A 60,948-nucleotide genomic window follows, 5' to 3' on the forward strand; every position below is an offset into this window, starting at 1 on the left:
TATGGAATGTGGTAAGAGAAATGACTTTGACTTGTGAATTGATAGTAATCAAACTTAATGTGAAATGACATCACATGGTTTTGCAATGATTTATTTTTTTATTTTTAAAAGGGAAAAAGTGTTTTTTAGTTTAGTTGATGAAAATTGGATCCAATTACACTATTCCCAAATGCATCAATTTCCACTGATTCATGCTCCCAAACAATAACTCAGGTTATCATATTTTCATTTAAATGTCCATTCGGTGTCCACCTTTGTGTTGTTTGCATTATTTCTCATTCACAATGGAGCCAGCAATATTAAGCTTTGGGTTATAAGATGTAAAATCCTAACATTTTGAGTCATTTCTAAGAAAAGCGAACTTTTCACCACATACAGGCAAGACATCACAAGTAGTCATGGAAGAGCATATTTCTTAACAAAATGCTACTCTTGCAACTAATAAGTATCATTAAAGCATTAGTCCTTAGGGTGAAGATCATAGCCACGAAATAAGGCCAACACACTTTGTTGTATTATGCTTTAAAATAAAATAAATAAATATTTTATTCATTATCTAAAAGTTAAAATTCAAGTTGCCTTTTGCGTAGTGAGTTTAGTCTCACATCGAATTCGTCTAAGCAACTTTTCATGTATATAAGAATGGTTTTTTTTTTTTTTGCCTTCGGGCTTTAGCCCCATTAAAGGGGTATGTGAATTTAGTCCCATGGTAGGCTATGCCAGTAGCTCTAATATGTGTCGTATACTGTACATGTGTGCGTGCATGTCGAGTCGAGTCCAAGTGTGCATGCATTGCTACAAGTCAGGTCGTGGTCGTGACCACGGGTGCGAGTGTGATGTGGATGCAAGTATCAACATGTGGGGGTGTGTGTATTTGGTAACACCTGTCAGGTCTAAACATGATAGACCAAACCTTTTTGAAAATGTACTTAATGCATCATTTTGGAGTCTATATAAAGACTTCCCATTTCTTTTTACAAATTATCAAAATCTTTCTCACTCTTCTTCCAAATACTCAATGTTTCTATTGTTTTTTAAAAGAAAATATCTATTTGTCACGCTTGTCGTTGAGTTAACTCTTCATCGTCATGTTAAGCTGCAAATAATTCGAGCTTGTGTATAGTGAATGCACCATTGACACCGGGTCATAGTCGTTGTATTTTAGAGGTCGATTACTTTAGAAATTCACGTGGTACACTATGTGGGAAGAGCAAATTCAATTTCAAGTCAAGTTATTCATGTCACACTTTAATTTAACTTTATCGAGTTTGAGTCCTTACCGCAGTGGTAGACTATGAGGAGTTTCAACAAGAGGTCTTGGGTTCCATACCCATAGGTGGTGAAATCCCACTACAACATGTGTGAGTGTGTGTGTTGGGTGTGCGTAAAAAAAAAGAAAAAGAAAAAAACAGACAAAGGCTATAAGTCTTATACACACACACACACACCATTGTGATGTGCGTTGAACATTCACCCCATACGTTAGATGCACTGTTCCATGGTGGGACGCGGGCTTAAAAATCGAGTTAATCCATGAATTGGGTGGGCCATAACACATACAAGAGTGAGGTCCACCTTGTAGAACCATTTCTCATATATATATATATGGGAAAAGGTACTATGCGTTTCGCGCTGACGGGACCCTCCCATGAGGTTGAGTTGTGTGGGCCCCACCATGATGTGTTTCGAACATCTACCCCATCAGTTAGATGCACCATTCCATTGTGGGCCTAGGTCTCAAAAATCAAGTTAATCCGTGACTTGTGTGGGCTACACCACATACAAAAGCGGGGAGGAGCCGTGCACCATTAAAACATTTATAATTATTTTTTGGGCCCATTGAGATGTGGTTTGCAAATCCAGCCCATTCATTATGTGTGTCCCACTTGGATGAGGGTTCAGACCAAGTTTTAAAAGCATTCAAAACTCAGGTGGGCCCCACCAAGTGCTTTTATATGTTTTTGGCATGTCTTCACATGATTTTAGATGGTATGGCCTACTTGAGTTCCGTATACGGTTGATTTTTGCGATATCCCATAATTTAGAGGGGACCTATCAAATACACGGTGTTGATGGTCGGCACGCATCACGGTGGGGCCCACACAACTCGACCTCACGGGAGCTTACCGTGAGGTCCAGCGCATAGTACCTTTTCCCTATATATATATATATATATATATATATATATATAATTTTTTAACCTTTTGTTTTCATAATCTATCTATTATCAACTAATTAATTCAATCAGCTTACAAAGTAGCCCACACAAGTTTCAGTGGACAATTGAGAGAAAGGTAAAATTTATAGGCGTGGGGCATGTTGGCAGGAAGATGGCATGTCAGTACAAGTGGTGGTACGGTTGTTTGCAGGTGTCACTTAGAAAAGCTTTGATATTCTGGAGGAGCACCATAGATGATACACGGGTATTTGGACACTTATAAATTATATCCATGATATTAACTAAATTAAACTTTTTTATATTATGAGTCTCAATTTAGATTGATCATGAACCAAAAGCTACCTGTATTTGATTATGTGACCATTGGATTAGTGGACATTTATTGGACGGCTAAAAATGAAAATCAAAGGACGATTCTGTATCAACAGACTAATTTCTACTAATCCAAGGTAGTTTCTGTTGAAACATTTTGATTTTGCGAATATGACACACACACACACACACACACATATATATTGATTTTCACAATCTAGGCGGTTATTTGGGTTAAGCAATGCCAAGTGTGAAGTTTCTAAGTGCACGAGTATCAAGTGTCATGCGCAGCCGGTGCATCTATCGACGCGGACGGTGTAGCGAAGAGCTCACGGCGGAATAGCGTGGTGGGGATTCTGCTGGGCCCACACAGATGTCTGTATTTTATCCACGCCGTCCATCTGTTTTTCCAGCCCAATAATTGAAGCATATCCAAAGCCGTGGACGACACCAAAAAGCAGTGGGAATTGAACGCGTGCCGTTGAAAGCTTTTGGGGGCTACGGAAGTCATAGATTAATATTATATTTGTGTTTTCCATTCATCGAGATCTGTGTGACCATATCAACAGGTTGGATGACAAAATAAATATCAATGTGGGCCATATGAAGGTTTCAACGGTGGAAGTCATTATCCCACTGTTTTCAGTGTTGTGGTCCAGATGAGCGGTGGATATTATTGAATTTTGGATTCATGCAGTTAAATGATCTGGAAAAACCGGTGGACGGCGCGGATAAAACACAAACATCAAGGTGGGCCCCACAGGGAAGCAACACTGCGCAATTGCTAGCGGGGTGAGCTCCTTCTGCACAATCGGCGTCCCTGTGGTCATCTTGTTTACGTGAAGAGGAGAATGCAAACACATGGTGATTTGCGCGAAGATAGATTGTGATGAAATTTCAGCACGTTTGTCAATATGGCACTCGTATAAGAGATCCAAGACATTCACCATATGGGCCCACCATTATCGTGCATTTTCCAAAATTAGTTTGATTCACTCATCTTATCCTGTTGATGTGAACCGTCAATCGTGTAACCCAACGAGTCATCAATTGTGGCCCATTTTAAAATTAAAAAGGCCTTATTTTTTCTCCATGGGAATGATCATATAAATATTTGGCTCAATGGAAGGTCCAGATCAATACCAAATGCAATATTTTGGTACACATTCCGCGAATTGCCTAATCACTCCGCCCTGCACCAATCACTTTCATGTCTATTCAAAAGCACAAAAATAAAAGGGCAGCGCGGTAATTTCATCCTTGTTGCCCCACCCAAGAATTACAGATGCCTCTACTCTCGGATTTTAACAGTATACTCGGGTTTTTTCGGGGTGTTTGGCGCATGGTATTGGGAAGGAATCGGTGGGACGGGATTAAAAAAAACGTAATTACTAGATATGGCACCCCCGCTACCATGGATAAGCTTAATTCCTTGGTATGCTCGTAATACGGTGGTACATTGAATGGATATACCCACCATTATTTGAAACTATTGAAAATAATATATATGTGTTATATCTAAACCGTTCATCTGTTTTGTAACCTCATTTTATGACATGGGCCTAAAAATGGGGCAGATCCAAAACTTATGTTGGCTCAGAGAAGTTTTCAATGGTAGGCATTCAATTCCCGCTGCTTTCTACGGTGGGGTCCACTTGAACTTTAGATCTACCTGATTTTTTGCCCCATGCTCTAAAATGATCTTAAAAAATGGGTGGACGGTGTGGATATAGCCTACAGATTATGGTGGGACCTACACAACTTGTTAACATTGAGTGGAATTGACATGGGACTAATGCAATTCCATCTAATCTAATTCCAATCTTTTCCGTGCACATCCCACATAATCCCATCTAATACCATGCGCCAAATGTGCAATCCATGACGTTGATATGATGGGCCGCAGAGATGATGGACAAGAGATCTTAACCATTCATTTTTTTTTGCCTAAAAAATCACTGTTAAATTAATAAGAGAAATACAGCAGCCGTCCATATAAGTTCAAGGAAGATATGCCTTAAAATGGCGGGTAATTTCTTCAAATCTCCAGAGGTTTCGAGAATGGCCCATCCACAGATAGAATCCATACAGAGATGATCTTTGACAACTGAAAGGTGGGCCCCACTTGTCCCAAGAAGATCACGGACTCGGTTTGGGTACTACCCCACCAGTACGTACCTAGCTAAGACGGACGGTCCTGGAAGGGGTTCTGTGGAGCCCATCGAGACTTATGTGATTTATCCAGGTCGTCCATTCATTTTTACAGATCATTTTAGCCTATAAGCTCAAAAAGGAGGTAGATCAAAGGCTGAAATGGACCACACCACAGTAAGCAGTGGTGAGAATGACACCCACCGTTGAAACATTCCTATGGCCCACCGCGATGTTTAATTTCCATCCAACCTGTTCATAAGGTCACATAGACATGGATGAAGGGAAATCATAAATATTGAACTAATCCAAAACTTCTGTGACGCCAGTAAATTGTCAACGGTTGGCATTCAATCTCCATTGCTTCCTGCTTCCTGCTTCATGTGTGTTTTATTCAAGCCTTTGATCTGCCTAATTTTTAGGATTCTTTGCTAAAATGTTCTTCCAAAATGGATGGACGGAGTGGATAAAATAAGTGGACCCCATAGAGCCGCTACCAGGACCGTCCGTCTGTAAGGTAGTAGTACCCATTCAGCGTCCGAAAAGCCCACCAAGCAGCCAAGCACTGTGAGGATTCTATAATTGTACGATACACGACCTCCTCCTTTACAGACTGTACTCGTGCTTTCAATTCTAAAATGTGGGGTCTTGTGTCAGATAATCCTAACCATTGATATGTTGCTTTCAACGTGATATTATCATTTTCCCGGTATTTTTTTTAACATGAGGATGGTTTTTAGTTGAATACAGACCGTTGTCCTATTTCTCTTCTTAACTATCTTTCCATAGAATACTCCTATCAAGAGAAATTTTTTGGAGCATCCATCAACGGTGGGGATAAAGGGGCCAACGGTTTGGATACTGAAACTTCGGCCACAAGTGAACTGTGCAGAGACTCGCGTACCATATCACACAGTTCGTCATTTAACAGTGGGACACGGGCCCTGGGTGCAGGCGAGCCGAGCCAGCTCGCTCGACTTGACTCAGAAAAGCTTCATTCGCCTCGGCTGAAAGTTGAGTTCAAGCCAAGTTGAACTGGTTTTCGTACTTGAAAATGAGCTTGAGCCAAGTTCAAGTAGGTCCTAGAGCAGTTTGGCCTGGGCTAAATTCAGCTCGAATCAAACTTAGAATGAACCAGGCCGGTAACTTGATTACTTTGTTATTATTACTGCTTACTAAGTATTTGATAAAATGACTTAATGAAGTGTGGCTAACGACAAGGAAAATATGTACGTAAAGCAAATATTCATTTTTCTTTATTATTCTCGAGTTTTATATTACTTCAAAAGTGTTTGATGAAATACCAGTAAAATTTTTACTTCTGATTCACACAAAGGAAAATTTTAGAGGTGCAATTAGGTATTTTTGTAAATGCCTTAATTGTGAAGTCGGCCCAATCTGGGCTGTAACTCGCCCGAGCTGCCCAAGCTGCTGACCGAACGAGAGTAGAGCATGCAGTCAGGCTCGTGGACCGGGCTGAGCTGAGGACTCGATGTACACCCCTGCATGGGCCGCGTCTTGCATTTCATACTCAAGCTTTGGAATTCTGACAACTGGTCCCAAAGTTCTTAATCCAGACCATTGATCTATTGAAGGCCAACGTCGGTGGACCATAAACATAAAAATCTCCTTGATAGAACAATCTTAACCGTACTACTTTTTGACCAAAAATAAAGGGTTGAGAAGAAAAATAAAACAACGGTCCACATTCAAGTGAAAATATTTTTAGGCCATGATCCATCCACGGTGTTGCTGAATAAACTGATGCTTTGATCAGAGTTCGATGGGCCCCACTTATCAGCAATGAAAACGCGCGTATACTACGCAAAGATTCGGGCCGTGCATCATATAATTCCTTCTTCCTCAAATACCCCTACACTTTTATTTCATTTCTCACCTGGAAGTTCTCCTTTTGCCATTTCCGGCAACTGCCCTTCTTCTCCTCCGCCATCAAACCCTACCTCCATCTCTCTCCCGAGGTATTTCTGTAAATTCCGCTTTCTTTAGGGGTATAGTTTTTCCTTTTTAGTGCTTAGCTGGTGTTTTTATTCTTCTTTATTTCGAAGATACGATTTTTCTTGGCTATTTCTGGTTACAGGGTTTGATGATATTGCGATTCGGTCCTGTTTGGGCGTTCTTTTGAGAGATTGCGATTTGCAGGCAGTGCTGTAATTTTGGTGTTTTTCGAGGTGTTTTTTCAGAATCTGCTGATACCAGCAATCTCTGGTTGCTGGTTAGAGTTTCGGAGGAAATGGTGAGTTTTGCTGTAGGGATATGAAAAGAAAGCCCTGTTTTTTGATTGATACACCCTTTATTTCTACTTTTGGTGATAGAATGGTTCAACAGTGTACTAATGTGATGCTTAAAGTAGATGGAACATGTACTTACACGCCTGCATGTGTCAGCACGTGCCAATTTGCTGAGTCGTGCATGAGGTGGGCCCTACTGTTTGGGTGCCTGAGTCCAAAAATCAGGCCATTGCGTTTGTCGGATGGTTAGAAGTAGAATCTCACCGTCTGCTTTCAATGTGCATGTGTGGTTCACCAGGTGAACTGGCCTGAATTTCTTTTGGCCTGGGCATCGACGATGCGGCGTGGCCCGCCTGATGCATGGTTCAGATGTGGTGCAGTGTGGCTGCATGTGGACGATTGTTCTTCTTGTTGTGTTTGTTTATGGCGTCCATTTATACTTGTGTAGGACGGGAGCGATGATAGCTTTGATTGGGAGAGCGATGACGAACAAGGAGCCCATAATTCGTCTTCATCTTCTTGTCCGAGTGAGAAGGCTCCCGCCCAAGAGCATTTTTTGGGCTCTGTGGAGGTGAATTTCATGTCTTGAATTTGTATGAGAGATTGTTTGTGGGGGATAGACTACAATGTGCCTTTGCCATGGCCCACCAAGTCCATTTGGTGGAGAGCATAGCCCGAAAATCACGGGGCACGTCCTCAATGTGATTCGCAGGCTATGCTACGTCCAAAATGGGTATCATGTTTGGATGGTCTAGGTCGCATGCTACGAGTCGTGTGTCTAGTGGATGGGATGGCCTAATTTCATGAGTTTTGATGAATGCATAATGTAGTCTAAGCCATGGTTCTAAATATCTGTTATGACATCAGCCATATCATACCTGCATGGCCCCGATATGTGAAGGAAGCCATTATGGGTCCATAGCAACCGATGTGGGACTGATACGGGGTTGTCTTTCATTGGTAATTTGGAGGGTTACTGAATCTACCAAGTATGGATATTTAAAAACATGAGTCTAGCCTTTTGTTTTAGTGTTCAAAAGAACATGCATAATGATGTGAGCAGTTTATTGTGATAATTCTGGTTCAACTGGAACCATGTGAACAAGTGATAATCATGGCTTGGGATTAGATACAGACAATGAAAATTCTCAATGGATTAGCAACATAGTTTTAAATAGTGGTTCTGGAGTGTGACTTGCTTGGAGACCGAAAGGCGAAGCCGGTCTAACAGTGACTCAATTCCATTTTGGCATGTTTCAGTCCTGTTTCAGTCTGATGATATTTTCCTTCCCTCCAAAACTGAGGTGACTCGGTTGACTCAACTCATTTTTTGTCAGTGTAGCCTGCATTCTGAGATACAATCAAGGTTCAATTGACTCCATATTTGCTAATTTGTGAGTTTCCTTGCATTAATGTGGGAAATCTGCCTATTGGCAAGGGCTCACTGAACTTATAAAGCTATAGGTCACTGAAAGGTGAAAAGGAAGGCATCTCCATTGAACTAAGGGAGTTCAAAACCCCCCCCCCCCCCCCAATCTATGTTGTTGACCAAAGGACTTTAGTAGTGAGTTTGTTTCTAATTCCTATAGTGATGAGCACCACCTTTGTAATTGTATTTCCGTCAGAGGAAGGAAAGAATTTGGAAAGAAACGAAACTCAAAGGGGCTTGGACGTCCAACCCTATTTCTTTACATATTAAGTGAATGACAAAATTACATAAACTACACTTATAGTAAAGGATAAAAATGAACAAAATAAAAGAGAACTAATAAAAGGAAAATAAGAGGTCCACGACCCAAGTCAAGCCCAAGGGAATGACCTATGTCCCAGAGGAATATGGCCCAAACATGACAACACTCCCACTCAAGCTGAGGTGTAGATATCAATCACCCTTAACTTGCCTTGAATACGTCATCCCACTTCAACCGAAAGTGCCTTAATGAAGATATTAGCAAGTTGTTTGGTAGAAGGGACAAAAGGAGCAGAAATTATGCTACCAGCAACCTTCGCATGAATAAAATGATAATTGGCTACAATATGTTTTGTGCATTGATAAAAAAAGGATTGCAATTGATATAAATGGCAGCCTAATTGTTCACAATACATGGACACAAGAGTATTCATCGAAGATCCTAACTCAACAACAAAACTTTTCAGCCACAAGATTTCTCAAGCAATATTCGCGTTAACACGGTGCTCGGCCTCTGCACTGGATTGCACAACAACGGTTTGCTTCTTGATCTTCCATGTAACTAGATTTCCTCGAAAAAAAGAGAGTAAAATATTCTATCATAGAATGACAGTCATATGGAGATCCTGTCTAGTTTGCATCGGAATAACCTTCAATATTTAGATTATTATGACTGACTAAATAGGATGCTAAGACTTGGAGAAAGACTTGATGTAGTGAAGAATGCAACGAATAGCTTTAAGATGGTTGGAGCGAGGAGTATGCACTTATAATCTGACTCATAGATAATAAATTATAAGCAATATTAGGAACTAATAAGACGGGACAAAGAAAGATGGTGAAGCAGAAACAATATCATTTCTCCTAATAGGTGTCAAGGTACCATTTGCGAACTTCACATGACCTAAATAAGGATATGAGGTAAACGAAGAAAAAGAGAGAGATGTACTTGTCATATGATCAGTGCCCCCGAATCAATTACCCGAGGGCTGGCCGCAGAAGCAATGTAAAGGACAGTGAAGGTATTACCATTTTTAGCCAAAGATGTAGACACAGAGGCCTTATTCTGTGTGATGTCCCTTAATAAAGCATCATACTCACTTTTTGAGAGATGGACTACATCCCTAGCTGCTTGAACCATAGGTGACGTAACCAGAGGAGCCACCTCACCAATAGTATGTAGAAAGTGTTCATCATCTATAGTGGCTGAATTAGTAGAACAACCTTGAGGTGGTTTACCATGAAGCACCCAACAATAATAAACTATATAGCTATATTGACCACAATAAGTACACAAACGGTTTGCACCACGACCAATGCCGCAACCACGACCACGGCTAACATCCCGGCCTCCTTGTTCAATTGCTCTACTCTTTCACTAATAGTATTATCATAATTTCTAAATCTGGTCACTAGAGCTGATTTCTCAACCACAACTGATCCGATTGCTGCATGACGCCTCTCATCTCGTAAAAGTAAAGCATACAAACTATTTAGGGTTGGTAAAGTAGGGGAACCAAGAATATGTGCCTACATTGGATCAAATTCAGAACAAAGACTTCTTAACAATTTGAATATCCTTTTATTTTCAACACTTCATTTATATGCGTCTGCATTTGTGGTACAACAATCTGGAGATAATAAAAATCCTTATCTTTACGTGTCTAGGAAGTTGTCTACATTTTGTTTGCAGAACAAAATCGACATAATTGAATATGTGAAACTGCCACTAGGCTAAACATTTTGTTTGTTCATGTGGGTAGGAAGGCTAGTGATTTGGTTGATTCCTTGGCCAATGGTGGTGCTTGTCATGAATTCTACATTTCTTTGATGTAGCTTCCTTTTCTTCTTCTTCTTCTCCTTCTTCTTTTGTCTCTTTTATTTGGTAGATATGTGCCTCAAAATGAGACCTTGAGGCAACAAAGAATGGCACCAATGTGTTTGTACCCTTTTTTGTTTCTTTAATAAAATTTGTCATCTTTCAAAAGTAATATACATTCGTGTGCATGTAATTTATATATATATATATATATATTTATTTATTTATTTATTTATATAGGTTCTATTCTTTACTTTTGAGATTTTTATTTAATAATATTAATTGAATATTTTTCCAGGATTTTTTAGATGGTAAGTGTTGCATGCAGTTATGCTTTACTACATGCATTTTCTGTAAATTATCTCTTCCTATTTTTTTTTTTGTTGGTTTCCTTTTTATTTTACCATTTGAGGCACATGAGGTGGGCCCGTCCTCGTCCAAGTCCAAGTTGGTTTCCCATTTTCTTGGAATGGGCTTTTCAGAGAAGATGGTGAACAAAGCAATTAAGGAAAATGGTCTGTATCCTGTTCCTTCGACAAGCTCAGGTTCATTGTTATTTCTTCTTGCTTAGCAAGTTTGCATTCTGAAATTCGTGTTGTGACACGCAGGAGAAGACAATACAGAGGCAATACTAGAAACTCTCCTCACATATTCAGTGAGTAATTTTCTTCCTTTACATTGTAAGTTGTTTGAAATGATACTTCTATGGATTTTGCCTGGACCTGTAGTTGAGGCAGCTTGTCATGTGGGTGATGTGTCTGTGAGAAAAATTGACAGTTAGAAAAAAAAAACTTAAGTGAACTGGCCTGATCTTTTCGCCCAGGTCATGTTCATGGCAGGATCCACCTAAAGAATGGCCTGGATTTTGCACATATGTGCCACTTTGGCATTTGAGCTGCATAGAAAACCCTCAATTCTTACCCCATAAGCTTCTGTCTTCTAATATAGATAAGAACATGTTGTGATGAATATATGAATCAAACCATAGATTGTATACTTATGGTGACAATCACAAACTTTGTAGTGGAATGCTCTGTATTGCTGGTTAATTTGGACCTTAAAAAATATTCTTTTCCAAGAAAGAAGTATTTTGAGGTACTTACACTGTTGAATCTGGCAGGCTCTTGAGGAATCTCCTCCAGAGGATGAAAAATCTCCCAGTGCGCCATGTTCTTCCGAAAGTGAAATGGATGATGTATATGATGAGTTCTCAGATGCGGACAGCTTTCTTGAAAATGAGGTAGTTAATTTTGTTCAGCATGCTTCTTCTTTTTTCCCTATGGAAGTCATAGTAAGAAACTGTATCTGATTCTGTAGGAATTCTCATTTCTATATTCTGTTTTGCATGCATGCATGCCTTGCTACGTATTGAAAATATTACATAGACATTATAATGCACTCACGTATTTGCATAAATGCATGTTGCTATTGTGTTGTGAAGTCTTGCAACGCTTTGGCTATCTTTGTTTATTCTGCATATGCATGTCCATTGATGTACGAGGCAGCGGATACTGTTAAGCTGGAAGGTAAGGATCTTAGAGAGGGAATTCGGTTGTTACCGGACTCCCCTGGGAGGAAACCTTCTTGTCAAAGGAGGGTCAAGAGGCTTGCGATCTTGCTTACAAGGAGACAATCTTGATCCATGGAGACTGTCCTTCATTTATGATGAGCTTATGGAGGCATTGTCGAGATTAAACTCCTTGTTTTTAGCTCAACCGTCACCATCGGTTGATCCCTTAGCTGTTGAGGGCGCTTCCCGTTCATTGTTGCGTATTGGGACTTCAATCCTTGTTCTGTGATCTATCTCCTTTTCTTCTCTCTAATAAATTCCATTATCCATAATTAGTTAATGGATATGTGTAGGGATCTGGATGTGTTTTGTTTCTAGCACAGTTTCCTAGTTTGAGTATGATTTTAATTTTAATAGAGGTTCTCTATGATGCTTGATCAAAAGAATGGTGTTTTCTGTTCAAGCAATGGTACTGGTGGGCCCACCTTTCGGAAATCTAACTGTTGATCCAGTGGCCATTATGGATGGGTTGTGCCCATCTTCCCTATCGGATGATCATAATGATCCATTGAGAATGGATTCCGACCAATAGTCTACATTTAACGGGGCCCAAGTTGGACAGTTAGGACCATCCGATCAGGGAGATTATTGGGGTATCTCCCAATCACCATTGAGCATGCTGTGCGAACAATCTGGATCATAAAAAAGCCGGCACCATAGGTAAGTTTATTGGACAGAACAAATGCTCGGCTGAACATTTGCCCATTTGACAATTATCTTTATTTCTTTGCTAAAGTCTAATTATTGCATGCCCCTGGTAAAATTTATTGGAAGTGGATGTATGTGCCTGTGAATCTATACTCAATGCATCTCTTTCATGTTCCGTCCCCTATTCCTTATTATTATCATTTTTTAACTTATGCTTCTGGTTTTGCCGCCTCTCATGAATCATAATTTCTATTCAGAATTCACTTGTGATTAAAATTTCCTTTGGTGTGATTCCATTGATGTTTCTATCAGGGAGTCATGGAGCCTCTTTCTGGGAAGGAAAAGAATTTGATGCTTCTTGTTGAGATGGGTTTTGCTGTGGAGGAAGCTGCTTCTGCTCTCAATAGATGCGGTGTGTATGACTCTATGATTCAGTTTTATGAGTATACATTGGTTAACCGTTTGTATGGGCATGATGTTGAAGTGATGATCATTTTTATTCCGAAGATTTGGGCTTCCATATAAGCTGTTTCTTCATAAACCTACTTTTCTAGCCAAATATGAGCCTGCATCCATTTGCATTGCTTTGAACTATGGGTTATGGGTTTGGAATTCATTCATTGTTTAAAGGTTGGTTTTTTCTTCTTCTGTTTCTCCTCCTTTTTGAAGGATAAAGATGGTTTACTTCTTATGTAGAAAAATTGCTTTCTACTGTAGATATTTGATATAGCCATGCTGTGGCTACTTGTGAGTGCAAGCTCTCAAATCCTATATAAAACATCTTCCAATGTAGCCTTTGCATATGATCCAGACTGGTAAAGTCAGGTAGATTCCTCTTGATGTGCAGTGGCCCAAAGACCAGGCCTGTCCAGTTATCAGGTGGGTCAGAGCATCTAGTTAATTATTTTCAATTATTATTATTATTATTATTTATGACATAGATGGCCTGCTTGATGATCAGGCAGTGCTAATTTTTGGGCCACAATACATGAGTGACAGTGACCTCTGATGAATGGCTTGTATCTTGAGCACATTCTGCATTGGCCCATCTGTGGAGCGTAGTTTTTGACATCCTACTTTGGCAAATAGCTGTTGCATTTCTCTTCGTCAAATTCCTCTACTTGAATAACGCCTCTAGGGTTTTTATTTTATTCTATTATTATTTAGTTTTGAATATTGAGTTGATGCATGCATCCTTATATTTTCGTTTTCTCCATCCTGAATTGCTTTGGCTGGAAAATGCCTTAATTGGTAAAGTGTTACTTACAACTTTCTAGTTTGAGCCGTTAAACGTCTCTTTCCCATTTCCTTTCTGTTGTCCTTTTGGTCATAATCATCATCATGTAAGCCTTATCCCAACTAATCAGGGCCGGCTACATGAATCCTAATCTGCGCATCCCACTCTTTAATCCTTTGTCCATTTTGCGGGCATGTTAGTTTTAGATATCCATTTGGCCATTCATAACCAATTAAAGTTTGTCTCTCTTGTATCAACTATTTTCTACAGTATGTTCATATGGTTTGATTACACCAACAGTAGGGATGAGATTCAATTTGGTTATGCAAGCTCTATCTACATTGCAGTTCCTACTGTTGTGGAAGTTTGTATTGTGTTGGAGGTTCTTGGAAATTTTGCTATGTTTCTTTCTGGCTCGTTGATCCTAGAAGATGACTTGATTGACATGATTCAGTGACAAATAGACGGGAATCCTTTTAGGGTTGCTAACTGTTCACAACCTTAAGTGTAGGGTCACGATATAGCAATAATCTCGGTAAGACCGAGGTCGAATCCATATTGACTAATCTCGTACGTTTCTGAAAGTAACTAGAATCAGAATTAGAAGAAGATCTAAAACTAAATCTGAATAATTTGAAGAGTAATTGTGATATTGTAGATTGAAACTTGTAAATTTAAAGGTGGGAACTAGGGTGCCAAGGATCCACTTATAGCAATTGAGATGCCACCATGCTTGATTTAAAAGATCCAACTGGAGTCAGAGTCCTATCTTATCTAGTTGGAGAAATAGATGATCGAATATCTAAACTTCTCATTGATCCAGTCTCAAAGGAGGAGAATTGTGAGGATTTGGAAGGGATTCCGTCACCCAACCATGCTCTGGAGACGATGGCAAACAACAAGATTTACCAATCTCATAATCTCAATTAAGAAAAGAAGATATCTAAAGCTATCGCAGATCTATTATAATTTGAGTCATAACAAACTATTGAACACTGAAAATATTCCTTAAAATCAACTAGAAATCAATGAAGTTCAACATAAACATGAATCAAAGCAAAGTAAACATTCTAATCATGCTACAAGCTTCTCTTCTTAGCCCTAGCTAAGAGGTTTAGCCAACCATAGACATGATTGAACTAATAATTCTTAAACAAAACAAAAAGACCAACTAAGGAAGAAGAAGAAAAACTCCCGAGCAGCGGCTCCACCCTTTTGCTCCACTCCTTGAACCCTAGAAGATGCCTAGGAATGTCCTAGGGACTTCTATTTATAGTTGTGAAGCTCCACCTTACGCACCGACTTGGAATTTCCGCAATCCGTTGCGAAACCGCCTCAATTTACGTAGTTCGCAGCTTTTCCGCGTTACGCTTCGGTCGGACCGAAGTTGGGTTCGGTCTGACCGAATTAAGATTGAGAATCGCACTTTCTCGCTGGACAAGTCTACGTGATTTCGGTCGGACCGAATTAAGATTGAAAATCGCACTTTCTCGCTGGACAATTCTGCGCGATTTCGGTCGGACAGAAGTTGATGCTGAAAATTCTTGTGCAGAAAATCTGTCAAATTTAGGTCGGACTGACTCCAACTGAAGTACTTCGGTCGGACCGAAGTTGGCTCAGGTCGGACCGAAATGTCCTGTTTTTTGCTGCAGATTTTGCATTCTTTCAAGTCCTTTCGTCATCCTTTGTACTTGGTTTCCTTGTATCTTTGGCATATGAATTCTTCATTTTTCATCTCCTAAGATCCATCTTTTGCCTTGGTAGTTCTTAAGCATTAAATCCATGCTTTTAGCATTCTTTTCAATCCAAGCTCTCAGATTCAGCTTGCAACACAAACATGTATAAAATATACCATTAAGCCTTATCATGTTCATAAAACCAAGATATAAAAGGGGAAAAATATGCAATATTTGACACTCAACACTAACGAGATGGAGAAATTTCATTATGATCTTCAGATCTTCCTTTTATTGGTTTTATTCGTGTGGCGGATGAGATCACGGTTTCACTAGCCAGGTGGAGTGTTTCGAGACTTTGTATGAGCAGCTCTAATGGGACTTGTGTCAGTGAGATGGATAAGTGCCTCACAGCAGCTGTGTGTACTTGGCGTACTAGAGATCTATGCTGTTAATCATGTGGTGACTGGGGACCACTATCAATATACCCTGACCCAAAAATCAAGCTGGTCCACAGGAACATGTGTCACGCGTATAAAATCCTGATTGCTCATTGGGTGAGTCTCACTTTGGGTGGCTATATAACCACATCACACTGGTTCGGCAATCCTAATTGCATGAATTGATGACTTTTGCCCATCAGATGTGAACCATCAGTTGGTCTTCTTAACAATTTCCCTATTTTATTTTTATTTTCCCTTGAAACTCAGATTGAGCTGTTAGGATCATACGACTGGTGTGGTTTGGCGCCGTGGCCTATCCATGAGGGAGCCCACCAATAGAGCGGTTCCGATGTCACATGCGGGCCACACGTCACATGGCAAATGGATAGGCTTACAATCTTAGCATTCCTTTGGATCAGATAATGTTTATAACTAGACATTCTTTGTAATCTTGTGAATAGTGGCCATAGGCACTTTTAGACTGCTGCTCTTATTCTAATGCGGTGTTGAAACTTTTGCAGGCCCAGATGCTTCGCTTGCGGTGCTGACAGATTCAATATATGCTTCTCAAACAGCAAAGGCATCTGATGGCAATCTGGGCAAAAGACCACCTGTTTCAACTTCTAATGGAGATGAGGTGCTCGTCTAGCCTTTTGTCATTCTCTCTCAGAACATGTGTCGAGATCCCAGCTATGGCTATTCCATACAACATATCTTCAAATCTTATTCTCCCCGTACATGCCAATGTGACCGTTGCTGTGCAACCTAGACGAGTCATCGAGTGGGCGCCATTGTATATGTGCCATGGCCCGAATACCTGACCATATCAGGTGGCCCATGCATGAATGTCGAATGTCGACATTTGTTGATATGTTTATCTGTTTTTTTCCCCCTCCTAAATGCACAACCTGACCAGTGACCAGAGTTTGCCTGATTTTTTTTTTTTTGTCGGGGGGGGGGGGGAGGAGGACTGCAGGCCCCTCATTTGACAGGTGCACATAGCACCATTTCAATGGGCATGTCAGGATTGCAGGAATCCCTTGCAACCCCATGCAGGGAATCCGTGTCCCGTGCCGGGTGAGTATGGTTAAAAATCCTACTCTACCATGTATTCATTGTGTTGCTTGTTCAGCATAACTCTACTTCTAAGTTAAAAGAATTTCTTTTTCATTCTAAAACTACATTAAGCACATTTTAGAATAAAGGTTCCCTTCTTTTCCTATACATATATCACAGGACTGGCCCAGCTGTCTGCACGACGATTCCCCCAGACATAAGAAACGGCAAAAGTGGCCCGAAGAAAAGGGAGGATGGAAACGCATGCCTAATTTCAAAACCAAGCAAAAGCTACACCAAAAGAACATTTTGGCGGACGAAGGCGGCGGGCCTATTTGCCTTCCGAATCCCATGATCGGCTTTGGTGTGCCTGGCGAGCTGACAATTACAACCCATCGGAAGCTGCCGGAGGCTGCCATAGGCCCGCCATATTTTTACTATGAAAATGTGGCGCTCGCTCCAAAAGGCGTTTGGGAAACAATATCTCGATTCCTTTATGACATTGAGCCAGAATTTGTGGACTCCAAGTATTTCAGTGCCACTGCAAGAAAACGGGGCTACATCCATAACCTTCCAATTCACAACAGATTCGTGATTCAGCCAATTCCTCCCAAAACGATATCTGAAGCCCTGCCAATGACGAGGAAGTGGTGGCCAGTATGGGACCATCGGACCCAGCTCAACTGCCTGCAGACGTGCACGGCGAGCTCCAGGCTGACGGAGCGGATCCGCAGTGCCCTGGCCAACTCGGGTGAGAACCCATCTCGTGAGGTCAAGAAGTATGTCCTTGATGAATGCCGGAAGTGGAATCTGGTCTGGGTTGGGGTCCACAAGGTCGCCCCGCTTGAGCCAGACGAGATTGAGATGCTGCTGGGGTTCCCGAGGAACCACACGAGAGGGGGTGGGATCAGCCGGACAGAGCGGTATAAATCTTTGGGCAATTCGTTTCAGGTGGACACGGTTGCTTACCACCTCTCCGTCCTTAAAGACATATTCCCCAATGGGATCACAATGCTGTCGCTGTTCTCTGGCATCGGAGGTGCGGAAGTGGCACTACATCGTCTCGGAATTCCATTGAAGACCGTCGTTTCGGTTGAGATCTCTGAGATTAACAGAAACATTCTGCGGAGCTGGTGGGAACAGACAAGTCAGACGGGGACATTGATTGATATTGCGGATGTGCAGCAGCTGAACAGCGATCGGCTCGAGCAGTTGATCAACAGGTATGGTGGGTTTGATCTCATCATCGGCGGGAGCCCATGCAATAATCTGACGGGTAGCAATCGCGTGAGCCGAGACGGTCTTGAAGGTAAGCAATCTGCCTTGTTTTATGACTATTTTCGGATCCTGGATTGCGTGAAATTCATCATGGGGAAATGATGAAACTGGTGGGCCATTTTTTGTAACTGAATCTCAATCAACAATGGTTCTCTTCCTCTCGCGCATAAATGGTAGCCATCCACCCAAATCATTGAGTGGTGGCCATTAGATCTTAGCCACTTTGAAAAGGGGAATTGTTTGATACTCAGTATCATAGTCGATACACTGGCACTAAGAAAGTATAAATGTGGCAGACATTAACCCAAACTAAACGGCTGAAATTTTGGGATCCACCGTGACAAAGGCATGATCCAAAAATCATATTGGTTGAACAATCCTAACCTCTGTTTCATGGACACTTGGGATGGGTGTGTGGGATTTTTGCCATTTAGACTTTCTAATAAATGTCCACCAACCATATAGTCAGATAATCAAGTGTAAATTTTGGTTTGTAATACATCTACAGCCCAATTTGAGTTACTTGTATGCCATGTGCACAATTTCTCAGTCCTTGTGTATCATCTGTCACACTTGCTGCAGTATCAAAGTTTCCCTTTTGGAAAGTGGCCACTGTTTTCAATCAAAATCTGTATACAAGTATTGGAAGGGTGCTCCACTCATCTGGCAGGCTTCACCATTGGTTGGCCACAGCCATCACAACTGTTGACAATCCTAATTGCTCCAGGAATTTTGTCCTTTGAATGTGAACCATGTTCCATTGAAACTTCTTTGGTCCAATGGCTAGGATTACCTGGGTGGTGTTGTGATTTGTGTATGGCCCATCTTCCTTCACGGGGCCTGCCAGATGAATGGTCTGGATATCCTAGCCTCAGGAGCTGGATCCCTATATAAAGTCCTCTGGACAATTGTTAACAGCAAAATGTATATCTTTTTCTTAATGATGTTCATGTTTTAACATGATTTACTGATTCTAGGAAGAGAAAAACCTTGATACTCTGGCAGCCTGATGGTTGATACTCAGCACTCAGAGATTGTACATGTGGCATACAAGTAGCAAAACGTCTACTGTCCATATTGTGGACCCCAATTGTTTGACTCATAAACCAAACATTACACAGGTTCTGATTACTTTAACTGGTGAGTTGGTGGACATTTAGGACGGTCCAAATCCAGGAAACATGTCTGCTAATCGGAGGTTGAAATTGTTTAAACAGTCTGATGTTGAGATGATCATCCATCGACGGTGGGTCCCACAGCTTGCATGGTTTGATTTGAGTCTGCCACGTGGAAAAATTTGAGTGCCTATCGACCATCAGTCTGCCACAGTAATAAAAATCCCCATTCTAGAAAGCAGGGGAGGATTACGAATCTGCTGTTCACTGCATGAAAGTTCTAGTCATTCTCATCTTCATTGTACACTTGGCAAATGTGTCCATTGATCATAACTGTTGTTATGGTAGGCCATCACATTTATATGCCACATCTCAAAACTTATGTGGATTGCACTGTGGTAGCCATCCAATCAGTGGCTTGCAAAAGGAATGGGTAGATGAATGGTCAATATTCCATGAACAAAACCATGCAACAATGGATGGTTAGGGATGCGCACCATTAGCCATTTTCAGTCCATGCAGCCTGTCTGCATTATGGCCCACCACAGCGATAGTTATGATCACCTGAAATGTTTGCCACACATGCCTTTAGGAGGGAACTGCACAGACCTTTGGTGTGGATGACCTGCACATTAGCATTTCTCTCATCAACATTTTAAGCTCTTGAAATGAGAAATCAACATCCAGACTTTTCAGATTCACTTTCACATGAGGGTGGAAATGGGCTGGGCTAGATGAACCCCACCCAGCTTTGAACTGCACCTGGGTTCTAATCATTTTAGCTCGACTTGGCCTCACCTGACTTCATCTGTAGTCTGCCATTCCAATCCTCGACTACACAACCCATGCCATCTTGAATGCAGACCATCAGTTTTGTTCCTCTGTAAGTGTCTATTTCTTTGTGCATTTGTGTTATACTTGATCAATGGGTAGGTCAGGAATGTGAACAATGGGTAAATCAGGAATATTCAAGTGGTAAAAGTCATCATCATCATCTAAGCCTTATCCTTACTAATTGGGGTTGGTTACATGAATCCTTTTATGCCATTCTACTCTATCAAGGGCATAGCTTTAGTTAGACCATAAGTCATCGAGTCTGTTCTAACTACCTCCACCCATGTCCTTTTGTGCCTACCCCTTGCCCTTTTAACGCCTTAAACTTGTACAAACTCTCTCCTTCTAACCTGTGCAGTTCTTGGTCTTTATTGCATATATGATCAAACCATTCAAGTCTAGATTCCCTCATTTTGTTACTTATTGGTGCTACTCCTAAATTCTCTTGAATACATTAATTTCCAATACCATCCTTTGTCTTGCCACTCATCCATTTCAACATCCTCATTTCAGGTACACTCATTCTATGGACACATTATTCCTTGATTTCCCAACATTCTGTCCCATAAAGCATGGCTGGTCTTATAGCCATCCTATAAAATTTCCCTTTCAGATTGACTATAAACGACAATCGCTTAAAACTCCGGAGGCACACGTCCATTTCTTCCACCCCACTTGAATTCTATGGGCAATGTCCTTATCAATCTCTCCATTCTCATGAATCATCAACCAATATATCAGAAGCAGTCATTTTTGAAAACTTCTCTACTAACACCTCGTTCCCACTCCTATTGTTACTAAAATCGCACTCCCATCTCCTTTGTTTTTGTCTAAATAATTTTAAATTCCTTTAGATTTTAAAGCATCTCTTCATAAATTTCGCTTTGCATTTATGCCCTCCCTTGTCTTGTCAATCAAGACTGTCATCTACAAATGGGGGACATTTATTTTTGATTCAGTAATATTCACAAGTTTTATTTTTTTGGACATATCTCACTTTATTATGACCATAGAGTAGAGATACTTTTGATTTGGCAATATTTTGTTCATTAAGGATTTTAAAGTACCTTTTCATAAATTTAGCTTTGCATTTACGCCCTCCCTTGTCTTGTCAATCAAAACTATGTCATCTGCAAACGGAGTATACCATGGGATCTTTTCTTGTAAATTACTTGTTAACTTGTCCATAACCACGCAAAAAGGTACGAGCTTTGCACCATCCCTTGGTCTTGACATTTGTTACTACTCCCTCATAGATATCCTTAATCATGTTAATATATTCTCTTGAAACCCTTTCCTCTCACAACACCCACTAGATAAACTTTCGAGGGACTCTATCATGAGCCTTTTTTGAGTTAATAAAGACCGTGTGGAGATCCTTCCTCTTCTCCTTATATTTATCTACAAATGTCTAAATAGGAAAGCAGCTTCAATGGTATCATGCCTTACTCTTTGCTTAATTACTCTTTCCTAAAGTTTCATAGTATGCCTCATAAGTTTGATCCCACGATCGTTAGTGAAATTCTGTATGTCTCCCTTATTTTTATAAATAGGTACCGCTGTACTTATCCTTCATTCATTTGGAATTTTCTTTTACTTTTACGATCTTGTTGAACAACTTTGTCAATCAAGATAACTCGATATCTTCCTACACTTCCAAACCTCTATTAGTATATACCATGTGGTCCTAGAGTCTTTCCTATTTTTATCTTTCTTAAAGCTTCTTTCACTTAAAGATATCCTAATCCTACAAAAGTATCTATAAACTCTAATCTTATTTGAGTCTATGCTTCCGTCTATCTCTGTGCTCTCACAGTAATTGTCATTTAACAAGTTCTGAAAATAGCTTCTCCACCTTTCATTGATTTCGTTGTCCTTGACTTGTACCTTCTGGTCATTGGTTATATGCATCTAACTGACACGATCTAGATTTCTAATATTTTTCTCTATCATCTTTGCAAGTTCGAAGACATCTTTCCCACATTTTCTTATCCCCAATCTATTATCATAAGCCAAAAGTTTAGCCTCACTACTTTCTTAGATTTTTTTTTGGCATTTTTATATTATTCAAGATTTTTATTTTTTTAGTCCTTATCAAGCTTTGAAATATGCACATTTCTTGTAAATAGCTTTTGGTACATCATTACTCCACCACCAAGTTTCCTTGTATGATTGGCTTTTCCCTCTGGATACTCCTAAAACATATTTTGCCACCTTCCTAATTTACTCAACCATCTCATCCTACACAACGTTTAACTCTATTTTTCGTATACCCTCTCACGTCCTCTATTTTCTTACATGACCATTTAAGTCTCCTCTTACAAATATTATCTCTCGAACCCTGCTTGTGGCACATGCACTAATAATAGTGACCTTTTCCTCTAAAATGACACGAAAACCTTTGCCTACTTCTCGCAACAACCGGGCACTGTGGGCCCCAAATCACATGGGTCACCTACCCCGAGTGTGCCCCTGCATCCCACAGGTGACGCCACTCGAGCCCAATGTGAAAATCCCCCTGCATTAATCACCCCCGGTGAGGAGTCTCGAACACGAGACCTCCCGCTTCGATACCAATTTGATGAAGGACAATTAATCACTTGCGCTAAAAGCTCGAACTGTTAGAGTATGACGAATTAATCTCTTTATTTCATAGCTCAGGCCCTACATCTCATGGGTTTAAGACCTCGGCCGAACCCTCTTCGCGGGCCCTAAATCACATAGGCTGCCCACCCCGAGTGTGTTCCCGCATACCATGGGCTACCCTACTCGAGCCTGGTGTGAAATGCGCATTAATCACCCCTGGTGAGGAGTCTCGAATACGAGACCTCCCCCGTGGGCCCCAAATCACATGGGTCACCCACCCTGAGTGTGCCCCTGCATCCCACAGGCGACCCCACTCTAGCCCAGTGTGAAAATGCCCCTGCATTACAACGAGGACATAAAACTCCCAAAGACGCAATATAATAGACTATTAAATAGGTTGCTTACAATTAAGTTCTATTTAATAGTCTTATTACATAGGTTGATTACAATCAATGACAGCCTAATTCTAATGAAAAAAAACCCATCCTGGGCCACCATTATTGACCGCCGCAACTGCTCTCCGTCTTGTTAAAGAGGGGTTGAATGCGTCAGTGATGCTGACAACGTCAATGTATGTTGTTGATCTTGGCCGATGAGTAGCAAGCACTGTCACTTGTAGTCAACGCACCTCCATTGGCATTAGCCTTAGATGACACAACTTAGGCTCCCAAATGCAATTTTTGGATTCCATATGATTCCAATTGCAAGTTGCCAAACATAATTGAAGATTTCAAATCACTTTGATTCTAGTGTACAAGGTCGTTTGGCATCACTGATTTGGGTGTATTTAAGTGCACATGATTTCCAAAAGTCATTTGGCAGCACGAATTTAGGCGTAAATGGAATCGGATGTAATTGAAATACACAACTTTGGTGTGTTTTGATATATATATATATATATATATATATATATATATATATATATATATATATATATATATATATATATATATGGTTTGAGTGTGGTTGGAGTTAAATACATTTTTTGGCTCCGTTCTTAAAGGCAAGAGTGTTGCAAGTGTAACAAAGGTGTCGCTAGGCTATTAGTTTGTTGTTCATGTGGCACGGTGATGATGCCCCAAAACAATCTAATTATTGGCTACATCACTAAAATCACATTAATAAAATGATTCAAACTATCCAAGCATTGGTGATCTAAATTGACAGTTAATAAATATTGGCGGGTTGCTAGTTTGTGTTCCTTATGCTTGTGGCCCACTCGAGGCTTGGAATTTCATTATTTTTGGCCAAGGTATGTATTTTAATTGGTTTATCTCAATCATTCTATCATATATCACATGTCTACTAATTTAGGATGTTAAAGTTGATTTAGTAATCAAATTTAGGTTCGTAAAAATATACTACAAAATTTCAATGCATTCCAATTTATAGGCATCCAAGCACAAGTGTTGGATTCTAGTACATTCCAATTACAAGTTGTCAAACACAATTGAGGATTCAAAATGACCTTGATTCTAGTCTAATTGTGATTTAGATTCCAGAGCATTTCAAATACAATCTCTCAAACAAGCCCGATCCACCGTATACTAAATATGAGCTGCCAAACCATCGCGAAGTTTAAAGACACTTGTTGGATCTAGGCCATGTACAACCATTTATATGATGGAACTTGTCATAGATAGATGGAGGGTAATGAGAAATAAAAATAAAAATTCTTAGATTGGATTATTTCAAAATCTCTACCTCATTGGGCAGCCTGGCCCGCCTTGTATGTACCAGAAAGAGGTGTGAAGTGTAAATAGGGCAGCCCGCATGTACCAGAAAGAGGTGTGAAATATAAATAGTGGCCCCTATTAAGTCGTCAGCAAAATGACCCTTCCAATCTTATCTTAGGGCAACAAGCACGCCTCATGGGCTGCCTAATGTGATCAACAGCCCAGGTCGCATGTACATGCTCAATGCTTGTTGATGAATGCCAACAGCAGGCCCTTGACTTTTGGAAATGCCATGTACCAAAAAATCAGGGTAGCCATGCATGTATGTTCTATTCAGATAGTTGGACTTTTGTTGTTTTATAATCAACCGTTTTTCTCGTACAAGTTTGACCTGCTTAAGTGGATTATCATTTTATGGTCATTAAAACATGATAATAGATACAACTGTATTGCCCGAAGTGAAGATGGATGTTAGCATGTGTGGCATAATGGCACATGTGTGATACAATAGAAGGTGGACAAAGGAAAGTTGGCACATGTGGGGGATGCGAACGTGTGACAAAGGTGTTGCTAGGTAACTAATATATTGTGCATGTGACATACTAATACGTTGTCAAGTTGCTCATTTGTGATTCTATACTTGTGGCCCATCCGAGGTTTGGAATTTCAACATTTTTAGCCAAAGTACATATCTAAGTCGGCTTAATGCAATCAATCCATCAAATATCACATTTGTACACCAGTTGGGGATATTAAAGTTGATTTAGTAATCAGTTTTGAATTCCAAATTCCTGTAAATATACTACAAAATGTAGATGCATTGTTAATTTTGAATTCAGTGCATTCCGATTACAAGCTGTCAAACACAATTAAAGATTTAAAATCACCTAGATAAATGATTTTAAATCCAATGCATTCCAAATACAAGTTTCCAAATGGGTATGTGTTTGCTCCTCACACAATGTTTACAAGCACCTTGAGGATTATTTTCCGAATGCAGAAGTTTATTAAATGACATAAGGTCAAACATATTGCCATTAAACACAGTGCCCTCAAATCATCATTGTGGACCATGAAGTTAGTGATACATGAGGATTATTATTTGAAACCTCAACCCCTAAAGAAGGGGTTCAATGGCATATGAGAGGTCATTTCTATCGTGCTTCCTGCCCTACGACCTACTTGAGTTTGGGATCTCTCTTCAATGGGCTTGTGTCCTAAAATGAGCCCATGAGACTGATGGTTAGAGTGGATGCCACAAAGGCATCATGGAAGGACCGGGGAGCTCATGGGTCATGGTTGAAAGAGTCGGCCACTTCGATCAACTTGTTCAGGCCCTGGCCTGGAGTTAGTTGCGACTGGCCTGAGTCAGTGTCTATTTGGCTCGACTGGCTGAGCTAGGGTGAATCTTGGTGTAGAACCTGATCCAGTCCCACCGAGCTCGGATGAGTCTTAGAACCAGAGGTGTCAATGGGCTGGGCTCGTGCCTGAAAATTTAGAATTTTCAATTGGCCCGGCCCGAAAGTTCAAAATCCGGGCCGAAACCTATCTCAGTCCCGGCCCGTAAACAGCCCTACTCAGAACCATGGCCATGGGAACTGATGCATCAAAGCTTGGTGTCAAATGGAGCAGCCTGCGCGGGTGAGGCCCACAATTCAGCGATCTGGACAGCTGATATGATGTGCGTATGAGTGGATGAAGAAATTACCCAAAGTATCCAGGTTAGAGGTTCATGGATCCTTGGGTAAGAGGCTTTCAAATAGATGGTTGGGAGGTAGGAAAAAAAAAGGCATGAACGGTCCAGAAAAAGCCCATGTTAGATAGCGGACGTGAAAAGCTGGTGCACCAAAAGACTCTGAGCCACCTGACATTTACCGTCCATCGATTTGTGACTGCTCACCTGCGCCCAAAAATAAGTACCAAATTCAAGTGGGCCACACCACGGGTAATCCACTCATGGCGTTAATAAACCAGGTGGGCCACCATGATGTTAGTGATAAATCCATCCCTCTATACATTTTTGTAGCTCAGGTTGGTACTTAAAGCCCCAAAAAGAGGCTGATCCAATACTCCATTAGCCCACATGAAGAAATGGGGAGTGAAATGTTGAAACCTCCTTTGTCTCCACCGTAATAATGTTTATATGTCATTCATGCCTTATTCCCACTTAGATGAACCGAAAACACATAAATATTACTCGATGTCCCATGTTTCAGCAGTATATGTCCACGTCATCGGATTGCAGAAACAGGAATTTCGGAAAGCAGAAAGCAGAGGATGAGTGGATATATCCCTCATGCAGAGGTGTTTGTTTGCATGGATGCGCTACAATAACTGTGGTAGTTGATTCAGCGTCCGTACAGCGATCCAACAACTGTGGTGAGGCCTATTATAATATCAACGGTATCGATGAACGCAATTTGCAAAACCTGAGGTGCATCAGGACTCTATTCTCCTCCTGACGCATCAGGACTTAATGTAGCATCTGGGCAATCTAACCCTAGGTTCGAACCAAAGGTCTGCGGCTATAAAAGTAACCACACGAAGACCTATAAGAGCCTCTTTCATTTCATCGACGCCTTTCATCTCTCGCAGGACAGACAGAGAGAGAGAGAGAGAGGTGTCGAGATTCCCGCCGTTCCTTTCTCGTTTTTCCTCCGCCGATCTCGCTTCAAAGGGACAAGGTACATACCTATACCTCTCTCTCTCTCTCTAATCAACGGCTAGTGTTCCTTAAATTTTGTAGATCGAGAGTTTTTTGGCCTGCAGAAACCCTAGAATCGATCAGATCTTGTGAAAATTAGGTTTTTCAGGGTGAATTCGCATCGGTTTTTAGGATTTTCGAGCTCCGGTTCATCTGAAATCTATTGTTCCTTAAATTTGTATATTGAGGGCTTTACGGCATGGGAAAACGCCAGAATTGATTAGATATCAGGAAGTACGGTTTTTCGGGGTGAAATCTCTTCAATTGTTAGGGCCTTCGATCTCTGATTCTTCTGGTAGTCTGGTTTCCTGAAATTTGTAGATTGAGGGCTTTTTCTGCCTTCAGAAGCCCTAGGATCGAGTTGACATTGGGGATATTTCGTGAAATTCTGGTTTTCGTGCTCTGATTCTTCCAAAAGATGGGGTTTTTTAAATCCCTAAATCACAAGCTTTTTCGGCCTGCAGAAACCCTAAAGTCAATTAGATCTTAGGGATATTAGGCTTTTTGGTGGAATCCTTCCGTTGTTGGGGATTTCAAGCTTCCAATTCTTCCCAAAACTACGAATCCTGAATTTCATAGGCTGAGTTCATTTTAGCCTGCAGAAACCCCAGATATTTTGGAAGGGTACTGGTTATGTGATCGAGGCTCCTTCACTGGTAGGATCTTGTTTTAGCTTGCAATCCTTTTGAAAGCTAGTGTTTCTGAAGCTTATAGATTGAGAGTTCTTAAGCTTGCAGAACCATACAAGAACAGTAAATCTTCAAAAGAATATTGTTTTGCAGTCGAATTGGACTTTCAAAAGCTATGTTCCAATATTTCTAGATCCTGGGGCATATTCCTTGCAAAAACCTAGAAAATTTAACCATGGCTTCTGGAATCTGCATATCTGGAAATCCATAGTTATCTGCAAACAAACTTTCTGAATACAGAAGTTCCCATATGGTTACTCTTAGACTTTTCTCATTTGTCAACTCAAATCTGTGGCTTGAAGTCTTGATTTCTGTTCTGCAGTTTTCAACCTTGTCCTCTTCTGCTGTTGTCAAACAGTGTTTGTTCACCGATGGCTGCCGCACAACCTGCTTCCTCTGGTGGTCCGCGTTATGCACCGGAGGACCCGACACTTCCCAAGCCATGGAGAGGTCTGGTTGATGGGAGCACTGGGTATATTTATTTTTGGAATCCAGAGACCAATGTGACCCAGTACGAGAGGCCCGCTTCAACCCCACTCCCGGGCCCCCCTCCATTGCCTATTCCGAAGTCTGCCTCAGTATCTGTAAGTTCTTCAGTGCAAATTCAGCAGTCATTGGGTTCTGCCAGTCATGGACATAAGCAGCATCATTCTAACGAAGATGATAGTCGATATCATGGAGGTAGTAAGAGTGGGCCAAAGCTTGCATCAATTCCTGGAGAGCGGAGCCATCTGGTAATTGCTCTGTCCTTGTTTGTTTATTTATATGGTGTACTCATTCTTGACTATGTTATGTTACTTGAGGCCCTAAAATTTTTGTATTGGTGATGAAAAAATGTGAGTTTTATAGTCAGTTGTGTATGGTTTATCTTTTTGCTAATTTTGCTACAATTCTATGTATTGTTCTTTTTTGGAAAGCTGTTTTGAGTACCCTTAGATGTATATCTTTTGGTTCTGGTTCTGGATCTGGATTCTGGATTTGATTTTATAGCTTATGTTACTTAAATGGTCCTTTAATGATTCATCCATAAGCATTGACTTGCATGACCAGAAAAAACCTGCAATATCCTTAGCTGTATCACATCATGTTCTGGAATTGGATTTTGATTGCTTGTGTTGTTTCATTGTTGCTTTTGTGATTCATCTGTGGGAAGGCTTGAATCCTTCTATTACCGTAAAAAGCTCGTGGATGGAAATCACCATTCGATACCATTATGTTTGTTATAGGAAGTTCTGTTTCTTTCCTTTCAACATGTTGATCTTCAATTTTAAATTTGTTGATACCTTTTCAAACTTTTGAAAATGAATTTTCCTTTGATTGAAAGTCATTGGTACGTAATGATGTAGAGCTGTGATGTGTGGTGATTTGATGTCTTCCTAGTGCCTTCTGCAATGTTCAGCTTTGTGATTCCTATTTTTGATATTTCTTGTCACAGTTCATCTTTTTCTTAGGCTACTGAAATTGATCTATTTTCTATGTTAGGGTACGAGAAGTAGTTCACACTCGCAGAATGTCCCAAATGGCTCAGCCAATGCTGGGCACGGAAGTGCTGGTGTGCATAATCACGCTCCTGGTGCACAGACATTGAGATCGTCAGCCAGAGGGCATGGTTCCTCGGATATGGGAGGTGGTTTATCTGTGGAGTCATATCGCCGTCAACATGAAATAAGTGCTTCTGTATGCATCTAACAGCTTCTCATGCTGGATTCATCTTTGTAGAAATTTCCTGCTTTTATGGTTTTTTAGGATACGTGCTGTTTTATTTCACTGATCAAGAATGTCGAGACTCTGGATCTGTAAATATTATGTTGAGATTGTGTTGTTGCCTACTTCTGTCTGATTCTTTGGTAAAAGTCTATGGGATAGGATTGTTGGGATGTCTAAATATCATGTAAAGTTCTTCCTGCATCACATCCGTTTTTCTCTCTTTTTCTCCCAAAACTGTTTACACTGTTATTTTCCCACTTTGTCACTTGAGGATTTTGTTGAATGTTCGGATATTATGTAAACTGAATTCTTTCTTTCTTTCTTTCTTTTGTTTCATTTATTTTCATTTTTTAGGGGGCTTCTTCCCACATTACATTGGCCACAATCCAGAGTTTGGTATTGTGGCTGGCTTTCCTTTGAATCCCATCTCTAATATGAATTTTAAGGTCTGATCTGCTATGGGAAATAATTTATCTGTATTGATGCTTATATTCACCTGAGTCATTTGGGGGTTGGTTAACATATAATTGTGGATGTATATAATAACAAAAAGTAATTGTTGGTTTGGCTTTCCAAAATTCAAATATTGGTGAATCAGGAGAATCCGATGGATTCCATTTACGATGACTGGGGAGTTATTGCAATGGAGATGGGACTATTTTTGTGTTGGTTGCAAAGGTGTTGTTATGGGTCATGTCCCATGCAAAACTTGGCCGGGTCTGATCCTTTCAATCACATTCCTACATGGCCTTGTTTTTTCTTTTATTTTCTTTTTTGGGGTTATTGCTGTTGTCCATCCTTTCTGTGAAGTGATGAGAGGTCATTCTACATTGGGGATTATTTTGTTAATTCAGTTGGATGCCTTTTGGATTTTTTTATGATATATTTGAAATCATCTTCTGATGAAAAAGAAAGGACTTTTGACAATGTTGTTTATATATTTAAATGATTGTGTCACTGGGGGAAAATTTATATATTGTGATTAGAGTTTAGTTAAATTTTTAGGATTTTTTTATATATAGTAAATGGATCCAGTACAATAAAATTCAGTTGGAACATACCCCAGAAATACCCTATGAGTGTCAGGTACCGGCATTTGATGTCATACTGTATCTAACATGATACACTGATCAATTACAAGTTTCCAGGTACAATAGGTGCATTCATTTCTTTGATATTTTTGTTTTCTTTGGTTTGAAGCATGGATTAAAACCTCAGTTGAGATCTATTTCGTCTAATGGCTTGATCAAGATTCAGGTCAAGTTCAATTGATAGTTTGGTTGTGATAGAACTTTAGAAACCTCAATCTAGCAATCACATCGCTTAGTTTATAGCACACGCATCGTACCACAACTTATAGAAACCTTGATTTCTCAAAAGAGAATCGATCGCATACATGCATCGTACCACAACTTGTGGTACTGTTCTTTCTAACCAACATGGCACTTGTGTAGGGGCATTACTTCCATACTCTAAGTGGCATGTTTGTGTAAAACGTGGTACCATATCTCAAGTTGCAGGACCATTGCCTGTATGTGATTAGTTGGATACTCAAAATTCTTGATCACGCGCTCAGAAGATTCAACCAGATACTTGAATGTTTCAATTAAATTCGGGAATACAACACATGCTTTCCTAACTTGAAAAGACCTCGATGTGATGCAACCGAATTTGAATTGGCCTTGAAGATATTATAAGGGATTTCAGTGTAAATCTTGGAATGCATTCAGTAATTAATTAGGAATTTGATGGTATTATGAGTTGCTGACAAACCAACAACATAATTGCATAATCCTGCTAAAGTGAAATTTCTTGTTACTGCTAAAAAAATGTGATTTCTTGCTTGTTTTGCTGCTTTTAAAGCATTGCCTTTTCTTTCTGGTTATTTGCCTTTGGCGTTAATTCGATCACCACCAACTGCTAATGTTGGGTTTGTATAAAATTGTGGCTGCTCAGGGAAATGATGTGCCTGCGCCATTTATGACGTTCGATTCTACTGGTTTTCCTTCAGAGATCCTCAGAGAGGTATGTCTTGCTTCGGTCTTCACTTCTGACTACTATCTGCGTGCAATCTGGTTTCTAGAATATGATGTGAGCTTGCTCAACTCTACAACCTAACACCATGTTTGCTTTTTGTGATTGCTGGAGGGCTCCAACGCTGAAATTTTGACTCATGTCCATTTTTTTTTTCCGTCTCTCCTTGTGGCAGGTGCGATATTTGCTCCAGGGAGGAGCTAATGTCGTACGCTGTGCCGATGTTGTGCCGCCTCCTTTTGGGGGCACGCATGTAGTTGGAGTGCCCTATATGGTGGACCAATAATGAGAATGGTTTTCTGACTCACCAGCTCGTGGCGAGGGCTGCTGCCGATGATGGTTCATTCTGCCATTCAGCCCAGCCCAAACAGAAGAAGCTCCTTTCTTCCGCTCCAGCTTGCGATGCAAGCGGCTGTCTGCACATGGGGGATGCCGCTTCCTCTATCATTAGCTCCGCTGTACTGCTGTTGTGCCCTGCCTTCCGTTGGGGCCTTGCATATGGTTGGAGGGCGCCCTATGCGGTGGGCATTCATTGAGAGGGGCCTTCCGTATCCCCTGTTCATGGCCAGGGTTGTGCCCTGCCTTCCTTTGGGCAAAGGGAATCAAAGGCTTAGAAGTAGAGGCCTTCAATCTCTCCCTCTTGCCCGGCTCATTCCCAATGTTCTGGATATGGTTGGAGTCTGCCCTATAAGGTGGACCATTCGTTGAGAAGGGCTTTCCGTATCACCAGTTCGTGGCCGGGGCTGTTGTGCTCTGGCTTCCTTTTGGGGCATGCATATGGTGGAGTGGGCCCTATATGATGGACCATTAATTGAGAAAGCCTTTCCGTAGCACCAGTTCGTTGCCGGGGCCGCCGCCAGTGATGGTTCAGTCTGCCACTGGATCTGAACAGAAGATGCCCCCTTCTCCTGCTCCAGCTTGCATCGGCAAGCAGCCATCAACATGGGGGGATTCTCTACTTCTAGAGTTTGCAAATCCTCCAGCTAAATCGAGAAAGAAAAAAGAATAACAAACAGAAATAGAACATTTGAGCCGTCCTCCTTATGGGGATCTCGCGGTTGTTTGCTTTCCAGGTACACCATGCTGGATTTTCTGCTCCCACTCCGATTCAAGCCCAATCGTGGCCCATTGCTTTACAGGGTCGTGACATTGTGGCCATTGCAAAGACGGGCTCGGGGAAAACCTTGGGATATCTTATCCCAGGTTTTATTCACCTGAAACGCTGCCGCAACAATTCGAAAGCGGGCCCCACTGTTTTGGTTCTGTCACCGACAAGGGAGCTGGCGACACAGATACAGGAAGAAGCTGTGAAGTTTGGCAGGTCATCCAGAATTTCTTGCACGGTTTGTTCCCTGTGCCCTCCTTCATTTAATTAAAATCATTACTGATTGATCATTTAGGGTATGTTTGTGAGTTAATGAGTTGTGACCTTCTTTACTAAGGCGAGGAAATTAGAATTCTGTTGGGGCGGTTCTTTGATTTTTTGTTAGTTTTAATGCCAGCTTTCTAATGATGACTCCTGTATGTTTGTCTTTACTATAAATAAAGCCATTTGAAAAAGAAAAGAAAACATCTTTACTATGGATAAAGGAGAAGAAGACTGACGACCTACATGTTGTAATTGAACTTTACCCTAGTTTTACTACCTAGCTACCACTGGAATGACATGATATCTTTCACGGAAAAAAATGGAAATTAATATGTTCACCACCCATTTTTAAGGGCAAAATTGGAAACAGAATTTCTGTAGGTAAAAGAAAATACTTATTGGCAATGTTGTCAAATCGCATATGCAATCACATGCGATCAACATTTGCTGTTTGCATATCCTATCAACATTCCTTGAAAAAAAAAAAAACGAAAAACGGAAAAAATTAAAATAATTCTATCAAATTCTAAAAATTAAGGAAAACTTGCCTAAGTGATCGGATAACTTATTTTACTTATTTCATTGTAGTTTGAGTGTTTTATTACGTTATATATTTAATTATATTATATTTACATAGATTTTAACAAAACAATCAACAAGCGGCATTAAGATAGAATTAATTATTAAAAACTTCAAACATAGAAATTTTATTGGTAAATGGTTAACTTGAAACAACTTGCAAGTTTCACCTTACAACTTAATGTAGTCTTGTAGAGAGAGAGAGAGAGAGATTGTAAGCTTTAGAGTGGAGATAAATAGTGAAAATGGATTTGAGTGCCTATTTGTAGGCAAAAGTGGCTGAAAATTGTAAAAAAAATTAAAAATAAGTAAAGTCTCAATGGTCAGATTTCTGACCATTGGGCCATTATGTGATCGCATATGCAGTATGCGTTCGCATATAAAAGTATGCCATGGTTGCATATGCTATGCAATCTCTTCCATAATATGCGAATATGCAATCGCATTTGACAACATTGCTTATAGGTTGTTATTTGTCTAAAGACCTGTTTGGATTCGCTAAAACATAAATTGAGGAAATGCCATGCCCATGAAAAATGGGTTTCTGTTGTTTGTTTTTGTAAGTTTTTTGGAAATGCAGTTTTCATTTCCCTCTCATTTCTTTATTTCATTTCCTTGCCCATATTTAAGAACCATCATTTTTTAAAAGTGTGGGATCAGTTGTCACCTCTGCCACCACCCATTTTTAAGCATTCCACATGTGCAACCATCCATCTTCAAGTGCCCCATATGTGCCCCCACATGTGCCAAGGTGCCACCATCCATCTTTAAGTGCCACACATGCAACATATGCCACCGCTTCTTTCAGTGCCTCTTTCAAGAAATTCTTGTTGAAAAACAATCATGGAAACAACTTTTCCTCTCACTGATTCTCAGGTATATACATAAATTTAGCTGGCATAAGGTTAAAATTGAAAAAAGGGGAACCGGAGTAGGAAGTGAAAAGCCTGAAGTATTCCCAGGCAACTTGTATGTTTCCAAGTTATGGCTGTTCACCCTTTTGCTTAGGGGTTTGCAATTGCGTCTGTGGTACTTTTTAACTTCCTCGCCTACCTATCTTCGAATGTACATTGCACTAGGACCAGATTTAAAGAAACAACTGCAATGAGATACAGTATTTGAGCAGATACTATCCCAATGCCATTACCAAGTTCATCTATATCCTTTTCTTTCAAAAAAAAAAAAAGTTCATCTATACCCTTCAAGGGGATAGCGATATTACCCACATATTAGCAATGATGCTGTTGTAAGGATTCTCTCTCGGCTCCCGGTTTTTCAATTAAAATTGTCACATGAATGCATTCTCTTCAGGGGTTTGTATCCTCTTTTGGTTTTAAAAGAGGATACAAACCCCTGAAAGAAACGGTAGGTGTTTCAACGGCGTATCCAATTCGGCGGAATCCTTAGTTCATAGAGTTCAGCAGTTCAGAGTAGAGTGGGCCTGCAATTTTGTAAATTTAAAGGGTTGCAATCTGTTTTGTATTGGAGGGTAACTGACCTGCCATCTCGGCGAGTTGCTTCTCTCCTTGGTGATTCTCCTTTTTTACATAAAAGTAATCGTTATCTCTCAAAAAAAAAAAATTTAATTTGTCATTGCTTCATTTATTGTCATCATCATGGCCTTGTACCAGCAAAAGAAAAACAAACAAGGGAAAGAAAATGAAATATTGTAATAGCTATTTGTTACTGACAATCATTTCTTTATCCCATTGCTTAAGCCGAATCTATGTTCTTCAATACTGAAGCCACATCATTCGGGAACAAAAAAAAGTTATGAATTAGCATAGTTATGAGAATTAGAGATCTATTTTAAGTTAGCATAAGTTATGAATTAGAGATCTTGATCTCTTAGGCATTATGATTTTATGCTAACAGTAATTATGTATTAGAGATCAAGATTTATAATAGATCATTCCAGTTAACTGAAATAGATGAACTCATTTTTAGGCATCTACCAAACAGGGCCTGATTGTGTAGTTTTGATGCAATCTGATAACTATACAGGCATGTGGGCTTATTGCCTTTTTAAAAAAATAATTGTAGTTGTTGTACATAACTCCAATACTTTCATTTACTTGCTCTTGTTTGCTGATGTAAGTTATTACACGTTCTTGTGTGATTCAAGTGTTTATATGGAGGAGCCCCAAAGGGTCCCCAGCTTAGAGATATAGAACGAGGAGCAGATGTTGTGGTTGCAACTCCTGGGCGGTTGAATGATATTCTGGAGATGAGAAGAGTCAGTCTTCGTCAAGTTTCTTATCTGGTTCTTGATGAGGCAGACCGCATGCTGGACATGGGTTTCGAGCCTCAGATACGGAAGATTGTGAAGGAAATACCTGCTCGCCGCCAGACTCTCATGTACACTGCAACGTGGCCAAAGGAAGTCCGCAAAATTGCAGCTGATTTGCTGGTTAATCCAGTTCAGGTCAACATCGGTAGCATAGATGAGCTGGTTGCGAACAAGGCCATCACTCAGGTGTGGATTAAATATATCCCTTTCCTTTTCGTGGAATGATGTTTTATGCCATGAGAAAAATAATTCATAGTTTTCGAGATTTCTACTTCTATATATATATATATAACACAAGAACCTAGTGGGTATGAAAGAGCTTTCTTTTACAATACAACAACTTGCAGGAGCTCCATTTAGTAAAATCTTGGAAATTCTACTAAGTGTACAATTTCCAATACCTCAAATTATTTTCCCCCTGCTGAAATGGACAGCCTAAAGTACATATGTGACATTTTGACTACTGCTGCGTTGTCACACAAATTGGATCTAGGCTGTTCATCAGGTTCACACCCAATTGTGAATGTGAAGCTCCCAGAAATTCAAACCACTCGGATCATCCGTGGTCTGCATTTTGTGGATACACGTGGTTCACCCAGTGTGACTGGATTGACCTGATTTTTCTGTCATAGCACATGATGCATGGTAGGGTTTATTTGATCTATGCCCTGGCCCCTGGGTTGCACACCCATCACATTGCTGTTCAAAATCCCACTTATTGGGTAGCCATTGCTAGGGTTTTTTCGGTTATTCATTTTACATTATGCACATCTAGTCTCCCTGTGCCACCTTAATCTTGTGTTTTACCGCATTCATAGGGTGGCATTTAAGACATTAATAAAGTATTTTTTGTATCTTGCAGTTTGTTGAAGTGACAACACCTATGGAGAAGCAAAGGCGGTTGGAACAGATCCTGCGGTCCCAAGAACCAGGTTCCAAGGTAATCATTTTCTGCTCAACCAAGAGGATGTGTGACCAGCTGGCCCGCAGCATCACTCGTCAGTTTGGGGCTGCTGCTATCCATGGCGACAAATCTCAGGGTGAGAGGGATTGGGTGTTGAACCAGTTCCGCACAGGGAAGTCTCCTATTCTTGTCGCTACTGATGTGGCTGCACGAGGACTGGACATAAAGGACATCAGGTATTGAACAACTCCCCCTAGCATCTGCACACTTTGCTCAGTTGACACATCTTGAAGAACTCGTATCTGACAGTTCCAGTTAAGCCGACATGTAGCCATCTGGCGCTTGTTTCTTTTGGCTATCTAAGCCGTGAACCAGGATGGCCTCCACCATGTAATAGCCTGAACCACTGGCAACTTATTTGAACTAGCATTTTTTAAACATGAGCAGCCTTGAGGCATCTCATCGATGTGGTGAGCCCCACCCGATATGCATATAGGATGAACCACACGCAACACATGCAGAGATGCATGTAGGCTTAGCACAGCTCTCACAGCATATTGTTTCAGGCCTTTCCTGTGATGGTATTGACAGATGTTAATCCCTTCTGTCTTTGCTACAGGGTGGTTATCAACTATGACTTCCCTACAGGAATTGAGGACTATGTTCACAGAATCGGAAGGACTGGGAGGGCAGGTGCCACCGGAGTGGCATATACCTTCTTCTGTGATCAGGATGCAAAGTATGCACGAGATCTCATCAAGGTTCTAGAGGGTGCCGGCCAACGAGTTCCTTCAGAGGTACGTGACATGGCTATACGTGGTGGGGGAGGTAGGCATCGTAGCCGATGGGGTTCAGGGTCCAATGGTCGCGATCGAAGCCGTGGCGGCAGAGATGATTCCAACCATGGTGGCAGGGGTGGGCGGGGCCCTCCCCCATCTTCAGGCAGGCCAGAGAGAGGCCGTGGTGGGCGGGGACGGGATGACCGTGAGCCTCGAGACAGGTATGATGTTTGGCCCGCTCGACTGGCATGATAACGTGCATGCAATTCTTATTGGAGCTGAACAGGGGGTACCAAGATGCTGTGTGGGCCCCAGATTTCAGCACAATCAGGTTGCACCAAGAAGTGACATTTTTCTTTCATAGAATTATATTTGAATGGATTGAAACAAATACTGGCTTGAAGATCATCCATGTGAACATTTGCATCAAATGATGACAGGTATCGGGATGGGCATGATATGGATGTGCGTGGGAGACCTGACAGGGGCTTCCCTGCTGACAACATTGACCGCCGAGTGGGAGAAAGGGGTCGAGGTCGAAGCCTTAGCCCGGCCGCAAAGAAGGGGCAAGTATGGAGTGGTGGCCACGGCCATAGTAGAAGCCGCAGCCGTAGCTTTGACAGGCACGTTGGGGCCCGCCCGGTGCGCAAACGCTCTCCACTCCCAAAGAGGAATGATGGTTCACCAACCGTTAACAAACTGGTGGACCGTTCACCACCACCTCACGAGCAGCAGTGGGGATCTCCATATGAGAACGAAGATGCCGGTGAGTTTGTCGAGCCAGCACGCTCCCCACACAGCCCCCAAAGGGAGCGGTCGCGATCGCCAGACAGCGGGAGGGAGCAGTCACGGTCACCATACAATGGGAGAGAGAGGGAATCGGAGGATGATGGGCTGGGGCAGCAGCAGTGGGAATTGTCCCCTCAAAATGGAGAAGAAGAAGAGGCGGGAGAGTTTGCAGAGAAGCCCACATGGCACCAGCAGCATAGGTCATCCTCTCCTTACCTGGTGGAGGAAGAAGAGGAGGGAATGATACCGGCGGATGAGGAAGGTATGATACCAGAAGATGAGGATGGTGGGAATTCTCCTTCGGCGAGATCGGATCCTCCCAACTGACTTAAACGCAAATGTTGTGGTAGATCCCAGCGGTGCTCTCATGGTTTTTTTCCTAATGAGATGGGTGTAGCAGATATTAGCTTTGGTTGACTGTGTAAACGAGGAAAATCCTTGCATGTAATGTAATTTTAGTTGTGATATTTTGTTTTGGGGACAGAAACACCATGCATTGATAGACTATTTTTATTTTTTTTTCCTCTTTGATTCTATATTGATGGAAGTAACTTTCCCTCTGCCGTTAGGAATAATCCTTGCTTTCATACCACCCATCTATGTTTTCTAGTTATTTCGACTAGCGTCTGGTTCTATTAAGGATATGAGATGAACCAAACACTAGTCTAAATTACTGCAGTTAAAATTTTTTAAAAAAAAACTTAGATGGGAAGCATTGTTGGATGGTCTAAACGATTGATGTGATGGGCCTCACAAAATCACATATCCAAACCCTTCAATATTCTCGTGGTAAGAACGAAGCTTGCGCGGTGGTGGTAGCTCTTTTAAAAAAAAAAAAAAATTTATTTGTGGGAGTGCACTATCCATCCGACCGGCCACTCTTGAATTCATGAATGAGGTATGCACGGCTCCACATGGGGTAGGCTGCCACCTTGCCATCCGAATTATCTGGATTTAAGGAAGAACTTGGTTGAAGTTGACCAACGGTCTGCGATCCGCGCCCAAAATCCACGGTCACACGATTGTTCACCTTGGCGCGGCTTGGGTTCGACCCTGATCGTAGGCCCATCTTGATACATGCATTGTATATCTATGCCGTCCATATGTTTTTCCAGATTATTTTACGGCGTAAGCCCAATAATGAAGATACAAATTTCAGGTGGACCCCACACCTTATTATTATTATTATTATTATATATTTGCATTGATGGTTGGGACCATATAAAGAGTTGAGTTGAATTTCTTCCGAAATGCAGTTATTCATAGTTGTAGTCACATGATACACACGGCAAACATGTAAGCAATCAGGACTATTGATTAAGTAGGCCACCGTGTAAATACGCCCTAGCCCCAAAGACTGATGGTGGCTTGAAAAACAGATACAAGCTAGGCCCCACCTAATGAGTAGATTAAGCCTGGATTTATGCTCCAGCGCATGTTTACGGTCGGCAAGCACCACCTGATAATTGGCCCAATTGTCATACACGCTACGCTACGACTTTCCAGTAACATGATCTTGTTAGGATGTGACATTCACTCCCCTTCAGTTTTGCCTGCTCATGTTAGGATATGAACCCATAAATAAGGCAGATCTAATATTCAAGTGGGCCACGCCATTGAAACAATGGGGATTGGACGCTCATCCTTCACGGGGTCCACACAAGCTTTGGATCAGGCTGATATTTGTCTTTCCAACCTTATGAACGGTTAGGATGGCATATTAACATCACGGTAGCCCCAGGATGGTTAGAGAACATCTCTCCTGGATCTTGACGCTTGTTAGAATGAAGTAGCAATTTTAATGTGTAAGAAAATGCGATATTAAAGGGTGTAGGGAAAGCTGCATGCAATTGCAAGCATTGAATAAAGAAACCAATGCTCTCTAACTTGGGCATTCAAAATATAGAAACGCCAGTCGCGTATGGCCCATCTTCAGGAACGCCTCCCACACGTGGGTGCGATCCGGAACGTTCATCATACACGTTCACAGTCTACTGTTATCATGTCTGTAAATGTCATTTTCTTTGAACATTTGACCCACCCGATAAGGGGACCTGATGGATTTTTTAACCACAAAATTCGTTATCGCCAGCATCTGACGAACATCATGGATCCCTTACACGTGTGCCACTCTGACACGTGTAATGAGAATTTTTTTTTAAAAAAAAGTCATGTGGGAAGTAATGAAATGGCATTAAGTCAATCTTCCGTTATAGAAATGTCTTTAGTTCATAATAATAATAATAATAATAACAACACAATTTTGTTTTGAAATTGATATACAACTAGTTGCATGGTAGGTTTACCTTACAATTAGCTTCTTTTGACATTTTGACATTCCGATTCTTTAATCTGGACCGTCCATATATTCCATTCCACTGTTACTAGGACACGATGCCTAAATTACGTAGATCAGAGATGATCCTTATCCTTTGATTTTTGGCCATTTATGTTAGGATCATCCATTTTACAAGTAATAGGTTGGTTGAATGTTTTAAGTTGCTGGTGGTGGTGGGAACTTTTTTTTTTTTGTGCATGGTATTGATCAGATGGTCAGGATCTGTAGATTGGTGGGATTCACACATTGTTGCTTGCAACAGAACGAATAGAGCGTCCAGATCAATGATCGGCCTGTCCATGTTTCCAAAGCAACTAGTTGTACCGTAAACCTACAATCCGTTCCCTTTGTATAAGGTAGAAGAGGAAATTACTAAAATACCCTTCAACTAAAATCACATTTCAGAAATAAAGAAGTCGTAAATCACAATTGTCTCTTTGATCTTGATCGAAGGTTGATGGAAGTGGAGTGTGACCCACTTAGATTTTAACGGTGGACCGTTTCCCTCGAAGATTGGAGAAGTGATGAGAGGTGGGCCAAAGTGAGCCTGAATTCAAATCACAGTCCAATCAAGATTGGACGGTTTAGATGGACGGTTTAGATCATTCCCCTTTCCGCAGACAGGATTGGTGCAATGCAATGTTGCATTCTAAATGTTCATCACTACCGGTATGTATAAGTGAGGCCCATAGTTCTGCGATCCAAACCGTTTATTTTATGGGCCTCACCACGGATGGCGAACTATAAATCCTCCCGATTGGATGATCCAGCTATATATAATATTTGGATTTTTCAACTTGTCCGCGATCTTTTGAATGGTTAGGATTGATCCATTCCGGGGTATTTTTGACGCCGTCGAAAGTGGGGCCTACAATATCTACCGTGCATCTGACGTGCCTCCTCACGGTATATTACAATCTCACCCCCGAGCATGGTACAATCCTTCATCTGAGAATCAGGAGGATGTGGATATGAAGCTGTGCACGGCCCATACATGATATATATGTGTCAGATCCAAACCGTGCATCTGACGTGCCTCTTCACGTTTATTGCACATCGAAAGAATCATCCCTATCAAATTCTCATGTGGGCCACACACGAGGGAGCAACGTACAATCACTACCCTATAAGACCAAGGTCAAATCGGTCATTTTTGAAGGCTCCATGGCATGCTCTTTCAACGTGTGTTGCAAGAGCCGCTACATCATCGAATTGCGTACTGAGGTACTCAGTACGCTTTTATCATGCTGATTAAACTCTTTGAATGTAAGTAGTTTATCCAAACCGTCCATCTATTTTTCCAGATTATTTCAACCGTTGAACCCAAAGTTGAAGCATATGCAAAGGTCAAGTGCACCATACCACAGTAAAGAGTGGAAATAATGATATCCACCGTTGAAACCTTTCCAGGGCCCACAATGATGTTTACATCTCATCTAACCTGTTCATAAGATCAAAAAGATATGGATGAAAGGAAAAAAAAAAAACAAAACAAATATTAACTTGATCCAAACCTTCCATGGCCCTCAAGAATTTCTCAATGGTATACATTCAATTCACACTCTTTCCTTTAGTGTGGTCCACATAATATTATGATATACTTCATTTTTGGTCTAAAAATATAAAATGATTTTTTAAAATGGATGGACGGAGTGGATAAAACCACTATGATACATAGGACCCCACATAGTTTACTCAGTACGCTTTGCGTACTGAGTTACTCAGTGCCCCGTCCGCTTCCGCGCATAAGATTCAGCCACTTATCCTCCCTGCCTGCCACGTGGTATTGTTTGACCCAAAATTAATTTTCTGATACTCCGTCGAAGTGTGATACTCCATGCACATGCATATATAAATTATACACGTGGCATATAATACCTAGAACTAGAAGCCTCAAATTGTGGGACCCAGAGCAGTAGAGAACATGCATCTCTAAAATAAGATGCATTTTCTATCATCTAGCCTCAGATTAATCGAGGTACGTTAGTTATGTTGAGACTGTTTTCTAATTGCAATATCTACCGTTTATCATAAGTCAAATAATATTCCACTTTCGATCCTAAATCCAGTAATAATATTGACTTATAAATCATCTATATTGGATCCCACGATTTTACACCGTTTGATTTGATCTTTATATTATCCACGTAGACAACTCATAGGTGCATGTGTATGAAAATAACAAACCTCCAGAGTATTAAAAATTTTCTCCGTCTAGAAATGGAAAACCGTACAACGACGCAATCATTGCTAGCTTTCAGTCCACGGGCAGCACTTACAAAGGGAAGCTTAACAGTCACAATAACTATGCAATTCTAACCGTCGGATCAACCTTAAAATCAACGGCCATAAAGCCACTGAAATCAATGCATGGCTCTCTGCTTATAAGAAGCAGAGCATTCTGCTCATGCAACTCTCTCTCTCTCTCTCTCTCTCTCTCTCTCTCTCTCTCTCTCAATGGAGTTTTTCAGCAGATTCAGAGGCGAGCTTGCATTGCCGGGGCCGGCATTCTTGCCGGAGTATTGCCCAAAAGCCGATATCCGAGATGGGTTTTCTTTCGAAGCGTGTTCGTCGAAAGGGCCGCAAGATTTGCTCAATTTCGATCAGTTTTCCACCAATGGATTATTGCCAAATTCGAATTTTGATCCATTTGGAGCTTTCGCAAGCGGGTATTCTTCGAATTTCGATGTGGGCGGCGGCATCAAGACATTCGTTGCAGGCCACGGAGATGGGGTCTTCGATAATTTCCAGAATGTAGGGGAGCGAATCGAACAGGATCGATGCAGGGGATTGAATTTCTGCAACTCAGTAGAACCAATGAATTTCGTGTTGCCAGATGAGATTTCGTGCGTGACTGGCGACAATGGCATTTATGGGGAAGTTGGTTTGAGTAAGAAGAACATGCAAGTGAAAAGGAGTGGGAAAATTCAAAAGAAATCCCATGTAGTTAAAGGCCAATGGACACTGGAAGAAGATAAGTATGGTTTTCTTTTTAATTAAAATTTTTGAACTTTCTTTTTTCATGCTTTTGATTTTACTATTTTCTGATTTTATTTATTATTATTATTATTTTTTTTTAATGGGGGTTCTAATTGATAATATTGTGGTTGATCAAATGCTTTCAAAATCTCATTTTCTTTTATATTAAATCTTGATCATGTGCAAATAAATGAGATCTCACATGCAACTTGTTGGACTACTACATTTACAGTCCAAAAAAATAATCTAACCCGTCCGACATGTTGGTTCCATTATTAAGATCATCTGTTACAAAAAGTTGATCCGCTCATCAAAGGATTTATTCATGTATCATAGAAAAAAAATTGACAACCAGTAATCTTTACCCAAATTAGACATGTGGCCTGCCTGATAAGTTGATTAGAATCTTCTTAGTTTTTTGCATCAGTTGTTGTTCATGGTAGGCCAAACTATTAGATGGGTTGGATGTTCTACCTACTTGACACATTGGCACTTATGCGCGGTTGCATGTGAAAAGACCTTCCCATGGAAATTACCCAAATAGTTTCAATCTTTTGTTTAGATAATTTCTTGGGTATTTTTTATTTACATGAAAAAACAATTTCAGATTTTTTTTTATTTTTTATTTTTTTTAATCTTATTTGCCTTTTTTTTTATTGATTTTCTCAGTAAGTGCTTTTTCGTATTGTACTCCATTTTTTAATTATATTTGTGGTATGTGTAGATTATTAGTGCATTTGGTGGAGCAGTTTGGATTGAGGAAATGGTCGCAAATTGCGAAGATGTTGAATGGAAGGATGGGAAAGCAATGTAGAGAAAGATGGCACAACCACCTCAGGCCTAATATCAAGGTAATCCTCTTTCTCTTTTCGATTTTTTCTTTTTCCCCCTTTGATTCATTATATATATATATATATATATATATTGTGTGTGGAATCCATAACTGCATCGCATACCCAAATTGGAGTTTCTTCCACCAAATGTATGAGATTAGAGACATGCATAATTAAGGATTTTAGCATCTAATGCATGCAATAGGGGGTTTCGGTCAGGCACACGCAGTGCGCATGTGTCGCAGGCCACGTGGCCTGCGTGCCACGCCAATTGCATGCACCCAGGATTTGGTGGGTCTTACCATTAGTGGGTCCACAGCCAAGCCTACCACATCGCGGGCATGGGTTTATTTTTTGGGCCCAAAAGAAAATGGGCCAAACCCAATTTGAATTTACCAATGTTTCCGGTTCTCGGCTAGCCCCAAGCCCGAATTTTGGCCCACTATGATCAGCCATGGGATGGTCTTGGGCCGATTTCAGTTGTGGGTTTAAATTTTTAGGTCCAAAATATAAATGGGCTGGGCTTAGACCCAACCCATTGATAGCCTTTCAACACTTTTATAACGAGATACATGTCTAATCCAAGAATGATCATCTTCAACTCATTGCAAGTGGTCATAGTTTAAAAACACGAAAACTCGGCTCTGATTCGAAACCTAGTCAAGTTAAATCGGCTTAATAACTCGAGCAACCTTCTCCATAACTTAGAATTATTTATTTATTTATTTATTTGAGTTTATTCAATAATATTAAGTATTCAAAAGTATAAATAATATCCAGTTCTGCCAATTTGAGACAAGATTTTCCCTTTTTTGTGTTTTTTGGAGTTTTTTGAAGTCGAGTTGGGGTTTTCTCAAATTTTGAATGAGTCATTAGCAGAATGACTCTTGGTGAAATCTGATTTAGTCAAGTCGACTAGGGCAAATTGAGTTTTTTTTTTTTATATTCTATGAAATTTTAAACTATGCATGTGGGGGCCTACGGTGGGACCTAGCATGAAGACCACTTATCACAAAATTCAGGTTGGTGCACCTACAATGGTTGATGTGTCGGATTTTTTATCATCATAGAGGGGCCCATGTAAATCCATATATATTCAAAAGGTGGACCAAGTCACTTGACTTGACTGACCGATTTCCTAGTCGAGTCAAGGTTTCTGGGTCTTTTTGAAGGTAGATATCACCTCCATCTCTTTCATTTTAATCTAATGAATTGTATTTCAATTCACCCATCTCTCTACAGAAAGATATATGGAGTGAGGAAGAGGATCTTGTTATAATCCAAGCCCATGCAGAAATAGGAAACAAGTGGGCTGAAATAGCAAAGAGGCTGCCGGGGAGGACTGAGAACTCCATCAAGAACCGTTGGAATGCAACGAAGCGCAGGCAGTTCTCAAGGCGCAAGTGCCGGAGCTCCAAATACCCGAAACCAAGTTCTCTCCTACAGGACTACATCAGGAGCCTGATGTCGGCGGGGCCGACGGGACGTCCTGAGAATAAGCGCACCAGTACTAGTACACCTTCCTCCGCCGCTGCTGTGACGGCCATGCATGATCAGGCTGGGGACTCAGACTGCGACCGGTTAGTGCCGAACTACTGTGATTTCAGTGACGTTATGGATTTTCCGATCGATGTGGACGTTACGACAGTTGGTTCCATCTTTGATGACATGATGATGATGCCCAGTGCTGATGGTGTGGATGAGAAATGCATGGAGATGGAAATGGAATTGGATGTGGAGTCTTTCATGCAGTGTGAGAATGTGAAGAAGGAGATGGATTTGGTGGAGATGATTTCTCAAAGCAACAACACCAACAAGTTCTGAGTCTCTTCTTATATATTCAAAAAGAAAAAAGAAAATAAAGAAAGAAAAAGACGGCTTAGAGAGAAATGTTACAAATTTCAAAGTGTATAAGGACTCTTTTTAGGGAAATGAGTTAGAAGTAGAAAATGTTATAAATTTCAAGTGTACAAGGACTCTTTTGAGGGAAATGTGTGAGGAGTAGAAAATGTTACAAATTTCAAGCGTATGAAGACACTTCTGAGGGAAATGACTGAGAAATAGAACATGTTAAAATTTTCAAGTGTGCAAGGACTCTTTTGAGGGAAATGAGTGAGAAGTAGAAAATGTTACAAATTTCCAGTGTATAAAGACTCCTTTGAGGGAAGTCAGTGAGAACTATAAATGTTACAAATCTCCAAGTGTATTAGGACTCTTTTGAGGGAAGTGACTTAGAACCCAAAAAAATGTCACAACTTCAAATGTATAAGGACTCTCCTGAGGGAAGTAAATCAGAATTAAGAATGAGAAAATGATTTGGGTGGCATTTTTGTAATTTTGAGACTTTGGTTATGGGTATTTTCAAGTGTATAATAATGACTCTTTTGAGGGAATTGAGTGAGAACTAGAAGATATTACCAATTTCAAGTGTACAAGGAATTGAGTGAATTAGAACTAAGAGTAAGAAAATGTTGGGATTAGATGGCATTTTTTGTAAATTTTTAGTCTTTAATTTGGTCATGGCATTTTCAACTGTACAGGGATTCTCTCTATTGAAGTGAGTGAGAGCAGAAAAAATGTTACAAATTTGAAGTGTGCAAGGACTCTTTTTTAGGCAAGTGAATTGGAACTAAGAAAATGGTTGGGATTAAATGGCATTTTTGTAATTTTGAAACTCATGGAATTTTCAAGGCCTCTTTTGAGGGAAGTGAAAAGTTAGAGGGTTCCTTTGAGCAAAGTGAATAAGAAAATGGTTGGGATTAAATGGAAGTCTTTAAAATTTGAGACTTTGGACATGGTTTATGGAAAATAAATAAATAAAATAGAAGGATGGAAACAGTTGCTACACTGAATATTAGGGTTTGAGTGTACTAGTTTTTCTTTTATGCATATATGTTGAGATAAAATGATCCTAAACATCCTATTTACAACTTGAAAAATGGATGGTCCAAAATTCAAATGTATAAGGAGTTGGTACACTGAATATTAGCGTTTGAGTGTACTTGTTTTTCTTTTATGCATATATTCTGAGATAAAATGATCCTAACCATACTATTGGCAACTTGTAAAATGGATGGTCCAAAATTCAAACGTACAAGGACTTTTTTAAGGGAAGTGAGTTGTGCCTAAAAATAATACAACTTCAGGTGTATAGGGATTTCTTTTTGAGCGAAGTGAATTAGAACTAGGAAAAAGAAAATGGTTAGGATAAAATGGCAACTTCGTAATTTTCAGACTTTTGTTAATGGCTTTACGGGAAAATAAAGAGCAACCAAAACAGTTGATACTCCGAATAACTAGGTGGTTTGATTTTTGAAATTATCTTGTTTAAGTATAATGCTGAAATAGAATGATCCTAACCATGCATTTGATTACCTCGAAAATGGATGTTCCAAATTTGACCATACTGGAAAGTGTGAGATTAGTGACCTGCACCGTCCACCATGTGGGGGCACCTTTGATTGCTTATCCCTTTTGAAAATCACTTCATCTGATTAGTTTAGAAAAATGGATGGTTCATATTGGTAATGCAAGGTCCACCTTCAGTTGGCCATCCGATCCAGACCACTTCGATCTGATAGGATAATCCTAACCATCTGCTCCACTTGGAATATGCTAGAAAAGTTCAAACCATTCACACTGAGCCACCTTTGATCCCGTCAAACTTTCCTTGACCGGATGACCCTTACAAATCTGATCAATGGCCAGGAAAATAGATTGTTCATATTAATTAGACTAGAAAAGGTCCTAACTTCGGTTGGAACGGTTGGATTTTTCCCACGCATGCCATCAAGACACTACATGCTTCAAGAGGGACTTGATCTGCTCTCCACATCAAATCCCCGATCACCTTCACAAATGGGCCACTCAACTCTCAAGTTGTACCCTACTGAATAGGCAGGATTAAAAATAGCATCATCACAGGAAGCTCAGTCTGGCAATTGGGCCACGGTTCAGTAATCCAAACCATTGATCTAAAGGACCTAACCTTGGATGGACCATCCCTCCCAAAAACGTCCAAGTTCGAAGACCATCTATCCACTCAAAACTATTCCAGGAGGTTCCATCCATCCATCCATTTGTGGCTCGCAACGCATGAATAGTCTGGATCATTTTGTCCTGGCCCACTTGTACAAATGGAGGAAGCCAGCGTAGATGTCCTCTTAGGGTCTGCGATCATAAACAAACTCTCATTTCAATAATATCAATGCATGAAGAGAAGGAAACAATGCTTGAAAAGAGTTCTAATTCCGGCATGTATGCCGCCAGAAAAATTGTAGAAGAGAAGCGGCAAAAGAATACAAAATCATCCCCAACAAGACAAATACAGGTCCTCTCACCAACTACCCTAACTTCTACACATCCTGTCCGCCAAGGAAATTATGAATACATTACCACAAAAACCGTAACAACTCATCTGAGCAACCAACCCGCCATGCTTAGGCCTTCTTTGGCTTTATCCCCTTCACCCTCGAGTACAGAAAGACTCCAGCAAGCGCCACACCCGTTCCTGCAATACCGTCAAATCCATGGCTTTTCAGAAAACAAAGGGGCTAGAAGGCATGACTGTGTTGTGAGTGCAATCTTGGCGCATGCATACCTATTGCCAACATGGTGCACATGTGTGAGATAACCATGGCGTGCATCTATGTTTCCCTAATTCTAACTATTCAAGCATGGATATAGATTTGGACCAGGTTCCGCAAATCCTCTCAAAACACAAAATCTCTCAGGATATGGGCATTTGATAAGATTGATCAAAATGTTAGAAGACTCCCTTAGCAATATCAGTAGTTAATTTGTCAAACAAATGCATCCAGCTTGTGTGTCTGAGTTGGTTACTGTTCGCCCTTCCTAGAGGGAAGACCCGGTCAGTTCCCGCCCCCCAAGTATTCAGGAATCTGACTTGGGTACTCCAATCCTTGGAAGGGTCTTAAGTATCATTGGTCCATCAGGCGGACCACATCCATGCTCTAGGCTGATCTGTTTATCAGGTGGACCACACATGCAGAAAACAAATGGTCGGTCAAACAGATACTGAGAATCCATGGTCAAAAATACACATGGCCCTCCAAATGAACAGACTGGCCTGCTGTTTTGACCATACCATCGGCTGGGCCAACTGCTGAGTGGTGCGGATCTCACATGTGAGAATGAGTGCACTGGAAAGTGCCACTCGCACAAGCCTGATTTGAACCTCTCAAAACAGATTAGGGCACTGTTTGGAGACAACGCCAGTGATAAATGCAGCCAATTCAAAGAGTGTAAGAGCATTTGTTCAGCAAGTGCGAGAAAAGTCTTGTCAAAACGTCTCGTAATGGCAAGCAAACTCATTCAAATCAAGAAAGGCTCAACACAAACATAGTAAGTTCCAAATGGGTAATTTGGATTCTTGTAGAAAATGACAAGAAATTACCGAGAGAATTGATTGGTGTGACGTGGGTCCTGAAGAAGAGAACTGAGGTCACAATGACCACAACCCGCTTCACGCAATTGCCGACGGAGTGGGTAACAGGCGACACCCTTGCCAATATCATATATGAAACCTGAGTTTCAAACAGCATAATTAGACTTGTATGAAGGAATGTAAGAATTACAGCTTCATAAGGAAGGCTTTCAGTTAAGAACATGGCCAAGTATATCAAATGCAAGCACATATGCATGTAGTGTTGAAGCAACAAAAAAGATTCACCTGCTGATAAGCATGGAAACAGAGCCCAGCCAGGAGAGACCTCACAACAACCTCATTGACATTCAAGCCCTAAGATGCCAGAAATCAAGGATCTTAGAAACACGAGTTTCATGTGCAATACAGAGGTATTAATTTCTGTCCAGGATTTTTGTTTTGCAATTTTCCATTGGAAATAATTACAGATTAATGTATTCATAAATACAGTACTTACAGCTGACTGCAGGTATACAGGAGTGAACTTGATGCCTTCCACCAATAGAGTTACAGGGGCTAAGAGCAGAAGCGACATTATTGTTATTATTGAAAAGAGGGTTATGTTGTCCAGAGATTCCTGTTCAATAAAACATTGTTGATTATGGATCACCTTCTAGCTAAAAAGGTTCTTTGATGAGCTACCCTTTTGAGTAAAGAACAGAAGATCAAGGTACAAGCAATGTAAGTTAGCTAAGGTAGCATTTGGGATGTACCAGAAAATCATGGCAGGTGGCGTCCCAAGCTTAAAATACTTGGTGTTAGGAGTGGCACAGAAAACTGAAGCTGTGAATTAAGAAAGCTAGTGTTTTCCTGCTGCTTCCATCCTAAAACATAAGTGAAATGCCAATGGCAAGTATCTCACCCACGATTAGGCAATAGCACATATGGTTGCTCGGGAACCAGGACCAAGATGTACCCAAAGGGCCTACTTGCACAAAGGGGTAAATCTGGAGTCATTGGAATTTTCATCCAAAGGGATGGAAATTGGAAATGTTCAGTGTTTGGCTCGTTGAGATTGCCATGGACAGGTAGTATGGTGACATTAAAAAGTTTGTGTTTGGCTCGTTGATATAGCTTAGAACAAAATGAATGGGGATTATTATACAATCCAATTCCACTAGAGATGCCCAGTTGAAACAGGCAATAAATGTCATTTGTGTTGTTTGTTTGTTGGAATGATTTGGAAAGTCAGCTTCAGAATACCAGAAGGTACTATTGGCGAACAGCAAAATACAGTGGAAATACATGGAACTATGGCAAGTTTCTTTCTGATAATGTGGTTTACCTCTTTCTTAACCATAAATTTTTTGCTGAGGACATTACGAGACTGGTTGGTCACATTCGAAGCCATCGCACTCCAAAATCCAGCCCTATTTCTCAGAACAGAATAAACAGAAGGACATGCATCAGAAAGTTTAGGCTACCTTAACCAATTGTCAATAACAAACCACTAGTCTGAACAAACCATGCTCCTTGCAGACAAGCAGACATGCTTCTCTGACTATTTAGACCATAGGAACAGAAGTATTTCATCAGATTTTCTTACCAATTAAAAGAAGCTTCAGTGAGTGATGCCAACGCCACTCCACCAACAATCGGCACAAGAGAAGAAACCACCCACAGAGTAGGGTACTGCATGCACAGGAAGATCAAACGAAGTTAAAAATAAAAAACAATTGAAGATAAATGGTGAAGCGGCCAGCCATGAGATAGCATATTGATCTCTGTGGTCACACCAGCTACATGACCAGCATTTTCTTCTGCTTATGTCTTCAAGCAGGCATTAGTAGGCTGGCAGCAGGCTGGGTTGGCATGTTGAATCTTGGGTCCCAACCTGACGTGGGTCAAGGGCTAGGCCTTGAATATTGACCAGTGGGTTGGGCTAGGGCCCAGGTTTGACAAAATTCTGGAGAGACCCAGCTGGAGTATGGCAATAGGCCCATTTATGATCTTGATGGGGTAGGTTGGCCTGAATTTCAAGACAATTAACAATTAGGCAAATTTAATCCTAGCACAACCTTGCCAATTGCCACCCAACAAGTATTTGTGGAAGATATTGAATTGTCCATTCTCGTCATGCATGGCTATATGCAGAGTTTCTGTTATCAGCAATATTATTGATAATATCAGTATCACCGGGTTGGCGATACCAAAACCCCATTTATTCGTTGTTTTTCTGGGTATTGGCAATATATTGCTGATATTTCAACTTGTGTCAATAACATCTCGTCTCGCTGCAGTATCGTGGGCCTTTCTTTATAAAGTTACCCATCTTGACAATATTATTGCTGATATCGATGACACTGTCAATACAGGGGAGTTGGGTTGGGTAGGTGCTTAAATAGCAATACACACACACACACACACACACACACACACACACACACACACACATATATGCACCATTCCTTCTTCAAGTCTTGTGAATCAAGACAACTGATTGGGGGAGAAATTGAAGATCTAAAGCTTCGCTGGCTGGAACACAAAAGTATAAATTTGTGTTTTTTTAATCTTTTTGCATGGATTTCCTCCCAAATCCATGTCTTTGCATGATTCTCATGCTCATACACTAACATGGATCTGAGTGGAAAATCAGGAGATTAGAGGATTAAAGTGGGCAAATTTTGGGAAACTGGGGAAATCTGATTTTTCCCCATTTTCTTGCCTAAATTAAATAATTGGGGGCCCATTTTTGAGATGATCATGAGGGTTGGTTGATCTGTCTATTCATGTTGACCTCTCAAATTTTCAGAAAAAAAATATATTATTATCATTATTATATTTTATTATTTATATTTTCAAAATTTTAACTTTGAAAAAAAAAAAATCAACTTTTTTTAGACTTCTATTTTCTTTTAACTTTTTTCTTATTTATGGTTCCATGTTTATGATCAATGGGTTGCATTTGCTTGTGGAAATTAGTTTCTTTAACAAAAATATACAAAAATATTTAAAAACAAATATATGATTATTTAATAGGGAAAAGGTACTATGCACTCGACCTCACGAGTCCGTCCCATGAGGTCGAGCTGTGTGGGCCCCACCGTAATGCATTTCGAACATCTACCCCATCAGTCAGATGCACCATTCCATCATGGGGTCTCAAAAATCAAGTCAATCCGTGACTTGTGTGGGCCACACCACATACAGAAGTGGAGAGGGGCCGTGCACCATTAAAACATTCATAATCATTTTTTGGGCCCGCCAAGATGTGGTTTGCAAATCCAGCCCATCCATTATGTGTGTCCCACTTGGATGAGGGTTTAGACCAAGTTTTAGACACATGCAAATTTCAGGTGGGCCCCACCAAGTGCTTTTATATGTTTTAACGGTGTCTTCACATGATTTTAGATGGTATGGCCCACCTGAGTTCCGTATACGGCTGATTTTTGGGATATCCCATAATTTAAAGGGGACCCATCAAATGCACGGTATTGATGGTCGACATGCATCACGGTGGGGCCCACACAGCTCGACCTCACGGGAGCTTATCGTGAGGTCGAGCGCATAGTACCTTTTCCCTATTTTATATATATATATATATATATATATATATATATATATATATATATATATATATTTGCATTTGAAAATTTATTTCTTGTATGGATGCATGGTTGCATCATGAAATGAATGTATGTTTGCGAATGTATGCATGGATAGATGGATGGATATGGATGTATGTGTATGCATGGATGGATGGATGGATAGATGGATCGATGGTTGGTTGGATGGATAGATCATGTGTGTGCGTATGCATGCATGGATGAATGGTTAGACATGTATTATGTATGGCATGTTATCGGTATGCATGGATGAATGGATGGTTGGATGATGGATCGATGGATGCATGGATGGATGGTTAGACATGCATGCATGAATGGATGGATGGATGGATCATTCATGTGTATGAATGCATTAACGAAAGCAAGTATGCATGGATCATGGATGTACGTGTGAGTGTGTGTGTGTGTGTGTGTGTGTGTGTGTGTGTGTGTGTGTGTGTGAACGTATGAATGGATGGATGGACATATATGTATGCATGCATGGATGGATGTCTGACTTGTTCTTTGCTTTAAATAAATTTAAGTGATTATTGTGTTCCAAAAGAATGATATTATTAGTTGCTTTTGTATCATATGAACTCATTTTCGTTACTATTCCACTATTTTTTTTTTAACAGTGGCACATGCCTTAGGCTCCTATTTAATGGATATTTATGTTATATGTATTGTTCTTTTTTGCAATTTTTTTAATTCCTAAATATGTAAAATGTGCATCTTTTAGCATCTTCTCAAGTTTCATTGAAAAATTCCACTGTTTCCCCCATGTTTCCCTGAGTCAGCAATACATTTCCTGGTATTAGCGCTAATATCCGCAATAACGATACATTTTGTATCCCCGTTCAGCAATACATGTGACGATACCGATACCACGAACATTGGCTATATGGAGGATAACATCTCAGAGAAGAAGTGTTGAATGTTGATACTACATTTGGAATATTTCCAAGCATGCTAGCTAGATGGTGAATTTACTGAAAACAGTCAAGATGCAACTATGTTGATTATTTCTCAGCTTCAAGTATTGCAGTTTCCACAGTAGTATAGAAAGCTCACCTCCCCTAGGAACATGGCAGAGAGAATAACCGAGAAAAAGGGCTCCATGGCTTTGATTGTGTGTGTGAAGGAAACAGCAACTTTTCCAAGACTCATATTGGTGAAAAGGTTTCCCAACGTGTGCACAACAGCCAAAGGGAGGATTGCTACCAGCTGTAAAGTGAATGTTCATAACAAAACATGAGCTTAGTGATAAATCTAAGTGATGGCAATGATATTGAATCACCATTCAAGAATAAGATCAAAATAAAACCTCAAAAGAAGAGAGCATGATATTAAAAAACCTGTGCAGAACTAATCTTGGGCCTCCTGTATAGATTAGTTGACCACATAAAAAGAACAAGCACAGTCCCAACAGCAAACTGAAGTGTTGTGATGGTTACTGGGAATGGAAAGACCTTCAGAACCTGCACATGAACAGAAGCATTAATTCATTTTCCTCCTCGGGCATTGATATTTTTTTGCAGCGTCTCTAGTATTTATGTAGGATTTGAGGTGTCAGAGAAATATTGTAAGCAGTTTAACAACAACTTCTTGCAAGCTTTACAACTTGCATTTTAACAAATCACATAACACTATTCAACAACTTCACTGAGCTCAGAAAATTTGTAGCGTTACTAAATTTGCAGAAACTTTGGGCAGCATGACCAAAATACACCCATTTCCATGGCATCAGTACAATCAATTTCATGCTGTTACTCGTGGAAAAAAGAATGTCCCTAATCAAAGGAAAATTTCTGCTCTTTACTTCCTACAATATGTTCAATACACTTAAGTTTCTGACAGTCTACCACTTAAAAAGGCAATCCCAAACTGCTTGGGAGAAAGACTAAGATGATAATGAGGATGGCAAAGATCTATACGGTGGCAAAATAACCTTCATGGATCATGACTGCATGCTTATGACAAATGCAATAATAAAAAATAAAAAATAAAAAATAAAAAATAAATAAAAACTTATTGCTCTTAACGAAGCCAGAATGGAACATACTGCCCAACACTCCAATGTGCCTCCCAAGTACAATTCCTCCAACTCCCAATCTACTTGTTGGGGCTCATTTGGGGAACTGATGAGAATCGTCGCCTGATAGCTATCCCCCGATTGAGTAACTATGAAAATTCAAAGTGTGTCAACCACAAAACAGGAGAGGATTTCAAATTTTCTGAGCATGAGGGTCATTCTAAGCTGTCCCCCAGTTGAGTAGTCAAAGCCAATATCATGATAAACACAACACCTCTGACAGCTTTGTAATTATTTGTATGCATCCATGCCACATCAGGCATGTGCGCACTAACAGTCCAAGGGTAGACACCACATGCCATCTGATTGATATATGAGGTTGAGATTGGCGTCCAATTGAATTGTGAAGGCCAGAAATCAAATTGGATGGTTTGAATGGCAAACTGGTTGGACAGTGGGAACCACAAGTCCATGCCAACTGCAAGTTGTAAGGTTTATAAAAACCGCACATGCCTATAATCCATACGGACATGTAAAGATGGAGATTTTAGAAAGATCTGGTCCCTAAAAGTAGTTTCTTATCTAGCTTTTTCTTCCATTATTTAGTGCAGGTTGATCAGCTGTGATTTTTTTAACACTTTCGGAAACAATATTGAAGCTTCCTATGTTGTAGTAAGCCTTTATAAATGCCTCTAAGGCCATACGTACATATTTATGCGATTGATTTTGGAGCTTTTAGCAAAATTCTTTTTGAGGTTCTTTTAGTTATATCCTTTTATGGTGTGTGATTACTGGTCTAGCACCAGTAGGCTGTTTGATTCTTCCAACAGTCCATTATTTGGGCTATATTCCCAATCGCTCGGCACACTGAACAGAATTTTGAGCTCCTAATTGGTTTCGTATGCGTCATCTCCTTCAAGTTCAAATTCTCTTCAATTTGCTGCATAAATCACATTATGTCTTGTTCATTGTGCACCTGATGTTTATTTGTGCCTAATGTACCAACAAGACATGCCATGAAACAGCTTTGAAGGATGCCTAAGAACTGCCAATGTTGACGCAAACACCCAAATGTCATATGGAACATGTGCACTGCACGATCTCAAAGATGCAACTTACCACTATGTTGTCTGCGTGACATCCATTCTGTCCATCAGGTGCACTCCTCGATGCTAGGTCCTATGGCCAAAAATCCGAAAGATCCAAGTAGGCCGCAACACATGGGACAATGGAAATGGGACTCAAACCATAGGTTTGTGCATGGGGCCAACATGTTGTGTATCTTTCATTGAACCCATTCATCATGTGTGAACCACAAGGATGAAGGGAAGATATAAAAATCAACTTGATTCAAAACTCAAGTAGGCTACATCAGGTGAACATAAGAGGCTTTAGGAGCAATTTTATTCTGTTCCCATTGGTTTGGCCCATTTAAGGTATTTTATCCAGACACTCCTTTTCATGTATGGTGAAAATAAGTGTTCTGACCTGATGGAGGGAGGGGGTTTCACACATACTGCATAGTGGGCCATATAGAGCATGAGTGTTTTACGCACCACGTAACCTGTTGTAGACTATTACTGTCCCACTATAAATGGTTAAACAAATTCTCATTAATTATAGCACTAGTTACCTTTCATTCCAGTTTAGATGCATATGTAGGATTGTGCATCCAAGTCCAACAACATAAGTCCCATCTCATTGGGTTGCGCGTTCAAGATCACATCATTCAAGCGCGGCCCACTTGATGAGGAGGTTGTCGTTTTCATGATGAGGTACACCTTCTCATGTATGTCCTAAGCATGCGGCAAACACATGCGAGTACACATGTTGATTGTTGACATGGTTCAAAGTGTAACCATGTAAGACCTGTGGCCACAATACATCCTAAGGGAGTTATTTGATACTCCAGCATTGTATTATGCTTGATACAAAGGCACTAAAGAATTGAACACATGCAATACACTAGAACTAAAATTAAACCGACCAAATTGTGGAATCACTGTCACTGAGTCATAGTCAGAAAAAATAGATAGGCTGAACGATCCTAACCTCTATCCAAGCACATTTGTTCATTCACATAGGACCACTGCATTAATTTTCTTAATTTTTTAACTGTCCAATAAATCTAAACCAATCTTAGATAATCAACACTTTAGCAATTCATAAGTAGTTCCTCGTGCCCACCTAGGATCCATCACACTAAGTGGAAAAGTTCCTCAAGTGATGGCTGGGATCCACACTGACCATAGCACTGCATAGAGAATGATAAGGCGCACAAGTAAAATCGTCTGGATCACTACCAACTATCCCATGAGAATGATATCTATAAACTCTCTTGCTTTTTAAAGTTGCAAGTTTAAAAATGATTGCTCGTTCAAGCATTTCCACATACATTGCACTTGCAACTAGTATCTACAAGAGAAAAACTCGAATGTCAACAAGGTATATAGAATTCGAATTCCAATATGAAATTACATCAAAAGAACTCCTATAAAACTCAACTCTACAGTACATCTGTAATTGCATACAAGTCTAATCCACCACGTCTGTTTCTTTTATGAGTTTCTTTACATTTTCCAATAAGATCTTCTTTTAAATTACACTTTCCAGTCATAATTACCAAAAAAAAAAAAAAAATCCATGATAAATAAAAAAGATAAAATAGTTTCTGATTTCAACACTCGCAATCTAATGTTTCTCCGATCAATATGTGATTTCAAATTTCTGAATACTTTTTTAAAGCTTCTTTTAAATTACACTTTTCAGTCACAATAATTACAAAAATGCGTATAAAAATAAACGAGACCAAACAATCTCTGATTTTAAGGATCATGATCAAATCTTCTCCAATCAACACATACTTTCAAATTTCCAAACGAATGAAGCAACATGAAGATAACACGCAGATCTATTTGAATAATGAGCAAACAAGGCAGGATCATAACATTCAATACACCTTTCTATGCCAAATTGAAGCAAAAAATCAGGAAATGGAATTTTTATAGCACCTGCTTGTTGTAGATGTTGAAATAGATATTAAAGAGATACCAGAGCCCGAACAGAGATCCAAGCTGCAGCGTCTGCACCAGGCTACTCGATTTAGTACTCTCGCCGGCGCTTTCCGGGACGGAGCTCGCTCTGACCGTGACATCTCTTGTTCGGAGATCGGGATCGGGAGAAGGAACCGCGATCCAACGGCGAAAACGAGACAGAGTTGGTGATTTAGGGCTGGGAAGAGCTGAGAGTCCATATATTGAGGTGACGCGGAGGGATTTGGGAAGAGGAGGAATGGAAATTGGGTTGAATCTAGGGTTAGGGTTTGGTTTGGTGGATTTGAATGGTTTGAGAAAGGGGTTGGTGGGAGAGGGACCGAATGCAGAGCTCTGCATTTTGAGAGAGAGAGAGAGAGAGGGAGAGAGAGAAAGAAAGAGGCGGAGATTTTGAGTGGGGGATTTAAGTTTATATATTCGAGGGAAATGATATGATAGGTTCGTCTCTATCATCACGTAAGTATATCTCGCTTTCCACCGTCCACGTGGAAACCGTAAATATAAAGTAAACGAGTCGTGGATGTACCATTTTAAAGTTTAAATTAAAAATAATACTTATCATGGGTATTGTAATGGTGTCCTTAAATCTATGGTATAAGATAAAATCATTTAACGGATGACATTCAATGAAGAAACGTTGGGGGAAGGGATGATTATGTTATCCTGCTTTTGAATTGTGAGCCATCCAAGGAAGATGAAATCAGATGGACGGTTACGATCATCTAATACTCCTCCACGTGGACGGATAGAGGTGATTTATCATATAATGATTGAGACGGTTCTACATTGTAACGTCCTTTTATTTGAATTTTTTGTTTTACTGAAAAGATATTTTTTCTTCCTCAAGGGTAGTTACGGCTACTCGCGAGAGTAGCCATCCGAATCCGAATATACCCGGATTCGGTGGATCCGAGGAACCAACGAGCTTGATTGTTCCGTGACTGTGGGACACACTTTGATAGATATGATTTATATCCACACCGTCCACCCGTTTTTTCAGATCATTTTAAGGCAAGACCCCAAAATTTAAGCAGATCTAAATCCCAGGTTGACCAGACCGGAGGAAAACAATGGTAATTGAATGTCCACCATTAAAGAATTTTAGGGACCAACATAAGTTTATTTGCCATCCAACCTTTTGATAAGGCCACACAGATCTGGATGAAAAGGTAACACAAATAAGAGCTTCATCCAAAACTTTTGTGACCCTGAGGAAGTTTTTAATTGTGACCGTCCATTCGCCACTGTTTCTTATGGTGTGGGTTACCTTAGATTTGGATCTGCTTCTATTTTGAGTTATAACCTAAAATGATATGAAAAATCGGATGGACGGTGTCGATATAAAACACATACATCCAGGTAGTCCCATAGTCACGGAGCCGGGTGGTTCCTGGGATCCACCAATCCGCGTCCATCAGAATCTCGCCCCACGAGCCAATGGGGCACGTGTCGCTGTTAATATGTGGGCCTGTCGTGTAGGTTAGTGACTCATCGGAGCTGGTCAGTTCATCAGATGGGCCAGCTGTGGATGTTGAATGTAGACCGTTGCATGATTTTTATGACTGGGTCCCATCAGATTAACGATCAAGATCTCTCAACGCGAGCACGTTTGGACGCCTGAGAGATGGGAACGTCAACGTTGCTGAGCTACTCGCGCTAGTAGCCGCCGTGCTTCTCGTTTTCCTTTTTGAGGGTTGCGGGAGGATCACGAATAAGTTCCCTGGCTTCAGTGCATGTGGCACCATGTACACGTGTGAGGGAATCAGGCCATTCATCGGACGGGACACACTGCCAGCATGTTTCTGGAAAATGGATGCTGGTGAATGATCATACATGTCCGCACGTATGCGAGTTCCCTTGTCTACGATCGTTGTTTGGGACCCCTGTGATGTTTGTATTCCATCCAAACCGTCCATCAGATGAAGACCTTCAAGTTCTGATAGGTCACAGTCGACAACGGGGAATGATGGGAAGGGTACGCACAGATTGTGTGTGGGGTCGAACGTGCAGTGTATATGCTATCTAATCCCCTCGTCAGGCGCAGCTCACCATGTCGATGGACTAACCCAAAATTAAGGCCATTTCATATTTCAGGTACGCCACGCCGCATGTTTTAGGGGTGATTTTACATTGTTCTAAGTAATATGACCCACATGAGTTTTTGATCGGTCTGATTGTTTAGATGGACGGTGAACATCAGTCGGCCTATCTGATTCACGGTTTGGATTCCACACATACATCTCCTTCGAGCCCACATAAGTCCCGATGGGAGTCACGTGGTATTCGGATGGTACGATATCATTCATGTTTGGAAGCAAATGAACTCAAGACGCGTGATTTTGCCGAACTCTTCCAA

At 40.6% G+C, this 60,948-nt stretch overlaps 4 protein-coding genes across 8 annotated transcripts; 3 read left to right on the forward strand and 1 right to left on the reverse strand.

The window, feature by feature from the left end:
- The first annotated feature begins 6,737 nt into the window (after positions 1-6,737).
- Positions 6,738-18,525, forward strand: LOC131237838 (DNA (cytosine-5)-methyltransferase DRM2-like). Its single transcript, XM_058235847.1, has 8 exons — positions 6,738-6,896; positions 7,340-7,462; positions 10,813-10,915; positions 11,009-11,055; positions 11,521-11,640; positions 12,931-13,030; positions 16,496-16,611; positions 17,211-18,525. The coding sequence occupies exons 1-8, from the start codon at positions 6,894-6,896 to the stop codon at positions 18,408-18,410; spliced, it is 1,812 nt and encodes a 603-aa protein (XP_058091830.1). The 5' UTR covers positions 6,738-6,893; the 3' UTR covers positions 18,411-18,525.
- An 8,538-nt stretch (positions 18,526-27,063) lies between these two features.
- On the forward strand, positions 27,064-38,851 carry LOC131237840 (DEAD-box ATP-dependent RNA helicase 14-like). Of its 5 annotated transcripts, none has more exons than XM_058235848.1 (9): positions 27,064-27,203; positions 28,271-28,646; positions 29,395-29,589; positions 31,576-31,710; positions 32,727-32,996; positions 35,727-36,077; positions 36,754-37,031; positions 37,415-37,795; positions 38,015-38,851. In XM_058235848.1, exons 2-9 carry the CDS (start codon positions 28,284-28,286, stop codon positions 38,688-38,690), a joined length of 2,649 nt encoding a protein of 882 aa, XP_058091831.1. In that variant the 5' UTR covers positions 27,064-27,203; positions 28,271-28,283; the 3' UTR covers positions 38,691-38,851. The 5 variants fall into 5 exon arrangements, with proteins under 5 accessions (XP_058091831.1, XP_058091832.1, XP_058091833.1 ...); XM_058235849.1 differs by having other exon boundaries at positions 31,576-31,644; XM_058235850.1 differs by lacking the exon at positions 29,395-29,589.
- A 3,114-nt stretch (positions 38,852-41,965) lies between these two features.
- Positions 41,966-46,472, forward strand: LOC131237841 (transcription factor MYB98-like). Its single transcript, XM_058235854.1, has 3 exons — positions 41,966-43,679; positions 44,405-44,531; positions 45,756-46,472. The coding sequence occupies exons 1-3, from the start codon at positions 43,159-43,161 to the stop codon at positions 46,335-46,337; spliced, it is 1,230 nt and encodes a 409-aa protein (XP_058091837.1). The 5' UTR covers positions 41,966-43,158; the 3' UTR covers positions 46,338-46,472.
- A 2,220-nt stretch (positions 46,473-48,692) lies between these two features.
- Positions 48,693-58,984, reverse strand: LOC131237842 (triose phosphate/phosphate translocator, non-green plastid, chloroplastic). Its single transcript, XM_058235855.1, has 9 exons — positions 58,551-58,984; positions 54,863-54,985; positions 54,579-54,731; positions 51,506-51,591; positions 51,245-51,329; positions 50,417-50,536; positions 50,206-50,274; positions 49,930-50,059; positions 48,693-49,023 (listed from the first exon to the last, which is right to left on the reverse strand). The coding sequence occupies exons 1-9, from the start codon at positions 58,929-58,931 to the stop codon at positions 48,953-48,955; spliced, it is 1,218 nt and encodes a 405-aa protein (XP_058091838.1). The 5' UTR covers positions 58,932-58,984; the 3' UTR covers positions 48,693-48,952.
- Positions 58,985-60,948: the final 1,964 nt, after the last annotated feature.

This window comes from Magnolia sinica, chromosome 2 (assembly GCF_029962835.1).
Source record: "Magnolia sinica isolate HGM2019 chromosome 2, MsV1, whole genome shotgun sequence".
Lineage (NCBI taxonomy): Eukaryota > Viridiplantae > Streptophyta > Magnoliopsida > Magnoliales > Magnoliaceae > Magnolia > Magnolia sinica.

Bases quoted from the DNA above. Each gene is read 5' to 3' on its own strand.
- LOC131237838 (XM_058235847.1), top strand. The intron at 10,916-11,008 runs GTCTGTATCCTG...TGTGACACGCAG, and splicing joins CAAAGCAATTAAGGAAAATG to GAGAAGACAATACAGAGGCA. The intron at 11,641-12,930 runs GTAGTTAATTTT...TGTTTCTATCAG, and splicing joins ACAGCTTTCTTGAAAATGAG to GGAGTCATGGAGCCTCTTTC.
- LOC131237841 (XM_058235854.1), top strand. From the start codon at position 43,159: ATGGAGTTTTTCAGCAGATTCAGAGGCGAGCTTGCATTGCCGGGGCCG. The intron at 43,680-44,404 runs GTATGGTTTTCT...TGGTATGTGTAG, and splicing joins TGGACACTGGAAGAAGATAA to ATTATTAGTGCATTTGGTGG. The intron at 44,532-45,755 runs GTAATCCTCTTT...ATCTCTCTACAG, and splicing joins ACCTCAGGCCTAATATCAAG to AAAGATATATGGAGTGAGGA.
- LOC131237842 (XM_058235855.1), bottom strand. From the start codon at position 58,931: ATGCAGAGCTCTGCATTCGGTCCCTCTCCCACCAACCCCTTTCTCAAA. The intron at 54,732-54,862 runs GTTTTTTAATAT...TTCACTTTACAG, and splicing joins CCAAGATTAGTTCTGCACAG to CTGGTAGCAATCCTCCCTTT. The intron at 51,592-54,578 runs GTGAGCTTTCTA...CTGTGCATGCAG, and splicing joins CTGCCATGTTCCTAGGGGAG to TACCCTACTCTGTGGGTGGT.
- LOC131237840 (XM_058235848.1), top strand. From the start codon at position 28,284: ATGGCTGCCGCACAACCTGCTTCCTCTGGTGGTCCGCGTTATGCACCG. The intron at 31,711-32,726 runs GTGAGCTTGCTC...TTTGCTTTCCAG, and splicing joins TCTGGTTTCTAGAATATGAT to GTACACCATGCTGGATTTTC. The intron at 37,796-38,014 runs GTATGATGTTTG...AAATGATGACAG, and splicing joins GACCGTGAGCCTCGAGACAG to GTATCGGGATGGGCATGATA.